At 51.4% G+C, this 72,089-nt stretch overlaps 1 protein-coding gene across 1 annotated transcript; it reads left to right on the top strand.

Annotated features, from left to right (window-relative positions):
• Positions 1-16,941: 16,941 nt before the first annotated feature.
• lmntd1 (lamin tail domain containing 1) lies at positions 16,942-46,061 on the top strand. Its single transcript, XM_031898095.1, has 15 exons — positions 16,942-17,076; positions 17,307-17,450; positions 19,121-19,287; positions 21,503-21,691; positions 22,761-22,854; positions 23,448-23,633; positions 26,475-26,600; positions 38,887-38,988; positions 42,029-42,147; positions 42,452-42,669; positions 42,945-43,095; positions 44,360-44,546; positions 44,627-44,746; positions 45,148-45,393; positions 46,014-46,061. The coding sequence occupies exons 1-15, from the start codon at positions 16,957-16,959 to the stop codon at positions 46,059-46,061; spliced, it is 2,217 nt and encodes a 738-aa protein (XP_031753955.1). The 5' UTR covers positions 16,942-16,956.
• Positions 46,062-72,089: the final 26,028 nt, after the last annotated feature.

Raw genomic sequence — 72,089 nt, 5'->3', positions numbered from 1 at the left:
GGGGAGCGGGGCAGTGAGGAGGGGGTTAAGGCTAGTCGCTAGCATGCAAGGGGTTAATGTCAAGGAAAAGAGACCTACCTGGCAATTAAGGGGTTAAGAGGTAAAGTCAGGACCAGGGGAGACTGGCAGTCAGAGGGTTAAGGAATAGAGAGGGATTGGGTACAGGGTGCCCATTGGTGCCCGGCAACACCGGCTCATACATCCAACGTGCCCCCCATAGAGGGGTAAATACCCCCCAAATCCCCCCACTGGGGGCAATAATACCTACCCGCCCTGTAACTGGCACCCACAGACTGGCACCCAGCCCCCAATCTGCTGCATGTATGCGCCACTAGCAGGACAAGTATGGGGCCCGGACTGGAACCGGTACCGGCCCATAATGCCAGACTGGAACCGGTACCTGTGAGAGATACCAGCCCATAATGCCAGACTGGAACCGGTACCTGTGAGAGATACCGGCCCATAATGCCAGACTGGAACCGGTACCTGTGAGAGATATCGGCCCATAATGCCAGACTGGAACCGGTACCTGTGAGAGATACCGGCCCATAATGTCAGACTGGAACCGGTACCTGTGAGAGATACCGGCCCATAATGCCAGACTGGAACCGGTACCTGTGAGAGATACCGGCCCATAATGCCAGACTGGAACCGGTACCTGTGAGAGATACCGGCCCATAATGCCAGACTGGAACCGGTACCTGTGAGAGATACCGGCCCATAATGCCAGACTGGAACCGGTACCTGTGAGAGATACCGGCCCATAATGCCAGACTGGAACCGGTACCTGTGAGAGATACCGGCCCATAATGCCAGACTGGAACCGGTACCTGTGAGAGATATCGGCCCATAATGCCGACGAACGTACCTGGAGAATACCGGCCCAAAGCAGACTGAACCGTACCTGTGAGAGATACCGGCCCATAATGCCAGACTGGAACCGGTACCTGTGAGAGATACCGGCCCATAATGCCGGACTGGAACCGGTACTTGTGAGAGATACCAGCCCATAATGCCGGACTGGAACCGGTACCAATGCAGATTCCTGGGCCAGGACCAGTACATGTAAGATGATGCTGAATTACAGAACCCCCCACAGCTGGCACAGGCTCTGTACCTAGTGGGCACTGCCAGCGGAGGGCGGTACTGGGGCACATACTGGGTCCTGAGCAGCACAAATATGTTGGGTTTAGGTTCTAGGTACCCCATGTATACGGCTCTAGGTACTAATCAGTACAGGTATTACATATACAAACTAGAGTTTACCAGAGGGGGGTCCCTGCCCTCTATTCACTTGGGGGGGTATTTATCACGGTTAATTCTTTACCCTTTGATATATATGCCCCTAACTGAATAGAATGGGGTTACATGAATGATGGGCTCTAGGTGCCCCATATAAGTAGGGTTCTAGGTACATTATGCAAGTAGGGTTTTAGGTACAGTAAGTATGTAGGGTTCTAGGTACATCATGTAAGCTGGACTCTGGGTACATCATTCAAGGAGGGTTCTAGGTACATAGTAGGGCTTTGGGTACATCATGTAAGTAGGGCTCTTGGTACTCCATGTAAGTAATGTTTTAGGTACATAGAAGGGCTCTGAGTATATTGTGAAAGAAGGTTCTGCGTACCCCATGTAAGTAGGGCTCTGGGTACATTATGTAAGAAGGGTTCTGGATACCCCATATAAGTAGGGCTCTGGGTTCATTATGTAAGGGTTCTGCGTACCTCATGTAAGTAGGGCTCTGGGTTCATTATGTTAAAAGGGTTCTGCGTACCCCATATAAGTAGGGCTCTGGGTTCATTATGTAAGGGTTCTGCGTACCCCATATAAGTAGGGCTCTGGGTTCATTATGTAAGGGTTCTGCATACCCCATATAAGTAGGGCTCTGGGTTCATTATGTAAGGGTTCTGCATACCCCATATAAGTAGGGCTCTGGGTTCATTATGTAAGGGTTCTGCGTACCCCATATAAGTAGGGCTCTGGGTTCATTATGTAAGGGTTCTGCGTACCCCATATAAGTAGGGCTCTGGGTTCATTATGTAAGGGTTCTGCGTACCCCATATAAGTAGGGCTCTGGGTTCATTATGTAAGGGTTCTGCATACCCCATATAAGTAGGGCTCTGGGTTCATTATGTAAGGGTTCTGCATACCCCATATAAGTAGGGCTCTGGGTTCATTATGTAAGGGTTCTGCGTACCCCATATAAGTAGGGCTCTGGGTTCATTATGTAAGGGTTCTGCGTACCCCATATAAGTAGGGCTCTGGGTTCATTATGTAAGGGTTCTGCGTACCCCATATAAGTAGGGCTCTGGGTTCATTATGTAAGGGTTCTGCGTACCCCATATAAGTAGGGCTCTGGGTTCATTATGTAAGGGTTCTGCATACCCCATATAAGTAGGGCTCTGGGTTCATTATGTAAGGGTTCTGCGTACCCCATATAAGTAGGGCTCTGGGTTCATTATGTAAGGGTTTCTGCGTACCCCATATAAGTAGGGCTCTGGGTTCATTATGTAAGGGTTCTGCATACCCCATATAAGTAGGGCTCTGGGTTCATTATGTAAGGGTTCTGCGTACCCCATATAAGTAGGGCACTGGGTTCATTATGTAAGGGTTCTACGTACCCCATATAAGTAGGGCTGCTGGGTTCATTATGTAAGGGTTCTGCGTACCCCATATAAGTAGGGCTCTGGGTTCATTATGTAAGGGTTCTGCGTACCCCATATAAGTAGGGCTCTGGGTTCATTATGTAAGGGTTCTGCGTACCCCATATAAGTAGGGCTCTGGGTTCATTATGTAAGGGTTCTGCATACCCCATATAAGTAGGGCTCTGGGTTCATTATGTAAGGGTTCTGCATACCCATATAAGTAGGGGCTCGGGTTCATTATGTAAGGGTTCTGCAGTACCCCATATAAGTAGGGCTCTGGGTTCATTATGTAAGGGTTCTGCGTACCCATATAAGTAGGGCTCTGGGTTCATTATGTAAGCGGTTCTGCATACCCCATATAAGTAGGGCTCTGGTTCATTATGTAAGGGTTCTGCATACCCCCATATAAGTAGGGCCTCTGGGGTTCATTATGTAAGGGTTCTGCATAACCCCATATAAGTAGGGCTCTGGTTCATTATGTAAGGGTTCTGCATACCCCATATAAGTAGGGCTCTGGGTTCATTATGTAAGGGTTCTGCATAACCCATATAAGTAGGGCTCTGGTTCATTATGTAAGGGTTCTGCGTACCCCATATAAGTAGGGCTCTGGTTCATTATGTAAGGGTTCTGCGTACCCCATATAAGTAGGGCTCTGGTTCATTATGTAAGGGTTCTGCCTACCCCATATAAGTAGGGCTCTGGGTTCATTATGTAAAGGGTTCTGCATACCCCATATAAGTAGGGCTCTGGGTTCATTATGTAAGGGTTCTGCATACCCGCATATAAGTAGGGCTCTGGGTTCATTATTGTAAGGGTTCTGCGTACCCCATATAAGTAGGGCCTCTGGGTTCATTATGTAAGGGTTCTGCGTACCCGCCCATATAAGTAGGGCTCTGGGTTCATTATGTAAGGGTTCTGCATACCCCATATAAGTAGGGGCTCTGGTTCATTATGTAAGGGTTTTCTGCGTACCCCATATAAGTAGGGCTCTGGGTTCATTATGTAAGGGTTCTGCGTACCCCATATAAGTAGGGCTCTGGGTTCATTATGTAAGGGTTCTGCATACCCCATATAAGTAGGGCTCTGGGTTCATTATGTAAGTAGGGTTCAAGGTACATAGAAGGGCTCTTGGTTCATTATGTTGGGGGGGATCTGGGTACCCCATGTAAGTAGGACTCATGTTTGGAGGGTTCTAGGTACATAGTAAGGCTCTAGGTACATCATGTTTGGAGGGTTCTAGGTACATAGTAGGGCTTTGTGTACCTTGTGTAAGGAAGGTTCTGCATAACCCATGTAAGTTGGGCTCTCAGTACCTCATGTAAGGAGGGCTCTAGGTAAATAGTAGGGCACTGGGTACCCCATGTAAGTAAGGCTCTTGGTACCCCATGTAAGTGGCATTCTGGGTACCCCATGTAAGTGGCATTCTGGGTACCCCATGTAAGTGGCATTCTGGGTACCCCATGTAAGTGGGGTTGTAGGTACAAGAGAGTCACTTACCTTTGGGGTCAGTGTCCCATACTCCAGGGTTCCCCTCAGCTAAATCCTGTGTTCCACTTTGTAAAATGTTATAATCCTGTTGCCCCTGGGGATACTTCCTGGGGGTATTTAGATAAATCCTGTTGCCCCTGGGGATACTTCCTGGGGGTATTTAGATAAATCCTGTTGCCCCTGGGGATACTTCCTGGGGGTATTTAGATAAATCCTGTTGCCCTTGGGGATACTTCCTGGGGGTATTTAGATAAATCCTGTTGCCCCTGGGGATACTTCCTGGGGGTATTTAGATAAATCCAGTTGCCCCAGGGGGTATTTAGATAAATCCAGTTGCCCCAGGGGGTATTTAGATAACTCCTGCTGCCCCTGGGGTACTTGGCTCAATCCTCCTGCTCCCGGGGTAGTTAGCTCCTCTCCCTTGCCCCGGGGGGGGATGCACCGTGGGCTGCCGGACAAAGTTAGGGGCAGAAGTAAAGTTGCGGCTGGAGCTGCGCCGATCGGTGCGAGGGGGCGGGGGCTCCGGGCAGCTCTGGGCGGACAGGCTCAGTGTGTCAGTGCGGGAGCAGCAGGCTCCGCCCCATCACTAAGGACTCCCGCCTACTGTCACCTCAAAGGAGCCGCCCACAACACCGCCTACTGCTCCTGCCTCCGCCCACTAACACGCCCACCCATGAAACCCTATAACCTCCGCTGTACCGCCCATCCCACCGAGCTCCGCGGTTCTCTAGACCCGCCCACACCTACCCAGCGCCTCTCGGCACCGCCCACACTTGTCGGCTCAAGGGCCTAGTAGCCGCCCGTAGATTCTACGCCTTTCTACAGCCCCGCCCCTTTCAGCCCCGCCCACCTCTGCTCTCCGCCCTCTCTGCTCCAATCCCCCTGGCTACAAAGTAACGGAACTGGGGAGCGCGGTGCATTGTGGGAAGGTGATGCATAAACATTCCTGCTCCCACTGCGGGTCCTGCCTGCCCGGTACCAATAGCCCGGGGCACAGTGTGTAGCCCAAACCCCCTCCCCTTAACAATAACAAGAGCCCCCCCCCAGCCTGAGCCCTGAGTGGTGCGGCCCAAACTGAGAGCAAAATGCCACAAACTCCTCCCAGCAGCCCCAGTGCCATTTCCCTGTCAGTCAGAGTATTGCTGGGAGTTTCCCCAACTCTATGTGTCTCAGCTTCCCCCATTAACTCTGATACACTTTCTGCCTCATCCCAATCCAACAGCTCAGAACCCAGTCAGGCAGGGGGAGTGTATTTCCCGGTACCCGTGTGACTGTCTCTGCTTCCTGTGCACGGGGGAGTGTATTTCCTGGTACCCATGTGACTGTCTCTGCTTCCTTTGCACGGGGGAGTGTATTTCCTCGTACCCATGTGACTGTCTCTGCTTCCTTTGCACGGGTGAGTGTATTTCCTGTCACCCATGTGACTGTCTCTGCTTCCTTTGCACGGGGGAGTGTATTTCTCCGGTACCCGTGTGACTGTCTCTGCTTCCTTTGCACGGGGGGTGTATTTCCGTACCCATGTGACTGTCTCTGCTTCCTTTGCACGGGGGGGTGTATTTCCCGGTACCCGTGTGACTGTCTCTGCTTCCTTTGCACGGGGGGGTGTATTTCCCGGTACATTGACTGTCTCTGCTTCCTTTGCACGGGGGAGTGTATTTCCTGGTACCCATGTGACTGTCTCTGCTTCCTTTGCACGGGGGAGTGTATTTCCCGGTACCCATGTGACTGTCTCTGCTTCCTTTGCACGGGGGAGTGTATTTCCCGGTACCCGTGTGACTGTCTCTGCTTCCTTTGCAACGGGGAGTGTGTATTTCCCGGTACCCATGTGACTGTCTCTGCTTCCTTTGCACGGGGGAGTGTAAATATATTCCCGGTACCCGTGTGACTGTCTCTGCTTCCTTTGCACGGGGGAGTGTAATTTCCCGGTACCCATGTGACTAGTCTCTGCTTCCTTTGCACGGGGGAGTGTATTTCCCGGTAACACCCCATGTGACTGTCTCTGCTTCCTTTGCACGGGGGAGTGTATTTCCCGGTACCATGTGACTGTCTCTGCTTCCTTTGCACGGGGGAGTGTATTTCCTAGTACGCATGTGACTGTCTCTGCTTCCTTTGCACGGGGGAGTGTATTTCCCGGTACCCGTGTGACTGTCTCTGCTTCCTTTGCACGGCGGAGTGTATTTCCCGGTACCCATGTGACTGTCTCTGCTTCCTTTGCACGGGGGAGTGTATTTCCTGGTACCCGTGTGACTGTCTCTGCTTCCTTTGCACGGGGGAGTGTATTTCCCGCGTACCCGGTGTGACTGTCTCTGCTTCCTTTGCACGGGGGAGTGGATATTTGTTTCCGTACCCATGTGACTGTCTCTGCTTCCTTTGCACGGGGGAGTGTATTTCCCGGTACCCATGTGACTGTCTCTGCTTCCTTTGCACGGGGGAGTGTATTTCCCTAGGTACCTCGTGTGACTGTCTCTGCTTCCTTTGCACGGGGGAGTGTATTTCCCGGTACCCGTGTGACTGTCTCTGCTTCCTTTGCACGGGGGAGTGTATTCCGGTACGCCATGTGACTGTCTCTGCTTCCTTTGCACGGGGGAGTGTATTTCCCGGTACCCATGTGACTGTCTCTGCTTCCTTTGCACGGGGGAGTGTATTTCCTGGTACCCATGTGACTGTCTCTGCTTCCTTTGCACGGGGGAGTGTATTTCCCGGTACCGCATGTGACTGTCTCTGCTTCCTTTGCGACCGGGGAGTGTATTTCCTGGTACCCGTGTGACTGTCTCTGCTTCCTTTGCACGGGGGAGTGTATTTCTCCGGTACCCGTGTGACTGTCTCTGCTTCCTTTGCACGGGGGAGTGTATTTCCCGGTACCCGCTGTGACTGTCTCTTGCTTCCTTTGCACGGGGGAGTGTATTTCCCGGTACCCATGTGACTGTCTCTGCTTCCTTTGCACGGGGGAGTGTATTTTACCCGGTACCCGTGTGACTGTCTCTGCTTCCTTTGCACGGGGGGAGTGTATTTCCCGCTACCCATGTGACTGTCTCTGCTCCTTTTGCACGGGGGAGTGTATTTCCCGGTACCGTGTGACTGTCTCTGCTTCCTTTGCACGGGGGAGTGTATTTCCCGGTACCCATGTGACTGTCTCTGCTTCCTTTGCACGGGGGAGTGTATTTCCCGGTACCCATGTGACTGTCTCGCCTCCTTTTGCACGGGGGAGTGTTTTCCCCGTACCCGTGTTGCTGTCTCTGCTTCCTGTGCACGGGGGAGTGTATTTCCCGGTACCCATGTGACTGTCTCTGCTTCCTTTGCACGGGGAGTGTATTTCCCGGTACCCGTGTGACTGTCCTTGCTTCCTTTGCACGGGGGAGTGTATTTCCTGGTACCCCGTGTGACTGTCCTTGCTTCCTTTGCACGGGGGAGTGTATTTCCTGGTACCCGTGTGACTGTCTCTGCTTCCTTTGCACGGGGGAGTGTATTTCCTGGTACCCATGTGACTGTCTCTGCTTCCTTTGCCCAGGGGAGTGTATTTCCTGGTACCCCGTGTGACTGTCTCTGCTTCCTTTGCACGGGGGAGTGTATTTCCCGGTACCCGTGTGACTGTCTCTGCTTCCTTTGCCCAGCGGGAGTGTATTTCCTGGTACCCATGTGACTGTCTCTGCTTCCTTTGCACGGGGGAGTGTATTTCCTGGTACCAGTGTGACTGTCTCTGCTTCCTTTGCACGGGGGAGTGTATTTCCCGGTACCCGTGTGACTGTCTCTGCTTCTTTTTGCCCAGGGGAGTGTATTTCCTGGTACCGCATGTGACTGTCTCTGCTTCCTTTGCACGGGGGAGTGTATTTCCGTACCCGTGTGACTGTTCTGCTTCCTTTGCACGGGGGAGTGTATTTCCCGGTACCCGTGTGACTGTCTCTGCTTCCTTGCACGGGGGGTTGTATTTCCCGGTACCCGTGTGACTGTCTCTGCTTCCTTTGCACGGGGGAGTGTATTTCCTGGTACCCGTGTGACTGTCTCTGCTTCCTTTGCAAACGGGGGAGTGTATTTCCGGTACCCGTGTGACTGTCTCTGCTTCCTTTGCACGGGGGAGTGTATTTCCCGGTACCCGTGTGACTGTCTCTGCTGTCCTTTGCACGGGGGAGTGTATTCCCGGTACCCGTGTGACTGTCTCTGCTTCCTTTGCACGGGGAGTGTAATTTCCCGGTACCCGTAGTGACTGTCTCTGCTCCTTTGCACGGGGGAGTGTATTCCTGTACCCGTGTGACTGTCTCTGCTTCCTTTGCACGGGGGAGTGTATTTCCCGTAACCCGTGTGACTGTCTCTGCTTCCTTTGCACGGGGGAGTGTATTTCCCGGTACCCGTGTGACTGTCTCTGCTTCCTTTGCACGGGGGAGTGTATTTCCGGTACCCGTGTGACTGTCTCTGCTTCCTTTGCACGGGGGGAGTGTATTTCCCGGTACCCATGTGACTGTCTTCTGCTTCCTTGCCCAGGGGAGTGTATTTCCTGGTACCCGTGTGACTGTCTCTGCTTCCTTTGCACGGGGGAGTGTATTTCCCGGTTACCCGTATGTGACTGTCTCTGCTTCCTTTGCACGGGGAGCTGTATTTCCCGGTACCCGTGTGACTGTCTCTGCTTCCTTTGCACGGGGGAGTGTATTTCCCGGTACCCGTGTGTGACTGTCTCTGCTTCCTTTGCACGGGGGAGTGTATTTCCTGGTACCCGTGTGACTGTCTCTGCTTCCTTTGCACGGGGAGTGTATTTCCCGGTACCCGTGTGACTGTCTCTGCTTCCTTTGCACGGGGGAGTGTATTTCCGGTACCCGTGTGACTGTCTCTGCTTCCTTTGCACGGGGGAGTGTATTTCCGGTACCCGTGTGACTGTCTCTGCTTCCTTTGCACGGGGAGTGTATTTCCCGGTACCCATGTGACTGTCTCTGCTTCCTTTGCCCAGGGGAGTGTATTTCCTGGTACCCGTGTGACTGTCTCTGCTTCCTTTGCACGGGGGAGTGTATTTCCCGGTACCAGTGACTGTCTCTGCTTCCTTTGCCCAGGGGAGTGTATTTCCTGGTACCCGTGTGACTGTCTCTGCTTCCTTTGCCCAGGGGAGTGTATTCCTGGTACCATGTGACTGTCTCTGCTTCTTTGCACGGGGGAGTGTATTCCTGGTACCCGTGTGACTGTCTCTGCTTCCTTTTGCACGGGGGAGTGTATTTCCTGGTACCCGTGTGACTGTCTCTGCTTCCTTTGCACGGGGGAGTGTATTTCCCGGTACCCGTGTGACTGTCTCTGCTTCCTTTGCACGGGGGGAGTGTATTTCCCGGTACCCGTGTGACTGTCTCTGCTTCCTTTGCACGGGGGGAAGTGTATTTCCTGGTACCCGTGTGACTGTCTCTGCTTCCTTTGCACGGGGGAGTGTATTCCCGGTACCGTGTGACTGTCCCTGGCTTCCTTTTGCACGGGGGAGTGTATTTCCTGGTACCCGTGTGAACTGTCTCTGCTTCCTTTGCACGGGGGAGTGTATTTCAAGGTACCCGTGTGACTGTCTCTGCTTCCTTTGCACGGGGAGTGTATTTCCCGGTACCCGTGTGACTGTCTCTGCTTCCTTTGCACGGGGGAGTGTATTTCCCGGTACCCGTGTGTCTCTGCTTCCTTTGCACGGGGGAGTGTATTTCCCGGTACCCGTGTGACTGTCTCTGCTTCCTTTGCACGGGGGAGTGTATTTCCTGGTACCCGTGTGACTGTCTCTGCTTCCTTTGCACGGGGGAGTGTATTCCTGGTACCCATGTGACTGTCTCTGCTTCCTTTGCACGGGGGAGTGTATTTCCCGGTACCCGTGTGACTGTCTCTGCTTCCTTTGCACGGGGGAGTGTATTTCCTGGTACCCATGTGACTGTCTCTGCTTCCTTTGCACGGGGGAAGTGTATTTTCCCGGTACCCGTGTGACTGTCTCTGCTTCCTTTGCACGGGGGAGTGTATTTCCCGGTACCCATGTGACTGTCTCTGCTCCCTTTGCACGGGGGAGTGTATTTCCTGGTACCCGTGTGACTGTCTCCTGCTTCCTTTGCACGGGGGAGTGTATTTCCCGGTACCCATGTGACTGTCTCTGCTCCCTTTGCACGGGGGAGTTGTATTTCCCGGTACCCGTGTGACTGTCTCTGCTTCCTGTGCACGGGGGAGTGTATTTCCCGGTCACCATGTGACTGTCTCTGCTTCCTTTGCACGGGGGAGTGTATTTCCCGGTACCGTGTGACTGTCCTTGCTTCCTTTGCACGGGGGAGTGTATTTCCTGGTACCCGTGTGACTGTCCTTGCTTCCTTTGCACGGGGGAGTGTATTTCCTGGTACCCGTGTGACTGTCTCTGCTTCCTTTGCACGGGGGAGTGTATTTCCTGGTACCCATGTGACTGTCTCTGCTTCCTTTGCCAGGGGAGTGTATTTCCTGGTACCACGTGTGACTGTCTCTGCTTCCTTTGCACGGGGGAGTGTATTTCCCGGTACCCGTGTGACTGTCTCTGCTTCCTTTGCCCAGGGGAGTGTATTTCTGGTACCCATGTGACTGTCTGCTTCCTTTGCACGGGGGAGTGTATTTCCCGGTACCCGTGTGACTGTCTCTGCTTCCTTTGCACGGGGAGTGTATTTCCCGGTACCCGTGTGACTGTCTCTGCTTCCTTTGCCCAGGGGAGTGTATTTCCTGGTACCCATGTGACTGTCTCTGCTTCCTTTGCACGGGGGAGTGTATTTCCCGTTACCCGTGTGACTGTCTCTGCTTCCTTTGCACGGGGGAGTGTATTTCCCGGTACCCGTGTGACTGTCTCTGCTTCCTTTGCACGGGGGAGTGTATTTCCCGGTACCCGTGTGACTGTCTCTGCTTCCTTTGCACGGGGGAGTGTATTTCCTGTACCCGTGTGACTGTCTCTGCTTCCTTTGCACGGGGGGAGTGTATTTCCCGGTACCCGTGTGACTGTCTCTGCTTCCTTTGCACGGGGGAGTGTATTTCCCGGTACCCGTGTGACTGTCTCTGCTTCCTTTGCACGGGGGAGTGTATTTCCCGGTACCCGTGGACTGTCTCTGCTTCCTTTGCACGGGGGAGTGTATTTCCCGGTACCCATGTGACTGTCTCTGCTTCCTTTGCCCAGGGGAGTGTATTTCCTGGTACCCGTGTGACTGTCTCTGCTTCCTTTGCACGGGGGAGTGTATTTCCCGGTACCCGTGTGACTGTCTCTGCTTCCTTTGCACGGGGGAGTGTATTCCCGGTACCCATGTGACTGTCTCTGCTTCCTTTGCCCAGGGGAGTGTATTTCCTGGTAACCCGTGTGACTGTCTCTGCTTCCTTTGCACGGGGGAGTGTATTTCCCGGTACCCGTGTGACTGTCCTCTGCTTTCCTTTGCCCAGGGAGTGTATTTCCTGGTACCCATGTGACTGTCTCTGCTTCCTTTGCACGGGGGAGTGTATTTCCCGTTACCCGTGTGACTGTCTCTGCTTCCTTTGCACGGGGGAGTGTATTTCCCGGTACCCGTGTGACTGTCTCTGCTCCTTTGCACGGGGGAGTGTATTTCCCGGTACCTGTGTGACTGTCTCTGCTTCCTTTGCACGGGGGAGTGTATTTCCTGGTACCCGTGTGACTGTCTCTGCTTCCTTTGCACGGGGGAGTGTATTTCCCGGTACCCGTGTGACTGTCTCTGCTTCCTTTGCACGGGGAGTGTATTTCCCGTACCCGTGTGACTGTCTCTGCTTCCTTTGCACGGGGGAGTGTATTTCCGGTACCCGTGTGACTGTCTCTGCTTCTTTGCACCGGGGAGTGTATTTCCCGGTACCCATGTGACTGTCTCTGCTTCCTTTGCCCGGGGAGTGTATTTCCTGGTACCGTGGTGACTGTCTCTGCTTCCTTTGCACGGGGGAGTGTATTTCCCGGTACCCATGTGACTGTCTCTGCTTCCTTTGCACTGGGGGAGTGTATTTCCTGGTACCCGTGTGACTGTCTCTGCTTCCTTTGCACGGGGGAGTGTATTTCCTGGACCCGTGTGACTGTCTCTGCTTCTTTGCACGGGGGAGTGTATTTCCTGTACCCGTGTGACTGTCTCTGCTTCCTTGCACGGGGGAGTGTATTTCCCGGTACCCGTGTGACTGTCTCTGCTTCCTTTGCACGGGGGAAGTGTATTTCCCGGTACCCGTGTGACTGTCTCTGCTTCCTTTGCACGGGGGAGTGATTTCCTGGTACCGTGTGACTGTCTCTGCTTCCTTTGCACGGGGGAGTTATTTCCCGGTACCCGTGTGACTGTCTCTGCTTCCTTTGCACGGGGGAGTGTATTTCCGGTACCCGTGTGACTGTCTCTGCCTTCCTTTGCACGGGGGAGTGTATTTCCCTGGTACCCGTGTGACTGTCGTCTGCTTCCTTGCACGGGGGAGTGGTATTTCCCGGTACCCGTGTGACTGTCTCTGCTTCCTTTGTGCACGGGGGAGTGTATTTCCGGTACCCGTGTGACTCTCTGCTTCCTTTGCACGGGGGGAGTGTATTTCCGGTACCCGTGTGACTGTCTCTGCTTCCTTTGCACGGGGGAGTGTATTTCCTGGTACCCGTGTGACTGTCTCTGCTTCCTTTGCACGGGGGAGTGTATTTCCTGGTACCCGTGTGACTGTCTCTGCTTCCTTTGCACGGGGGAGTGTATTTCCTGGTACCCGTGTGACTGTCTCTGCTTCCTTTGCACGGGGGAGTGTATTTCCTGGTCCCCATGTGACTGTCTCTGCTTCCTTTGCACGGGGGAGTGTATTTCCTGGTACCCGTGTGACTGTCTCTGCTTCCTTTGCACGGGGGAGTGTATTTCCCGGTACCCGTGTGACTGTCTCTGCTTCCTTTGCACGGGGGAGTGTATTTCCCGGTACCCGTGTGACTGTCTCTGCTTCCTTTGCACGGGGGAGTGTATTCCCGGTACCCGTGTGACTGTCTCTGCTTCCTTTGCACGGGGGAGTGTATTTCCCGGTACCCATGTGACTGTCTCTGCTTCCTTTGCCCAGGGGAGTGTATTTCCTGGTACCCGTGTGACTGTCTCTGCTTCCTTTGCACGGGGGAGTGTATTTCCCGGTACCCGTGTGACTGTCTCTGCTTCCTTTGCACGGGGGAGTGTATTTCCCGGTACCCATGTGACTGTCTCTGCTTCCTTTGCCCAGGGGAGTGTATTTCCTGGTACCCGTGTGACTGTCTCTGCTTCCTTTGCACGGGGGAGTGTATTTCCCGGTACCCGTGTGACTGTCTCTGCTTCCTTTGCCCAGGGGAGTGTATTTCCTGGTACCCATGTGACTGTCTCTGCTTCCTTTGCACGGGGGAGTGTATTTCCCGTTACCCGTGTGACTGTCTCTGCTTCCTTTGCACGGGGGAGTGTATTTCCCGGTACCCGTGTGACTGTCTCTGCTTCCTTTGCACGGGGGAGTGTATTTCCCGGTACCTGTGTGACTGTCTCTGCTTCCTTTGCACGGGGGAGTGTATTTCCTGGTACCCGTGTGACTGTCTCTGCTTCCTTTGCACGGGGGAGTGTATTTCCCGGTACCCGTGTGACTGTCTCTGCTTCCTTTGCACGGGGGAGTGTATTTCCCGGTACCCGTGTGACTGTCTCTGCTTCCTTTGCACGGGGGAGTGTATTTCCCGGTACCCGTGTGACTGTCTCTGCTTCCTTTGCACGGGGGAGTGTATTTCCCGGTACCCATGTGACTGTCTCTGCTTCCTTTGCCCAGGGGAGTGTATTTCCTGGTACCCGTGTGACTGTCTCTGCTTCCTTTGCACGGGGGAGTGTATTTCCCGGTACCCATGTGACTGTCTCTGCTTCCTTTGCCCAGGGGAGTGTATTTCCTGGTACCCGTGTGACTGTCTCTGCTTCCTTTGCCCAGGGGAGTGTATTTCCTGGTACCCATGTGACTGTCTCTGCTTCCTTTGCACGGGGGAGTGTATTTCCTGGTACCCGTGTGACTGTCTCTGCTTCCTTTGCACGGGGGAGTGTATTTCCTGGTACCCGTGTGACTGTCTCTGCTTCCTTTGCACGGGGGAGTGTATTTCCCGGTACCCGTGTGACTGTCTCTGCTTCCTTTGCACGGGGGAGTGTATTTCCCGGTACCCGTGTGACTGTCTCTGCTTCCTTTGCACGGGGGAGTGTATTTCCTGGTACCCGTGTGACTGTCTCTGCTTCCTTTGCACGGGGGAGTGTATTTCCCGGTACCCGTGTGACTGTCTCTGCTTCCTTTGCACGGGGGAGTGTATTTCCTGGTACCCGTGTGACTGTCTCTGCTTCCTTTGCACGGGGGAGTGTATTTCAAGGTACCCGTGTGACTGTCTCTGCTTCCTTTGCACGGGGGAGTGTATTTCCCGGTACCCGTGTGACTGTCTCTGCTTCCTTTGCACGGGGGGAGTGTATTTCCCGGTACCCGTGTGTCTCTGCTTCCTTTGCACGGGGGAGTGTATTTCCCGGTACCCGTGTGACTGTCTCTGCTTCCTTGCACGGGGGAGTGTATTTCCTGGTACCCGTGTGACTGTCTCTGCTTCCTTTGCACGGGGGAGTGTATTTCCTGGTACCCATGTGACTGTCTCTGCTTCCTTTGCACGGGGGAGTGTATTTCCCGGTACCCGTGTGACTGTCTCTGCTTCCTTTGCACGGGGGAGTGTATTTCCTGGTACCCATGTGACTGTCTCTGCTTCCTTTGCACGGGGGAGTGTATTTCCCGGTACCCGTGTGACTGTCTCTGCTTCCTTTGCACGGGGGAGTGTATTTCCCGGTACCCATGTGACTGTCTCTGCTCCCTTTGCACGGGGGAGTGTATTTCCTGGTACCCGTGTGACTGTCTCTGCTTCCTTTGCACGGGGGAGTGTATTTCCCGTTACCCATGTGACTGTCTCTGCTTCCTTTTAGTCAGACTCGTCCTGTAACTCTTGTTATTCAGCAGGAAGATTTAAAGGGGAAATCTGCCATGTAACAATTGTAGGTAATTTGCAGGTCCCAGAGACTTGTTGGGGGGGGGGGGGGGGCTCAGGAGAGAAACAGATGACAATTTTAGGATAACTGACGCACACAGACACACAAAGGCGCAGACACTGAGCAGAACAACAAAAGCCTCTTATGGTTTCTGTGGAAACACAAGGGAACATTTTACAAGAACCGGTTCTTCCTCTGCTTGAGATTTGTGCGACATTTGGTAGCGACAATAACGAGTGATTCAGCCTCCCCCCCCCGATATTACTATAAATACACCGTCCGGACCCAGAACATTCCCTCTCTGTATATTTGTATTTATACATATGGGTAGGAGGTGCCATAGTGTTTCCCTTAGACAGTACAGTATGGGGGTACAGCTTATTGTGTGCCCAGAACATTCCTTCTCTGTATATTTGTATTTATACATATGGGTAGGGGGTGCCATAGTGTTTCCCTTAGACAGTACAGTATGGGGGTACAGCTTATTGTGTGCCCAGAACATTCCTTCTCTGTATATTTGTATTTATACATATGGGTAGGGGGTGCCATAGTGTTTCCCTTAGACAGTACAGTATGGGGGTACAGCTTATTGTGTGCCCAGAACATTCCCTCTCTGTATATTTGTATTTATACATATGGGTAGGGGGTGCCATAGTGTTTCCCTTAGACAGTACAGTATGGGGGTACAGCTTATTGTATGCCCAGAACATTCCCTCTCTGTATATTTGTATTTATACATATGGGTAGGGGGTGCCATAGTGTTTCCCTTAGACAGTACAGTATGGGGGTACAGCTTATTGTGTGCCCGGAACATTCCTTCTCTGTATATTTGTATTTATACATATGGGTAGGGGGTGCCATAGTGTTTCCCTTAGACAGTACAGTATGGGGGTACAGCTTATTGTGTGCCCAGAACATTCCTTCTCTGTATATTTGTATTTATACATATGGGTAGGAGGTGCCATAGTGTTTCCCTTAGACAGTACAGTATGGGGGTACAGCTTATTGTGTGCCCAGAACATTCCCTCTCTGTATATTTGTATTTATACATATGGGTAGGGGGTGCCATAGTGTTTCCCTTAGACAGTACAGTATGGGGGTACAGCTTATTGTGTGCCCAGAACATTCCCTCTCTGTATATTTGTATTTATACATATGGGTAGGGGGTGCCATAGTGTTTCCCTTAGACAGTACAGTATGGGGGTACAGCTTATTGTATGCCCAGAACATTCCCTCTCTGTATATTTGTATTTATACATATGGGTAGGGGGTGCCATAGTGTTTCCCTTAGACAGTACAGTATGGGGGTACAGCTTATTGTGTGCCCAGAACATTCCTTCTCTGTATATTTGTATTTATACATATGGGTAGGGGGTGCCATAGTGTTTCCCTTAGACAGTACAGTATGGGGGTACAGCTTATTGTGTGCCCAGAACATTCCCTCTCTGTATATTTGTATTTATACATATGGGTAGGGGGTGCCATAGTGTTTCCCTTAGACAGTACAGTATGGGGGTACAGCTTATTGTATGCCCAGAACATTCCCTCTCTGTATATTTGTATTTATACATATGGGTAGGGGGTGCCATAGTGTTTCCCTTAGACAGTACAGTATGGGGGTACAGCTTATTGTGTGCCCAGAACATTCCCTCTCTGTATATTTGTATTTATACATATGGGTAGGGGGTGCCATAGTGTTTCCCTTAGACAGTACAGTATGGGGGTACAGCTTATTGTGTGCCCAGAACATTCCTTCTCTGTATATTTGTATTTATACATATGGGTAGGAGGTGCCATAGTGTTTCCCTTAGACAGTACAGTATGGGGGTACAGCTTATTGTGTGCCCAGAACATTCCCTCTCTGTATATTTGTATTTATACATATGGGCCCCACACGACTCGCCCAGCTCCTCCTTGCTTTATGGCTGTCACTCAGAGCAGTCGCCCTTGGAGACCGTCAACAAACCCACAGGAGTCGGGAGGAGACTCTGCTAAGGGATGAAGTGAGTTCTCAGTAGTCTGAACCCCGAGTGCTGTGATTTCCTTGGGGGGGGGGTTAAACCTACAGCGACGCCAACGGGGAAAACGTGAGTAAATCGCTAAGATTTCCGTTCCTAAAGTCGCCATATTTGATCTTTTCTTTATAAAAAATGCATTAAAGGGGAACTTAACCCAAAAATTGCTTAATGAAAGTAAATGTATTAGTTCCTCAATATTTCTGTGCCCCCCCCAGGGACCGACCATGACCTCTAACCCCGACTCCCCCGCGGCGGAACTGGCGAGGCGCAACTCGGAGAGGGCGCAACTGCGCGACATAAAGGAGCGATTTAGTAACTACGTCCGAAATGTCCGGGTCCTGAGAAATCAGCTGACGCAGGTAACAGCCCCCCCCCAGGGCAGGGGTAACAGGGGGTATCTTGCCAGGGGTAACTAGAGATGTTATTGTATTAATACTATGGACCCCCCAATACAGAATTAGCTTAGAAATTCCTGAACCCCCAAGCACTTCACTGCAGGATTTGCTTTACATGGCTTATTAAATACTCCCCATGTTTGGGGGGGGGTTACACCTCCATTACAACTGAAGCCCCCCCCCCCCAGGCAGGGGTAACAGGGGGTATCTTGCCAGGGGTAACTAGAGATGTTATTGTATTAATACTATGGACCCACCCAATACGGAATTAGCTTCGAGATTCCTGAACCCCCAAGCACTTCACTGCAGGATTTGCTTTACTCTGCTTAATAATTAGGCCCCATGTTTGGGGGGGGTTACACCTCCATAACTGGTGAAGCCCCCCCCCAGGGCGGGGGTAACGGGGGTATCTTGCCAGGGGTATTGTATTAATACTATGGATCCCCCCAATACAGAATTAGCTTTGAGATTCCAGAACCCCCAAGCACTTCACCGCAGGATTTGCTTTACTCGGCTTAATAATTAGGCCCTATGTTTGGGGGGGGGGGGTTACACCTCCATAACTGCTGAAGCCCCCCCCCCAGGGCGGGGGTAACGGGGGTATCTTGCCAGGGGTATTGTATTAATACTATGGATCCCCCCAATACAGAATTAGCTTTGAGATTCCAGAACCCCCAAGCACTTCACTGAAGGATTTGCTTTACTCGGCTTAATAATTAGGCCCCATGTTTGGGGGGGGTTACACCTCCATTACAGCTGAAGCCCCACCCCCCCAGGGCTGGGGTTACAAGGGGCATCTTGCCAGGGGGAACTAGAGATGTTATTGTATTAATACTATGGACCCCCCCAATACAGAATTCGCTTTGAGATTCCTGAACCCCCAAGCACTTCACTGCAGGATTTGCTTTACACAGCTGAATAAATAAGCCCCATGTTTGGGGGGGGGTTACACCTCCATTACAGCTGAAGCCCCCCCATATCCCTGTTTGCAAGTAATGGGCCCATTAGGATGGAGACGACATTTACCCTCCCCTAATGAACCCCCCCCAAGGGCCACCGAGGGGGGGCGGGTTCCCAGCATCCTTAGCGGTCAGGGAGTTGTAGTTTCATAGAGGTGACAGGTTAAACAGCCACTTACCCCGTGACAATAGAGCAGAGAATGGCAAATAACTCAACTGCCCCGGCGGGGTCAAATCCTCTCTCCCTGACAATGGAAATGCCCCGGCCCGGGGGTTAAAGGTGACTGGTTAATCAATATCTATAGCCGGGGATTAATAGACTCTCCAGACTGGGGCTTATTGTTATTCCCCTCGGCCGCTCGCTGCTCTTATGGTGATTGTATTGATTGTCTGAGTCTGAGGGGAGTCAAAAAGGACAGAGGGGGGGGTTCTGGCCCAACATAAAGCTTCATGTTCTATTAAAGGGCAACTTAACCCATAATGTAATAGAAAGCAGCTTTCCAGTATCTGTTTATTCCTCATTTTTAATTTGTTCTCTGGTTCTGACTCCTGAAACAATGTAGCGGGAGCCAGTTCTCCTCCATTCCCGCTGTTACATGGTTTCAGGAGTCAGAACCACTAGTGATTTTTCAATTCCTCTCCAACCTGTCGACTCATTGGTTTCCCCCCACGTAGGGGGAAGGTTTCACGGCGGCGCCGCGCCTGGAGCAGGAAGTGCTGGGTATTCGGGCAAATTATGAACAGGAGATCCAGTCCCTACGGGCAGCGCTGGAGAAGTACAGGGAACTGGCACAGGGGGGCAACCACAGGGAGACCCCAACAGCACCAGAGTATCACAGCAGGTAACTGTAACCCATTATTAAAGGGGAAGTAAGAAAGAGGCAACTGGTAAGTTTTTGTCCAGGAAATACACTCCCCCGTGCACAGGAAGCAGAGACAGTCACACGGGTACCGGGAAATACACTCCCCCGTGCAAAGGAAGCAGAGACAGTCACATGGGTACCAGGAAATACACTCCCCCCGTGCAAAGGAAGCAGAGACAGTCACACGGGTACCGGGAAATACACTCCCCCGTGCACAGGAAGCAGAGACAGTCACACGGGTACCGGGAGATACACTCCCCCGTGCACAGGAAGCAGAGACAGTCACATGGGTACCAGGAAATACACTCCCCCGTGCAAAGGAAGCAGAGACAGTCACACGGGTACCGGGAAATACACTCCCCCGTGCAAAGGAAGCAGAGACAGTCACATGGGTACCAGGAAATACACTCCCCCGTGCAAAGGAAGCAGAGACAGTCACACGGGTACCGGGAAATACACTCCCCCATGCACAGGAAGCAGAGACAGTCACACGGGTACCGGGAAATACACTCCCCCGGGCACAGGAAGTAGAGACAGTCACACGGGTACCGGGAAATACACTCCCCCGTGCAAAGGAAGCAGAGACAGTCACATGGGTACCGGGAAATACACTCCCCCCTGCAAAGGAAGCAGAGACAGTCACATGGGTACCAGGAAATACACACCCCCGTGCAAAGGAAGCAGAGACAGTCACACGGGTACCGGGAAATACACTCCCCCGTGCAAAGGAAGCAGAGACAGTCACACGGGTATTGGGAAATACACTCCCCCGTGCAAAGGAAGCAGAGACAGTCACATGGGTACCGGGAAATACACTCCCCCGTGCAAAGGAAGCAGAGACAGTCACACGGGTACCAGGAAATACACTCCCCCATGCACAGGAAGCAGAGACAGTCACATGGGTACCGGGAAATACACTCCCCCGTGCAAAGGAAGCAGAGACAGTCACACGGGTATTGGGAAATACACTCCCCCGTGCAAAGGAAGCAGAGACAGTCACACGGGTACCGGGAAATACACTCCCCCGTGCACAGGAAGCAGAGACAGTCACATGGGTACCGGGAAATACACTCCCCCGTGCACAGGAAGCACAGACAGTCACATGGGTACCGGGAAATACACTCCCCCGTGCAAAGGAAGCAGAGACAGTCACATGGGTACCGGGAAATACACTCCCCCGTGCACAGGAAGCAGAGACAGTCACATGGGTACCGGGAAATACACTCCCCCGTGCAAAGGAAGCAGAGACAGCCACACGGGTACCGGGAAATACACTCCCCCGTGCAAAGGAAGCACAGACAGTCACATGGGTACCGGGAAATACACTCCCCCGTGCAAAGGAAGCAGAGACAGTCACATGGGTACCGGGAAATACACTCCCCCGTGCACAGGAAGCAGAGACAGTCACATGGGTACCGGGAAATACACTCCCCCGTGCAAAGGAAGCAGAGACAGTCACACGGGTACCGGGAAATACACTCCCCCATGCAAAGGAAGCAGAGACAGTCACACGGGTACCAGGAAATACACTCCCCCGTGCAAAGGAAGCAGAGACAGTCACATGGGTACCAGGAAATACACTCCCCCGTGCAAAGGAAGCAGAGACAGTCACACGGGTACCGGGAAATACACTCCCCCGTGCAAAGGAAGCAGAGACAGTCACACGGGTACCGGGAAATACACTCCCCCGTGCAAAGGAAGCAGAGACAGTCACATGGGTACCGGGAAATACACTCCCCCGTGCAAAGGAAGCAGAGACAGTCACACGGGTACCGGGAAATACACTCCCCCGTGCAAAGGAAGCAGAGACAGTCACACGGGTACCAGGAAATACACTCCCCCGTGCACAGGAAGCAGAGACAGTCACACGGGTACCGGGAAATACACTCCCCCGTTTCTATAGAATTGCATGGTTTTGTGAACTTTGTTTTATTTCCCTTTCCCCCAGATGAATACAAGTGATGGGGGGGGGGTCTCGCTGTTTATCACTCTGTCTCTTTGGCCTTCACGTTACACATTTGGGCGAGGGGGTAACAAGGCGATTAATTAACTTGTCCCCACTCGGCGGCGATGTCCTTGGCCTGAACCAACCTCACAAGTCTCATTTAATTGAGTTTCTTTAATTAGTGTTCATCGTTGCACTCAGGAGACCTCCCCTCCTAACGTTTCCCTCTCATCTCTCTCTCAATCCCAGACTCCTGGAGCTCAGCCGAGACCTCATCAAAAAGGACCAGGAGATCAGACATCTGCAGCTCCTCATGGCACAGAAAGAAGCAGAAATGCAAGGGTTAAAAACTGCGGCAGTTACTCCATCCATCCAATTGGATCTGGCCAAACAGGAGCTGAAAGATCTGCACCAGAGTCTGTGTGGCGCCCAGGAGAGGTACATGGGAAGCACTATGGCAGCTCCCACCCATATGTATAAATACAAATATACAGAGAGGGAATGTTCTGGGCACACAATAAGCTGTACCCCCATACTGTACTGTCTAAGGGAAACACTATGGCACCCCCTACCCATATGTATAAATACAAATATACAGAGAAGGAATGTTCTGGGCACACAATAAGCTGTACCCCCATACTGTACTGTCTAAGGGAAACACTATGGCACCCCCTACCCATATGTATAAATACAAATATACAGAGAAGGAATGTTCTGGGCACACAATAAGCTGTACCCCCATACTGTACTGTCTAAGGGAAACACTATGGCACCTCCTACCCATATGTATAAATACAAATATACAGAGAGGGAATGTTCTGGGCACACAATAAGCTGTACCCCCATACTGTACTGTCTAAGGGAAACACTATGGCACCCCCTACCCATATGTATAAATACAAATATACAGAGAGGGAATGTTCTGGGCACACAATAAGCTGTACCCCCATACTGTACTGTCTAAGGGAAACACTATGGCACCTCCTACCCATATGTATAAATACAAATATACAGAGAGGGAATGTTCTGGGCACACAATAAGCTGTACCCCCATACTGTACTGTCTAAGGGAAACACTATGGCACCCCCTACCCATATGTATAAATACAAATATACAGAGAGGGAATGTTCTGGGCACACAATAAGCTGTACCCCCATACTGTACTGTCTAAGGGAAACACTATGGCACCCCCTACCCATATGTATAAATACAAATATACAGAGAGGGAATGTTCTGGGCTCAGTTTATCACTGTGACAGTGGGTTTATTTGCCCTTTATCCTTGTTGGACTTCAAAAACAAAGGTCTTGGCCGGTGTCACAGACATATCCCAGGGGGACAATCAGTTTATCTGTGGGACAAGGGGCACAATGACCACCTCTCTGGGCTCCGCCTTGTGTCGGAGGGGGCGGCGGCCAATACTGATCCCCGGAGCGGAGGGAGGAGGCTTATTTACAAACTAACGGGCCGGAGATTTGCCCCTGACAGTGTTGGGCTTTTGTTCCAGATACGAGGAAGAACATTCTAAGCGGCTGCAGCTTCATGACCAGGTTCTAGATCTGACCGGCCGTATGGACCAGATGTCCGACAAGCACAGACAGGTGAGGGGGTTCCGTGGAACCCAATAGCCCAGAGTGGTCTAGTTACCCGTAGCAACCAAGCAGCAGGTAGTGTTTACTGGTCAGGCCCTAAGGTGACAGCTATGAAGGTGACAGCGGTTCTGTTAGGTATTTCAGGGGTTAAAACCCCCATTGCCCCCCCCGGGGGGACTTAGTGTCTGGCTCACAATCATCCTAATCGCTGCTAATCACCGGCTGTCATTAAAGGGACATTACGCTCAGTGTCTGCCGATGTGACTCCGCCCCCATTCCCATTATCGGACTCTCAGGTCCATTTTATTCCATTTCCCCCTCTATGAAATCAATGTCCCCCCCCCGGAGAGTGTCACAGGGTCTCTCTCAAGTGCAAATTACCGGCGCTGTGATTGCTCTGCCCCCCCCCCCCGGCCTATTAGGGGCCACAGGGCCACCAGCAATCAGTTGGGTCTTTATCTGCCCTGTGTCTGGCACGGAAGCTCCGCCCCCAGCGGCTGCAGGGAATTGCGGATAAATATTAGCCCCCCGAAATTTGAAATCAGCCCCCCCAGTTGGATCCTCATTAACCCACTGATACCCAACCCATTCCTTTATATCAGGAGTCTGAGGAAATGAGAGACCGTATCGACCAATCAGAGGCCCTCGTGCTCCAACTGGAACAGAAACTGAGGGCGGCGACTGGGGGAGGCTCCGCCCTGATGGAGGCGGTGCAGAAAATCCAGGAGGCCAGTGAGGCTGAAGTGAAGAGGCTCCAGCAGGAAACAGAGTCTGCCTACAGCCTGAGTGTGAGTGAGGGACACAGAGTGTGAGTGAGGGAGACAAAGCTACAGCCTGAGTGTGAGTGAGGGACACAGAGTGTGAGTGAGGGAGACAAAGCTACAGCCTGAGTGTGAGTGAGGGACACAGAGTGTGAGTGAGGGAGACAAAGCTACAGCCTGAGTGTGAGTGAGGGACACAGAGTGTGAGTGAGGGAGACAAAGCTACAGCCTGAGTGTGAGTGAGGGAGACAAAGCTACAGCCTGAGTGTGAGTGAGGGAGACAAAGCTACAGCCTGAGTGTGAGTGAGGGAGACAAAGCTACAGCCTGAGTGTGAGTGAGGGAGACAAAGCTACAGCCTGAGTGTGAGTGAGGGAGACAAAGCTACAGCCTGAGTGTGAGTGAGCGACACAAAGCTACAGCCTGAGTGTGAGTGAGCGACACAAAGCTACAGCCTGAGTGTGAGTGAGGGAGACAAAGCTACAGCCTGAGTGTGAGTGAGCGACACAAAGCTACAGCCTGAGTGTGAGTGAGCGACACAAAGCTACAGCTTGAGTGTGAGGGAGACAAAGCTACAGCCTGAGTGTGAGTGAGGGAGACAAAGCTACAGCCTGAGTGTGAGTGAGGGAGACAAAGCTACAGCCTGAGTGTGAGTGAGCGACACAAAGCTACAGCCTGAGTGTGAGTGAGCGACACAAAGCTACAGCCTGAGTGTGAGTGAGGGAGACAAAGCTACAGCCTGAGTGTGAGTGAGCGACACAAAGCTACAGCCTGAGTGTGAGTGAGCGACACAAAGCTACAGCTTGAGTGTGAGTGAGGGAGACAAAGCTACAGCCTGAGTGTGAGTGAGGGAGACAAAGCTACAGCCTGAGTGTGAGTGAGCGACACAAAGCTACAGCCTGAGTGTGAGTGAGCGACACAAAGCTACAGCCTGAGTGTGAGTGAGGGAGACAAAGCTACAGCCTGAGTGTGAGTGAGGGACACAAACTTACAGCCTGAGTGTGAGTGAGCGACACAAAGCTACAGCCTGAGTGTGAGTGAGGGAGACAAAGCTACAGCCTGAGTGTGAGTGAGGGAGACAAAGCTACAGCCTGAGTGTGAGTGAGGGAGACAAAGCTACAGCCTGAGTGTGAGTGAGGGAGACAAAGCTACAGCCTGAGTGTGAGTGAGGGAGACAAAGCTACAGCCTGAGTGTGAGTGAGGGAGACAAAGCTACAGCCTGAGTGTGAGTGAGGGACACAAACTTACAGCCTGAGTGTGAGTGAGCAACACAAACCTACAGCCTTGAGTGTGAGTGAGGGAGACAAAGCTTATAGCCTGAGTGTGAGTGAGAGACACAAACCTACAGCCTGAGTGTGAGTGAGGGAGACAAAGCTACAGTTTGAGTGTGAGTGAGTGACATAAACCTACTGCCTGAGTGTGAGTGAGGGACACAAGCTACAGCCTGAGTGTGAGTGAGGGACACAAGCTACAGCCTGAGTGTGAGTGAGGGACACAAGCTACAGCCTGAGTGTGAGTGAGGGAGACAAAGCTACAGCCTGAGTGTGAGTGAGGGATACAAAGCTACAGCCTGAGTGTGAGTGAGGGACACAAAGCTACAGCCTGAGTGTGAGTGAGGGACACAGAGCGTGAGTGAGGGACACAGAGCGTGAGTGAGGGACACAGAGCGTGAGTGAGGGACACAGAGCGTGAGTGAGGGACACAGAGCGTGAGTGAGGGACACAGAGCGTGAGTGAGGGACACAGAGCGTGAGTGAGGGACACAGAGCGTGAGTGAGGGACACAGAGCGTGAGTGAGGGACACAGAGCGTGAGTGAGGGACACAGAGCGCGAGTGAGGCTGCTGCAGGGGTATAACCGGGAGAGGGGGGGGCAGCAGAGCTGGGGGGGGGGGGGTCTCACAGTTTCGGGGGGGGGGGGGCAGAATATTCTCCCGGTTCTGACTCTTCTCTCAGCTCAGAACCATCTGGGCACAAACACAAATCTGCTTCCCACTTTATATCCTTATTAATAGGGGGGTGTGGCCCCGCCCCCTCCCCTCCCACATTCCTACAGGGTGGGCTCTGGGGGCCACAAATAAGCCTGGGGGGGGGCAGGATTAGAGCAGATTTATTGCATTAATTAGTAATTCCTCACATATGGCGGCAGGGTGGGGCCTATTCATAAGCCAAATTAACCCTCTGTGGGGAGGTGGGAGGGGTCAGGGTGCCAAGTAATGGAGCCAATAGATGGAAGCTGCCATATTGGTTGTGGGGAGATCTTATTATAAATACAGCGGGGGGAGCTGCATATTGGTTGTGGGGAGAGCTTATTATAAATACAGCGGGGGGAGCTGCCATATTGCTTGTGGGGAGAGCTTATTATAAATACAGCGGGGGGAGCTGCCATATTGGTTGTAGGGAGAGCTTATTATGAATACGGGGGGGAGGGAGCTGCCATATTGGTTGTGGGGAGAGCTTATTATGAATACAGCGGGGGGAGTTGCCATACCCCCTGTGTACAGAGAATTACCAGCCACACAGGGGTTAATGTCTGTGTGAGTTCTGCCCTCATTATCCCGGTATTTAGGGGGGTGTTTGTTGTTACAATGTCACTATCTGCCCCCCCCCCAAGACACAGAGCTGCCCTGGGCTTGTTTATCCTGAACTCATCAAAGAGCCAATTTACATATTGATGGAAAATTAGTGCCCCCCCCCTCCATTTGTAATGACTAAGGGCAAGCGGCTCTGGGGGGAGTGTTGCCCCCTGGGAGACATTTGGTAGTACTACAACTCCCAGCATGCCCTGAAATCTGTGGGGGGAAACAGGACTGGATCCCCCAGCTGCCCCGGGCGGGCCCCCCACTCACTGATCTCTGCCTTTGCCCCCCCAGTTGCTGCAGTTACAGATGCAGATGAACAGCGACCAGAGACTGCTGAGTCGGACCCAGGAGGAGAACCAGAACCTGCAGCGGCGGCTGGAAGAGCTGAGTGGGGAACTGGCGCTGACAGAGAGAAAGGTGAGTGCTGTGGCCCCCGGACTGCCTGTGGCCCCCGGACTGCCTGTGGCCCCCAAACTTCCCGTGGCCCCCAAACTTCCCGTGGCCCCCAAACTGCCCGTGGCCCCCAAACTGCCTGTGGCCCCCAAACTGCCTGTGGCCCTAACATCTGGTTCTGTACAGACACCCAGGGGCCCCAGAGCAGTTTGGACTCAAAATATATTGATGCTGAGTATCCAGTGCCCGTATATTGGGCTATAGGGCTGGCTTAGTGAGCTCCTGGGTGCCAGGGGGCAAAAAGTAGGGGTATCTATGGATCAGAACCAACTGGGATGCAGAATAGGCCCTGGCATTCCCAGTACCCAGAGGCCCAAACAGCCCCCCGGAAACTGGACCCACAGATTGCCAGTCTGGACTTTGCTAGAACCCACAGATTGCCAGTCCGGGCTTTGCTAGAACCCACAGATTGCCAGTCCGGGCTTTGCTAGAACCCACAGATTGCCAGTCCGGGCTTTGCTAGAACCCACAGATTGCCAGTCCGGGTCGGCTTATGAATCACTAGGGAACCCTGGGTAGGGGCACAAGTGAATGTGAGCGCAGGAGCGAGTCACGTGATCACTTTGCGTTCGTGCGGATCCTGGCGGCGCCGCGTTCCCTGCGCCAGATGGGCCGGAATATAAAAACACTAATTAACGGGATTATCCTTAATGGGGAATTTAGTGATTCGGATAAAAAGGTTTTCCCTGCAGTCGCCACTTTCTCTTCTCTGCCGCAACTGCGCCATTATCGTATGTCACCTGGGCAAAGCCCCGCCCCCTGCGCTGACTCTCCCCCCCCCACGCTGCCCCCCCGGCATTTGTCCCCGGTGACTTTTAGGAAGCAGAGACACATGGGCACCGGGAAATACACTCCCCCGTGCAAAGGAAGCAGAGACAGTCACACGGGTACCGGGAAATACACTCCCCCGTGCAAAGGAAGCAGAGACAGTCACACGAGTACCGGGAAATACACTCCCCCGTGCAAAGGAAGAAGAGACAGTCACATGGGTACCAGGAAATACACTCCCCCGTGCACAGGAAGCAGAGACAGTCACACGGGTACCGGGAAATACACTCCCCCGTGCAAAGGAAAGCAGAGACAGTCACATGGGTACGGAAATACACTCCCCCGTGCAAAGGAAGCAGAGACAGTCACACGGGTACCGGGGAAATACACTCCCCCGTGCACAGGAAGCAGAGACAGTCACACGGGTACCGGGAAATACACTCCCCCGTGCAAAGGAAGCAGAGACAGTCACACGGGTACCAGGAATACACTCCCCCGTGCAAAGGAAGCAGAGACAGTCACACGGGTACGGGAAATACACTCCCCCCGTGCACAGGAAGCAGAGACAGTCACACGGGTACCGGGAAATACACTCCCCCGTGCAAAGGAAGCAGAGACAGTCACACGCGGTACTGGGAAATACACTCCCCCGTGCAAAGGAAGCAGAGACAGTCACATGGGTACCGGGAAATACACTCCCCCGTGCAAGGAAGCAGAAGACAGTCACACGGGTACCGGGAAATACACTCCCCCGTGCAAAGGAAGCAGAGACAGTCACATGGGTACCGGGAAATACACTCCCCCCGTGCAAAGGAAGCAGAGACAGTCACACGGTACGGGGAAATACACTCCCCCCGTGCAAAGGATGCAGAGAGAGCACATGGGTACCGGAATACCACTCCCCGTGCAAGGAAGCAGAGCAGAGACAGTCACATGGGTACCGGGAAATACACTCCCCCGTGCAAAGGAAGCAGAGACAGTCACATGGGTACCGGGAAATACACTCCCCCGTGCAAAGGAAGCAGAGACAGTCACATGGGTACCGGGAAATACACTCCCCCGTGCAAAGGAAGCAGAGACAGTCACACGGGTACCAGGAAATACACTCCCCCGTGCACAGGAAGCAGAGACAGTCACATGGGTACCGGGAAATACACTCCCCCGTGCAAAGGAAGCAGAGGCAGTCACATGGGTACCGGGAAATACACTCCCCCGTGCAAAGGAAGCAGAGACAGTCACATGGGTACCGGAAATACACTCCCCCCGTGCAAAGGAAGCAGAGACAGTCACATGGGTACCGGGAAATACACTCCCCCGTGCAAAGGAAGCAGAGACAGTCACACGGGTACCGGGAAATACACTCCCCCGTGCAAAGGAAGCAGAGACAGTCACACGGGTACCGGGAAATACACTCCCCCCGGCAAAGGATGCAGAGAGAGTACATGGTGTACCGGGAAATACACTCCCCCCGTGCAAAGGAAGCAGAGACAGTCACATGGGTACCGGGAAATACACTCCCCCGTGCAAAGGGAAGCAGAGACAGTCACATGGGGACCGGGGAAATTACACTCCCCGTGCAAAGAAGCAGAGACAGTCACATGGGGGTACCGGAAATACACTCCCCCGTGCACAGGGAAGGCAGAGACAGTCACATGTGGGTACCGGGGAAATACACTCCCCCGTGCAAAGGAAGCAGAGGCAGTCACATGGGGACCGGGAAATACACTCCCCCGTGCAAGGGAGAGCAGAGACAGTCACATGCGGTGTACCGGGGAAATACACTCCCCCCGTGCAAAGGAAGCAGAGGACAGTTCACACGGGTACCGGGAATACACTCCCCCCGTGGCAAAGGAAGCAGAGACAGTCACATGAGGTACCGGGAAATACACTCCCCCGTGCACAGGAAGCAGAGACAGTCACACGCGGTACCAGGAAATACACTCCCCGTGCAAAGGAAGCAGAACAGTCACACAGGTACCGGGGAAATACACTCCCCCCGTGCAAAGGAAGCAGAGACAGTCACACTGGTACCGGGAAATACACTCCCCCCGTGCAAAGGAAGCAGAGACAGTCACATGGGTACCGGGAAATACACTCCCCCGTGCAAAGGAAGCAGAGACAGTCACACGGGTACCGGGAAATACACTCCCCCCGTGCAAAGGAAGCAGAGGCAGTCACATGGGTACCGGGAAATACACTCCCCCGTGCAAAGGAAGCAGAGACAGTCACATGGGGTACCGGGAAATACACTCCCCCCGTGCAAAGGAAGCAGAGACAGTCACATGGGTAACGGGAAATACACTCCCCCCGTGCAAAGGAAGCAGAGACAGTCACACGGGTACCGGGAAATACACTCCCCCGTGCAAAGGAAGCAGAGACAGTCACACGGGTACCGGGAAATACACTCCCCCCGTGCAAAGGATGCAGAGAGAGTCACATGGGTACCGGGAAATACACTCCCCCGTGCAAAGGAAGCAGAGACAGTCACATGGGTACCGGGAAATACACTCCCCCGTGCAAAGGAAGCAGAGACAGTCACATGGGGTACCGGGAAATACACTCCCCCGTGCAAAGGAAGCAGAGACAGTCACATGGGTACCGGGAAATACACTCCCCCCGTGCAAAGGAAGCAGAGACAGTCACACGGGTACCAGGAAATACACTCCCCCGTGCACAGGAAGCAGAGACAGTCACATGGGTACCGGGAAATACACTCCCCCGTGCAAAGGAAGCAGAGACAGTCACACGGGTACCGGGAAATACACTCCCCCATGCAAAGGAAGCAGAGACAGTCACATGGGTACCAGGAAATACACTCCCCCGTGCAAAGGAAGCAGAGACAGTCACACGGGTACCGGGAAATACACTCCCCCCGTGCAAAGGAAGCAGAGGCAGTCACATGGGTACCGGGAAATACACTCCCCCGTGCAAAGGAAGCAGAGACAGTCACATGGGTACCGGGAAATACACTCCCCCGTGCAAAGGAAGCAGAGACAGTCACATGGGTACCGGGAAATACACTCCCCCCGTGCAAAGGAAGCAGAGACAGTCACACGGGTACCAGGAAATACACTCCCCCGTGCACAGGAAGCAGAGACAGTCACATGGGTACCGGGAAATACACTCCCCCGTGCAAAGGAAGCAGAGGCAGTCACATGGGTACCGGGAAATACACTCCCCCGTGCAAAGGAAGCAGAGACAGTCACATGGGTACCGGGAAATACACTCCCCCCGTGCAAAGGAAGCAGAGACAGTCACATGGGTACCGGGAAATACACTCCCCCCGTGCAAAGGAAGCAGAGACAGTCACACGGGTACCGGGAAATACACTCCCCCGTGCAAAGGAAGCAGAGACAGTCACACGGGTACCGGGAAATACACTCCCCCCGTGCAAAGGATGCAGAGAGAGTCACATGGGTACCGGGAAATACACTCCCCCGTGCAAAGGAAGCAGAGACAGTCACATGGGTACCGGGAAATACACTCCCCCGTGCAAAGGAAGCAGAGACAGTCACATGGGTACCGGGAAATACACTCCCCCGTGCAAAGGAAGCAGAGACAGTCACATGGGTACCGGGAAATACACTCCCCCGTGCACAGGAAGCAGAGACAGTCACATGGGTACCGGGAAATACACTCCCCCGTGCAAAGGAAGCAGAGGCAGTCACATGGGTACCGGGAAATACACTCCCCCGTGCAAAGGAAGCAGAGACAGTCACATGGGTACCGGGAAATACACTCCCCCCGTGCAAAGGAAGCAGAGACAGTCACACGGGTACCGGGAAATACACTCCCCCCGTGCAAAGGAAGCAGAGACAGTCACATGGGTACCAGGAAATACACTCCCCCGTGCAAAGGAAGCAGAGACAGTCACATGGGTACCGGGAAATACACTCCCCCGTGCAAAGGAAGCAGAGACAGTCACATGGGTACCGGGAAATACACTCCCCCGTGCACAGGAAGCAGAGACAGTCACACGGGTACCAGGAAATACACTCCCCCGTGCAAAGGAAGCAGAGACAGTCACACGGGTACCGGGAAATACACTCCCCCCGTGCAAAGGAAGCAGAGACAGTCACACTGGTACCGGGAAATACACTCGCCCCGGGAAATACAGCTCTGCCCTTGTAGCTGCCAACATGGGGCAAATATAGCCGAAAATTAGAAAATAGCCGGAATTGTTCTGTTCCCTATTCCTAAAGGATGACCAACTGCAATCCGCACCCACCCCATATCTATAAAATAGTGATAATGTGGCAGTTAGGGGAATTCCCCCCATTAGAAAACAAGTTGCCCCTCAGCCCTGGCAACACGGGCTACGCTTGGCATGCCTGGTTGCTAAGGTCATGGTCCCTGGCAACCAGAAAGCATTTCAATGATCAAGTCCAACATTTATGATCATTAGGAACAGGTGGGGGGGGTATCATAACCAGATGCCTCGTCCTTTCATGGTGGGGGGAAGAAATTACATTTTTGGAATTTGCCTCATTAAGAAACCAATCCTGGACAGGAAGTCCGTTAATTGCATTCCCAGCATTCCATTTCCTGTTAGCCAAAACCGAGTAACATGTATGTTGCCCCCCAGGGAGGAATTTGGGGAACAGGGTCACACAGAGGGGAAATCTGATCATGGCCGCCCCCGCCCATAGGTATAAATACTGATGCACCCCAATACAGTAATGTCTATTCATTCCCAAAATCCCCCTCCTCTATTAGTGATAGGGTAACCCCCCCCCCACTGAACGAAGGTGCTTAACCCTTTCACTGCCAAGCAGACAAGCAGGAGTGGATGTAACTGTATAATATATAGGCACAGATATACCCCCCATCTTTCCCCCAGCCCCCCCCCCCACTGTCACAGTGTAACCCCCATATCATATATGCACATAATGTAACTGTATAATATATAGGCACAGATATACCCCCCATCTTCCCCCAGCCCCCCCCCCCACTGTCACAGTGTAACCCCCATATCATATATGCACATAATGTAACTGTATAATATATAGGCACAGATATACCCCCCATCTTTCCCCCAGCCCCCCCCCCCACTGTCACAGTGTAACCCCCATATCATATATGTACATAATGTAACTGTATAATATATAGGCACAGATATACCCCCCCATCTTTCCCCAGCCCCCCCCCCCCCCACTGTCACAGTGTAACCCCCATATCATATATGCACATAATGTAACTGTATAATATATAGGCACAGATATACCCCCCATCTTTCCCCCCCCCCACTGTCACAGTGTAACCCCCATATCATATATGCACATAATGTAACTGTATAATATATAGGCACAGATATACCCCCCATCTTTCCCCCCCCCCCCCACTGTCACAGTGTAACCCCCATATCATATATGCACATAATGTAACTGTATAATATATAGGCACAGATATACCCCCCATCTTTCCCCCAGCCCCCCCCCCCACTGTCACAGTGTAACCCCCATATCATATATGCACATAATGTAACTGTATAATATATAGGCACAGATATACCCCCCATCTTTCCCCCCCCCCCACTGTCACAGTGTAACCCCCATATCATATATGCACATAATGTAACTGTATAATATATAGGCACAGATATACCCCCCATCTTTCCCCCCCCCCACTGTCACAGTGTAACCCCCATATCATATATGCACATAATGTAACTGTATAATATATAGGCACAGATATACCCCCCATCTTTCCCCCCCCCCCACTGTCACAGTGTAACCCCCATATCATATATGCACATAATGTAACTGTATAATATATAGGCACAGATATACCCCCCATCTTCCCCCCCCCCCCCCCCCCCCCACTGTCACAGTGTAACCCCCATATCATATATGCACATAATGTAACTGTATAATATATAGGCACAGATATACCCCCCATCTTTCCCCCCCCCCCACTGTCACAGTGTAACCCCCATATCATATATGCACATAATGTAACTGTATAATATATAGGCACAGATATACCCCCCATCTTCCCCCCCCCCCCCCCACTGTCACAGTGTAACCCCCATATCATATATGCACATAATGTAACTGTATAATATATAGGCACAGATATACCCCCCATCTTTCCCCCAGCCCCCCCCCCCACTGTCACAGTGTAACCCCCATATCATATATGCACATAATGTAACTGTATAATATATAGGCACAGATATACCCCCCATCTTTCCCCCAGCCCCCCCCCCCCACTGTCACAGTGTAACCCCCATATCATATATGCACATAATGTAACTGTATAATATATAGGCACAGATATACACCCCCATCTTTCCCCCCCCCCCCCCCACTGTCACAGTGTAACCCCCATATCATATATGCACATAATGTAACTGTATAATATATAGGCACAGATATACACCCCCATCTTTCCCCCCCCCCCCCCCACTGTCACAGTGTAACCCCCATATCATATATGCACATAATGTAACTGTATAATATATAGGCACAGATATACCCCCCATCTTTCCCCCAGCCCCCCCCCCCCCACTGTCACAGTGTAACCCCCATATCATATATGCACATAATGTAACTGTATAATATATAGGCACAGATATACCCCCCATCTTTCCCCCAGCCCCCCCCCCCACTGTCACAGTGTAACCCCCATATCATATATGCACATAATGTAACTGTATAATATATAGGCACAGATATACCCCCATCTTTCCCCCCCCCCACTGTCACAGTGTAACCCCCATATCATATATACACATAATGTAACTGTATAATATATAGGCACAGATATACCCCCCATCTTTCCCCCAGCCCCCCCCCCCCACTGTCACAGTGTAACCCCCATATCATATATGCACATAATGTAACTGTATAATATATAGGCACAGATATACCCCCATCTTTCCCCCAGCCCCCCCCCCCCACTGTCACAGTGTAACCCCCATATCATATATGCACATAATGTAACTGTATAATATATAGGCACAGATATACCCCCCATCTTTCCCCCAGCCCCCCCCCCCACTGTCACAGTGTAACCCCCATATCATATATGCACATAATGTAACTGTATAATATATAGGCACAGATATACCCCCCATCTTTCCCCCAGCCCCCCCCCCCCACTGTCACAGTGTAACCCCCATATCATATATGCACATAATGTAACTGTATAATATATAGGCACAGATATACCCCCCATCTTTCCCCCAGCCCCCCCCCCCCACTGTCACAGTGTAACCCCCATATCATATATGCACATAATGTAACTGTATAATATATAGGCACAGATATACCCCCCATCTTTCCCCCAGCCCCCCCCCCCACTGTCACAGTGTAACCCCCATATCATATATGCACATAATGTAACTGTATAATATATAGGCACAGATATACCCCCATCTTTCCCCCAGCCCCCCCCCCCCACTGTCACAGTGTAACCCCCATATCATATATGCACATAATGTAACTGTATAATATATAGGCACAGATATACCCCCCATCTTTCCCCCAGCCCCCCCCCCCCCACTGTCACAGTGTAACCCCCATATCATATATGCACATTAATGTAACTGTATAATATATAGGCACAGATATACCCCCCCCCGGGCACTGCCCCCATCCCAGGCAGTTGGTTACAGATGAAGGTATTTAGGACACAATTGCCCCTTCTCTTCCCCAATCACCCCAGGTCGGATCGCTCCTGTAACACAATGTCCTGTTTGTTGTACTATTTTGCACGAGGGGCACTGATGGGTTCGGGGGGGCACTGCAGGCACTAGGCTGTACCCATATAACTGGCACTAGGGAATATGAATGGGGGGGCTGTACAGGAGCCAGGTTGGGGGGGCTGTACAGGAGTTGGGTTGGGGGGGCTGTACAGGAGCCGGGTTGGGGGCTGTACAGGAGCCGGGTTGGGGGGCTGTACAGGAGCCGGGTTGGGGGCTGTACAGGAGCCGGGGTTGGGGGGCTGTACAGGAGCCGGGTTGGGGGGGCTGTACAGGAGCCGGGTTAGGGGGGCTGTACAGGGAGCCGGGTTGGGGGGCTGTACAGCAGCCGGGGTTGGGGGGGCTGTACAGGAGCCGGGTTGGGGGGCTGTACAGGAGCCGGGTTGGGGGGCTGTACAGGAGCCGGTTGGGGGGGCTGTACAGGAGCCGGGTTGGGGGGCTGTACAGGAGCCGGGTTGGGGGGGCTGTACAGGAGCCGGGTTGGGGGCTGTACAGGAGCCAGGTTGGGGGGGCTGTACAGGAGCCGGGTTGAGGGGGCTGTACAGGAGTTGGGTTGGGGGGCTGTACAGGAGCCGGGTTGGGGGGCTGTACAGGAGCCGGGTTGGGGGGGCTGTACAGGAGCCGGGTGGGGGGGGTGTGTACAGGAGCCGGGTTGGGGGGGGCTGTACAGGAGCCGGTGTTGGGGCTGTACAGGAGCCGGGTTGGGGGCTGTACAGGAGCCGGGTTGGGGGGCTGTACAGGAGCCGGTTGGGGGCTGTACAGGAGCCGGGGGGGGCTGTACAGGAGTTGGGTGGGGGGCTGTACAGGAGCCGGGTTGGGGGGCTGTACAGGAGGCCGGGTTGGGGGGCTGTACAGGAGCCGGGTTGGGGGCTGTACAGGAGCCGGGTTGGGGGGCTGTACAGGAGCCGGGTTGGGGGGGCTGTACAGGAGTTGGGTTGGGGGGCTGTACAGGAGCCGGGTTGGGGGGCTGTACAGGAGCCGGGTTGGGGGCTGTACAGGAGCCGGGTTGAGGGGGCTGTACAGGAGTTGTTTGGGGGGCTGTACAGGAGCCGGGTTGGGGCTGTACAGGAGCCGGGTTGGGGCTGTACAGGAGCCGGGTTGGGGGGGCTGTACAGGAGCCGGGTTGGGGGGGCTGTACAGGAGGAGACTGTGGTGGGGGCTGTACAGGCCGGGTTGGGGGGGCTGTACAGGAGCCGGGTTGGGGGGGCTGTACAGGAGCCGGGTTGGGGGGGCTGTACAGGAGCCGGGTTGGGGGGGCTGTACAGGAGCCGGGTTGGGGGGGAGCTGTACAGGAGCCGGGTTGGGGGGGCTGTACAGGAGCCGGGTTGAGGGGGCTGTACAGGAGTTGCCGGGTTGGGCTGTACAGGAGCCGGGTTGGGGGGGCTGTACAGGAGCCGGGTTGGGGGCTGTACAGGAGCCGGGTTGGGGGGGCTTACAGAGGTTGGGGGCTGTACAGGAGCCGGGTTGGGGGGAGCCGGTTGGGGGGCTGTACAGGAGCCGGGTTGGGGGCTGTACAGGAGCCGGGTTGGGGGGGCTGTACAGGAGCCGGGTTGGGGGGCTGTACAGGAGCCGGGTTGGGGGGGCTGTACAGGAGCCGGGTTGGGGGGGCTGTACAGGAGTTGAGTTGGGGGGATATGTATTTAGGGGCAGTTAATGGTGTTGCTTGGTGACTTTGCTGCAATTCCCAGATACCGGTGATATAGAGCTCAGGCTTCTCCTCTAATCCCTGTGCCCCCCCCTATTACTCATTAATGGGAGCCCTGGGGGCAGGGGGGGGCCCAGGTCTGACCAGGAATACACAGAACTCATTACTGGCACTCAGCGCCTCTCGGGCTCCCAGGACGCAGCTGCCTCCCCCCCCCCCCCCACCCCAGGATTAAAGGACAACTCAAGTGGCTCTTACATTGTATTCTGCGGAGCCACAAGGACACTGATGGGGGCGGAGCCTGCGCCACTTGGGCACCTGGGCCCCGTTATGCACCAACGTCTCAGTGAATCGGGGGCCACAGGTGCTGACTGGAACCACTAATGGCTTAATGGGCCAATTTCATTCAAGGGCAAGTAAAGCCGATTTTGCCAGTTGCTTCATTGGCCCCTCGGCCCTTGCACATTCCCAGTATTAACTGTTTGCAGGGAGGTTCTTCTCCCCCCAGTGGTTGCGACTCCCCAATTGCAAAAACATATTATTATCCTTTCCTGACTCCTGGGGGGGCTCAGCTTTACCTTGGCTGAGAGTCAGCTCTGCGGCCGCAGAACAAAGGCGATTTCCCTGCGGGCGGCGCAAACTGTCAGCAAGATCATTTGTAAGCCCCTCCCAGTGGGGGGCGCCTGGGGGTCTCCGGCTGGATCACTATAAACAAATAAGGACTTGGGGTGTGACCCCTCCCAGCGGGGAATTCATTGCGGATCATATTAACATTAAAGGGAAGGGCAGGAAGGGGTGCAGCCCCCATCTGGGGGGAATTTATATAAATTAGAAATGTTTAACCTGCAGCTCTTCCTCTGTAACATTCCCAGGGCCAGACCAACCTGTAGCCAATCAGAGCATTAGAACATTCCCAGGGCCAGACCAACCTGTAGCCAATCAGAGCATTAGAACATTCCCAGGGCCAGACCAACCTGTAGCCAATCAGAGCATTAGAACATTCCCAGGGCCAGACCAACCTGTAGCCAATCAGAGCATTAGAACATTCCCAGGGCCAGACCAGCCTGTAGCCAATCAGAGCATTAGAACATTCCCAGGGCCAGACCAACCTGTAGCCAATCAGAGCATTAGAACATTCCCAGGGCCAGACCAACCTGTAGCCAATCAGAGCATTAGAACATTCCCAGGGCCAGACCAACCTGTAGCCAATCAGAGGCATTAGAACATTCCCAGGGCCAGGACGACCTGTAGCCAATCAGAGCATTAGAACATTCCCAGGGCCAGACCGACCTGTACAACCAATCAGAGCATTAGAACATTCCAGGGCCAGACCGACCCTGTAACCAATCAGAGCATTAGAACATTCCCAGGGCCAGACCCACCTGTAGCCAATCAGAGCATTAGAACATTCCCAGGGCCAGACCCACCTGTAGCCAATCAGAGCATTAGAACATTCCCAGGGCCAGACCAACCTGTAGCCAATCAGAGCATTAGAACATTCCCAGGGCCAGACCAGCCTGTAGCCAATCAGAGCATTAGAACATTCCCAGGGCCAGACCAGCCTGTAGCCAATCAGAGCATTAGAACATTCCCAGGGCCAGACAACCTGTAGCCAATCAGAGAATTAGAACATTCCCAGGGCCAGACCAACCTGTAGCCAATCAGAGAATTAGAACATTCCCAGGGCCAGACCAACCTGTAGCCAATCAGAGAATTAGAACATTCCCAGGGCCAGACCCACCTGTAGCCAATCAGAGCATTAGAACTTTCCCAGGGCCAGACCAACCTGTAGCCAATCAGAATATCCAGAATCTAATGGATCAGTAACCCCGAAACATAAGGAAATGGTTCTGTATATATATATATATATTTGCTGCTGTCTGATGAACATTATGGCTTTACTTGCCCTTTAATTTCCCTCACACAATGTTCCTATTGCTCCCGGTGACGCAGGGAATAACCGTTACCCGTCACTGGGGGCCATTGATTGGGCGCAGGTTTACGGCTCCCTGGGGCTGCCGCGCACCCCCTCACATAAATCAGCCGCTCACTGACGTACAATGAGCCTCAGTCACTGCTTTCTGGCGGCCAATCGTTACCCTGACGCAGATTCTCCCCCTTCTCATTGGCAGTTATTCTCGGAAGAGTCCAACGGCCGGACCTTGGTGGGGCGGCTGGAGTCGGAACACAGGAGGGAAGGGCAGCGGCTGCGGGAGCTGGAGAGCAGGTTGGAGGTCGGTGTCTGTCATTTTCCGATAATTACAGCACAAAGAGTCCCCTTCATGCCCCCCCCCGGGGGGAGCTGCCATTCCACTTCCCATGATACATCCCATAATGTGGCCCTTTGTTGTTGGCTACCGGCGGCCACAATGTGACCATTCATGGTTCTCCCAAAGTGCACGGCGTTTCCTCTCTGGGCCCTTTGAGCCGGGGCCGATGAACTGTGAGAGGAGGAATCAGGGGGCCCAAGGTAGTTTGGGTTCAGGAAACACCTTATGAAAATGCCCCATCGAGGGGGAAGGGGCAGCAACTAACCCCCAAATTAAAGGGTAAGTGTCACCTACAATGAGACTTCTCAGTTTGGATAAAGCTATTGCACCTGCAGTACCACCTTTCCCCTGTTGGTGGCAGCAACAAAGTTATAGACAGTTTTGGACTGGCAATCTGTGAGTTCTGGAAAGGCCCAGACTGGCAATGTGTGGGTTCTGGAAAGGCCCAGACTGGCAATGTGTGGGTTCTGGAAAGGCCCGGACTGGCAATCTGTGGGTTCTGGAAAGGCCCAGACTGCCAATCTGTGGGTTCTGGAAAGGCCCGGACTGCCAATCTGTGGGTTCTGGAAAGGTCCGGACTGGCAATCTGTGGGTTCTGGAAAGGCCCAGATTGGCAATCTGTGGGTCCTGGAAAGGCCCGGACTGGCAATCTGTGGGTTCTGGAAAGGCCCGGACTGGCAATCTGTGGGTACTGGAAAGGCCCGGACTGGCAATCTGTGGGTACTGGAAAGGCCCGGATTGGCAATCTGTGGGTCCTGGAAAGGCCCGGACTGGCAATCTGTGGGTTCTGGAAAGGCCCGGACTGGCAATCTGTGGGTACTGGAAAGGCCCGGACTGGCAATCTGTGGGTTCTGGAAAGGCCCGGATTGGCAATCTGTGGGTTCTGGAAAGGCCCGGACTGGCAATCTGTGGGTCCTGGAAAGGCCCGGACTGGCAATCTGTGGGTTCTGGAAAGGCCCGGACTGGCAATCTGTGGGTTCTGGAAAGGCCCGGACTGGCAATCTGTGGGTACTGGAAAGGCCCGGACTGGCAATCTGTGGGTCCTGGAAAGGCCCGGACTGGCAATCTGTGGGTTCTGGAAAGGCCCGGACTGGCAATCTGTGGGTACTGGAAAGGCCCGGACTGGCAATCTGTGGGTACTGGAAAGGCCCGGACTGGCAATCTGTGGGTACTGGAAAGGCCCGGACTGGCAATCTGTGGGTACTGGAAAGGCCCGGACTGGCAATCTGTGGGTTCTGGAAAGGCCCGGACTGGCAATCTGTGGGTACTGGAAAGGCCCGGACTGGCAATCTGTGGGTACTGGAAAGGCCCGGATTGGCAATCTGTGGGTCCTGGAAAGGCCCGGACTGGGCAATCTGTGGGTTCTGGAAAGGCCCGGACTGGCAATCTGTGGGTACTGGAAAGGCCCGGACTGGCAATCTGTGGGTTCTGGAAAGGCCCGGATTGGCAATCTGTGGGTTCTGGAAAGGCCCGGACTGGCAATCTGTGGGTCCTGGAAAGGCCCGGACTGGCAATCTGTGGGTTCTGGAAAGGCCCGGACTGGCAATCTGTGGGTTCTGGAAAGGCCCGGACTGGCAATCTGTGGGTACTGGAAAGGCCCGGACTGGCAATCTGTGGGTCCTGGAAAGGCCCGGACTGGCAATCTGTGGGTTCTGGAAAGGCCCGGACTGGCAATCTGTGGGTACTGGAAAGGCCCGGACTGGCAATCTGTGGGTACTGGAAAGGCCCGGACTGGCAATCTGTGGGTACTGGAAAGGCCCGGACTGGCAATGTGTGGGTTCAGGCCAATGCCAGGGGGGCTGTAAGGTGCCACAGGAGTGTTTGAGTCCCTAGGCCCCATCTGATTAAACTCATTGATTTCAAGGTGAGAGCTGTGTTTGTTTTGCTGTACGGCGCCCCCTAGTGCCTGTTACATATATATATAATGTATGTGTATCTTTTGCAGATACAGGAATACTTGCCCTTTAGTGCAGCAGATACAGGAATACTTGCCCTTTAGTGCAGCAGATACAGGAATACTTGCCCTTTAGTGCAGCAGATACAGGAATACTTGCCCTTTAGTGCGGCAGATACAGGAATACTTGCCCTTTAGTGCGGCAGATACAGGAATACTTGCCCTTTAGTGCAGCAGATACAGGAATACTTGCCCTTTAGTGCAGCAGATACAGGAATACTTGCCCTTTAGTGCGGCAGATACAGGAATACTTGCCCTTTAGTGCGGCAGATACAGGAATACTTGCCCTTTAGTGCAGCAGATACAGGAATACTTGCCCTTTAGTGCGGCAGATACAGGAATACTTGCCCTTTAGTGCAGCAGATACAGGAATACTTGCCCTTTAGTGCAGCAGATACAGGAATACTTGCCCTTTAGTGCAGGCAGATCCAGGAATACGGTTGCTTTAGTGAGCAGTACAGGAATACTTGCCCTTTTAGTGCAGCAGATACAGGAAATACTCGCCCTTTAGTGCAGCAGATACAGGAATACTCGCCCTTTAGTGCAGCAGATACAGGAATACTTGCCCTTTAGTGCAGCAGATACAGGAATACTTGCCCTTTAGTGCAGCAGATACAGGAATACTTGCCCTTTAGTGCAGCAGATACAGGGATACTTGCCCTTTAGTGCAGCAGATACAGGAATACTTGCCCTTTAGTGCAGCAGATACAGGAATACTTGCCCTTTAGTGCAGCAGATACAGGAATACTTGCCCTTTAGTGCAGCAGATACAGGAATACTTGCCCTTTAGTGCAGCAGATAGAGGAATACTTGCCCTTTAGTGCGGCAGATAGAGGAATACTTGCCCTTTAGTGCAGCAGATACAGGAATACTTGCCCTTTAGTGCGGCAGATACAGGAATACTTGCCCTTTAGTGCAGCAGATACAGGAATACTTGCCCTTTAGTGCAGCAGATACAGGAATACTTGCCCTTTAGTGCAGCACAATGGGTCAGCGGTGGAGGAACAATGGGGGGGCCACACAATGATGATGTCACTTCCCCCCCCCCAGGAATTACAGGACGTTCTCCTGGCCAAGATGAAGGAATTGGCCGCATTTCAGGAATCCAACGTCTCCCTGAGAAATGAACTCGATGCCCTGAGGTCACTGCTGGAGGAGGAGGAGCAACAGTGAGTGGCTATTGGGGGGGGGGGCACCGCCCTCAAGAGAACATTACCCAGAATCCCTGGCTGGGAGGGAAGCCCTGGGACCCATGTGACTCTCACAGCTGCCATGTTGTTTGTTCTGAACTGTAATGATTTTCTCTGTCCAGGAGGGGGAGCACTGGTTCAGCCCCCAATGACTGAAGCTCTAGGCTCCTCCCTGTGCTAGAGCAGTGGCTGGGGCTCAGCCCACAAGCAATCAATCAGATCTTTATTATAAAATGATAGAAAATTGATAGAAATTCTGACTTGTTGTGGTTTCTGCCCTCAGGATGAGCAGCGATCAGTTTCTCTCATCATCATCATCATCTGGCCCCGCCCTGACCCACTCCTTCCTCTCCTCCGACCTTACCATTGGCCTCGACTGCACCGCCTCCCCCCTGATTGGCTCCCTAGATGTTCTCTCCCCACCAACCACAGCCAAGTGCCCCAAATCACCCTCCCCTGCTGAGTCTGAAGAACCGAACCAGAACCTGGATGAAGGACCCAGTAAGTTTCTATCCATACACTCTCCAGGGCTGCACTGCTCTATTTCCTGGTTTTTGTACTAAGCTCCGCCCTCCCTTAGGAGGTGGGACTGACTTGATGAAACATTTCCTATACACAACTGCCAATAGGAAGTGAGGGTTGGAAGGGTTCCACCTGCTGGTCAGCGCAGAGCATTACATGCCCCTGGGAGGGGGGGGGGGTAAATATATTTTTTTTTTTAAGAAAAAGGGTAGAAAATGAAAATCTGAGCTAAACATTATTTCTTTCATTCCTAGAACCTGGGGGGCATCCCCGGCCGGCCTCGGCCCCCCCTCTCAGCCCTAATGTCCCTCCGGGCACCGACCCTGCAGCCCCAGAGAGGCGTGGCCTGACTGTAAATAGAAAGAAACCCTCCCCCAATAATGACTGCACCCCAGCAATATCCAGGTTGGCTCAACTACTCCTTAGCAATGGACTGGGGGGTAGTTCCCTGTACCTACCCCCCTTTCTGTAAAGTAGCACTTCCTTATGTTCCCTTTCAGCCCCCCCCCCCCCCCCTATTCCTTTACTGTATTAGTCCCACCAGCCCTGCTGGGAGGCAGTTCCCTGTACCTACCCCCCTTTCTGTAAAGTAGCACTTCCTTATGTTCCCTTTCAGCCCCCCCCCCCCCCTATTCCTTTACTGTATTAGTCCCACCGGCCCTGCTGGGAGGCTGTTCCCTGTACCTACCCCCCTTTCTGTAAAAGTAGCACTTCCTTATGTTCCCTTTCAGCCTCCCCCCCCCCTATTCCTTTACTGTATTAGTCCCACCGGCCCTGCTGGGAGGCTGTTCCCTGTACCTACCCCCCTTTCTGTAAAGTAGCACTTCCTTATGTTCCCTTTCAGCCTCCCCCCCCCCTATTCCTTTACTGTATTAGTCCCACCGGCCCTGCTGGGAGGCTGTTCCCTGTACCTACCCCCCTTTCTGTAAAGTAGCACTTCCTTATGTTCCCTTTCAGTCCCCCCCCCCTATTCCTTTACTGTATTAGTCCCACCGGCCCTGCTGGGAGGCTGTTCCCTGTACCTACCCCCCTTTCTGTAAAGTAGCACTTCCTTATGTTCCCTTTCAGCCCCCCCCCCCCCCCATTCCTTTACTGTATTAGTCCCCACTGGCCCTGCTGGGAGGCTGTTCCCTGTACCTACCCCCCTTTCTGTAAAGTAGCACTTCCTTATGTTCCCTTTCAGCCCCCCCCCCCTATTCCTTTACTGTATTAGTCCCACCGGCCCTGCTGGGAGGCTGTTCCCTGTACCTACCCCCCTTTCTGTAAAGTAGCACTTCCTTATGTTCCCTTTCAGTCCCCCCCCCCCTATTCCTTTACTGTATTAGTCCCACCGGCCCTGCTGGGAGGCTGTTCCCTGTACCTACCCCCCTTTCTGTACAGTAGCACTTCCTTATGTTCCCTTTCAGCCCCCCCCCCCTTTCCTTTACTGTATTAGTCCCACCGGCCCTGCTGGAGGCTGTTCCCTGTACCTACCCCCCTTTCTGTAAAGTAGCACTTCCTTATGTTCCCTTTCAGCCCCCCCCCCCCCCATTCCTTTACTGTATTAGTCCCACCGGCCCTGCTGGGAGGCTGTTCCCTGTACACCCCCCTTTCTGTACAGTAGAAATAGAACTAGGTTCTAGATCCCCTGACCCCCATGGATCACTGAATTCTCCCATTAATGCCCCAGCGCTCTCAGGGACCTGGCCATCTCAGAGGTGGATCCGGGGGGCAAGTTTGTGAAGATCATAAATAAATCTCTGGATAAAGAAGAAGACATTGGGGGCCACATCCTACAGCAGAATATCGGGGGCCACCCCGTGGCCCTATACAGGTTCCCGCCCAAGACACGAATGTTGGCGCACAGCGAAGTGACCGTGAGTAGAGAGAATAACAGGGAACTTTTTGCCCCAACTTCTTACTCTTTGCCCAAATTCTGTACTTTTTGCCCCTGTAGGTGTGGGCGGCCTCCGCTAACGTTCCACACAAGCCTCCGAGCGATTTTCTCTGGAAGGATCTGGATGAGTTTGTCACGGGGCCACAGTGCACCACAATCCTGTGCAAAGCCAACGGGCAAGTGAGTGCGGGTATCAAGAGGGGGCTGGATTAGGGGGTGTAACATTAGGGGCCCCTAATATTTGGGCACTATATTAGCGGATTGGGGGGTATACTATCACCCTATTGGCCGTAGAAGATCAGGTGTAAGAATCTGCCTGCAGTACTTAACTATATTGTGCGCTACTTCCTGGTTCTGTGCAGAACTCCGCCCTCTTGTGGGGATGGGCAAACCGACTGCTTAGGGAACAATTTGGGGAAAGTATTCCCCCTACTGCTTCGTAAATAATATAATATCTGCTTTCTGGCTACTGGGGGGGCAGTTGGGCTGGGCTCACTGTGCAGGTTCTGTTGGACTTTCCCAGCGCTAATAAACAAGAACTTTCTGCTAGATTTCACTTTAACCGTTGTTCCCTGCCGCAGGCTGTAGCTTGGTACACTCCGGCACGGGGTACGTGCAGCCCCCCAGTGGGGAGAAAAGGGGACACCACCGCGACCCCTAATAACTCCTCCCTTCTATGGACTCTGCCCCAACCCAACGGGAACAGGGAGTCTGAGCCAGAGTCACCGAAACAAGTGCCCGAAAGAACCAATGACCAGCAAAAATGGGAGGAGGGTCCGATTCTACTGAGAAGGTACCAGTACCCTTTGTGCTCTTCTGCGGGGAGTGTATTTCCTTGGGTTACCCATGGACTGTCTCTGCTTCCTTTGCACGGGGGAGTGTATTTTCCGGTACCCATGTGTTGTCTCTGCTTCCTGTGCACGGGGGAGTGATTTTCGGGGTACCCATGTGACTGTCTCTGCTCCTTTGCACAGGGGAGGTGGTATTTCCGCCCGAGTACCCATGTGACTGTTTCGCTTCCTTTGCACGGGGGGGGTATTTCCTTGAGTTACCCATTGTGACTGTCTCTGCTTCCTTTGCCACGGAGGGAGGTATTGTCCGGGTACCCATGTGACTGTCTCTGCTTCCTTTGCACGGGGGAGTGTATTCGGTACCATGTGACTGTCTCTGCTTCCCTTTGCCACGGCGGGAGGTGTATTTCCCGGTACCATGTACTGTCTCTGCCTTCCTTTTGCACGGGGGAGTGGTATTTCCTTTTGGTTACCCATGGACTGTTCTCTGCTTCCTTTGCACGGGGGAGTGTATTTCCCGGTTACCATGTGGCTGGTCTCTGCTTCCTTTGCACGGGGGGTGATTTCCCGGTACCCATGTTGACTGTCTCTTGCTTCCTTTGCACGGGGAGTGTATTTCCGGTACCCATGTGACTGTCTTCTGCTTCCCTTTGCAGGGGGAGTGTATTTCCTTGGTTACCCATGGACTGTCTCTGCTTCCTTGAACGGGGTGTGGTATTTTCCCGGTACCCGGTGGACTTGTCTCTGCTTCCTGTGCACGGGGGGAGTGTATTTCCCGGTTTACCATGTTGACTGTCTCTGCTTCCTTTGCACGGGGGAGCTGTATTTCCCCGGTACCCATGTGACGTTCTCTGCTGTCCTCTTTGCACGGGGAGTGATTCCCGGTACCCATGTGGGCTGTCTCTGTTCCTTTGCACGGGAGTGTATTTCCAGGTACCAGTGATGTCTCTGCTTCCTTTCACGGGGGAGTGTTTTCCCGGTACCCATGTGACCTGTCTCTGCTTCCTGTGCACGGCGGGAGTGTATTTTTATCCGGTACCCATGTGACTGTCTTGCTTTCCTTTGCCGGTGGGAGTGTATTTCCCGGTACCATGTGACTGTCTCTGCTTCCTTTTGACGGGGGAGTGTATTCCGGGTACCCATGTGACTGGGTCTCTGCTTTCCTTTGCACGGGGAGTGTATTTCCCGGTACCCATGTGACTGTCTTGCTTCTTTGCACGGTCGGGAGTGCTATTTCGGGGTTACCCAGTTGACTGTCTCTGCTTCTTTGCACGGGGGAGTGTATTTCCGGTACCCGTGTGCTGTCTCTGCTTCCTTTTGCACGGGGGAGGTGTATTTCCGGGTACCCGTGTGACTGCTCTAGCTTTCCTTTTTTTGCAGGGGGGAGTGTTATTTCCAGGTTACCCATTGTGCACTGGTCTCTGCTTCCTTTTGCACGGAGGAGTGTATTTCCTACCCATGTGACTGTCTCTGCTTCCTTTTGAACGGGGAGTGATATTTCCTTGGTAACCCGTGTGACTGTCTCTGTTCCTTTTGCACGGAGGGAAGGTATCCCAGTACCCATGTGGGACTTGTCTCTGCTTCCTGTGCACGGGGGAGTGTATTTCCCGGTACCCATGTGACGTCTCTGCTTCCTTTGCACGGGGAGTGTTTTCCGGTACCATGTGACTGTCTCTGCTTCCTTTTGCACGGGGAGTGTTATTTCCCGGTACCCATGTGACTGGTCTCTGCTTCCTTTGCACGGGGGAGGTGTATTTTCCCGGACCCATGTACTGTTCTGCTTCCTTTTGCACGGGGAGTGTATTTTGCCTGGTCCCATGTGGACTGTCTCTGCTTCTTGCACGGTGAGTGTATTTCCCGACCCATGTGGACGTCTCTGCTTCCTTTGCACGGGGAGTGTATTTCCGGGTACCCTGTGACTGTCTCTGCTTCCTCTTGCACGGGGGAAGTGTATTTCCAGGGATTACCCATTGTGACTGTCTCTGTTTCCTTTGGCACGGGGGAGGTATTCCTGTTACCCCATGTGGACTGTCTCTGCTTCCTTTGCACGCGGCGGTGAGTGTATTGCCTGGTACCCGTGTGGGACTGTCTTGGCTTTCCTGGGCACGGGGAGTGATTTTCTGGTTTACCGTGTGACTGTCTCGTGCTTTCCTTTGCAACGGGGAAGTGTATTTCCCGGACCCCATGTGACTGTCTCTGCTTTCCTTTGCACGGGCGAGGAGTGTATTTCCGTACCCAATGTGACTGTTCTTTCTGTTCCTTTGCACGGGGGAGTGTATTTCCGGTACCCGTTGGGACTGTCTCTGCTTTCTTGTGCACGGGAGCGTGTATTTCCCGGTACCCATTGGATACTGTCTCTTGCTTCCTTTGCACGGGGGAGTGTATTTCCGGTATGACCCATGTGACTGTCTCTGCATTCCTTTGGCACGGGGGAGGTATTTCCCGCGTACCATGTGACTGTCTCTGTTTCCTTGCACGGGGGAGTGTATTTCCTGGTACCATGTGACTGTCTCTGCTTTCCTTTGCACGGTGGGAGTGTATTTCCTGGTTACCCATGTGATGTCTCTGCTTTTCCTTTGCACGGGGAGTGTATTCCCGGTACCCATGTGACTGTTCTCTGCTTCCTCTGCACTGGTGGGAGTGTATTTCCCGGTACCCCATGTGACTGTCTCTGCTTCCTTTGCACGGGGGGAGCTGTTTTCCTGGTACCCATGTGACTGCTCTGCTTCTTTTGCACGGGGGAGGTATTTCCTGGTACCCATGTGACTGTTTCCTCTGCTTCCTTTGCACGGGGGAGTGTAGTTTCCCGTACCCATGTGACTGTCTCTGCTTCCTTTGCACGGGGGAGTGTATTTCCCGGTACCCATGGTGACTGCTCTGCTTCCTTTGCACGGGGAGTTGTATCTTCCTGGTTTACCCGTTGTGACTGTCTCGGGCTTCTTTGCACGGGGGAGTGTATTTCCTGGTACCATTGTGGACTGTCTCTGCTCCTTTGCACGGGGGAGTTAATCCCGGTACCCATGTGGACTGTCTCTGCTTCCTTTGCACGGGGGAGTGTATTCCCGTACCATTGACTGCTCTGCTTCCTTTGCAACGGGGGAGTTGTATGTTCCTTTGGTACCCATGTGACTGTCTCTGCTTCCTTTGCAACGGGGGCGAGTGTATTTCCTGGAAGGCAGCGGGTTTGTTTATAGCCAGTATGGGGGAAATGATTGGGGTATAAGAATAGGAGGGAAGGGAACTGGGGCAGATTGCTTGTTACACTGGGGTTACTGCCATAACTGTTTTTGCTAATATCCGGGGAATTGCCCCCGGCAGTGGCTCCTTTACCCTTCGTGCAGTCCTTGGACACAGACGTAAGCTTCTCCACCCACCCTCGACTTTCTCTTCCAGAGCCCAGAGCTGGGGCACAGAAAGTGCATGGGTTCTCTAAAGTTGCCACCTGCAGGGCCACAGAGATCATATGTAGCGCCCTCACCAGGTGAGGAAAATCAGTTTTTATGACAAGAAATGCACATGTTATGTTGAGTAGAGGGCTGCTGTTGGAACTGTATAATAATTAATACCCCAGAACCCCAGCAGATAAATACAGTGCCAATTCCATGTATAATACCCAGACCCCAGCAGGATAAAACAGTGGCCAATGCCATGTATATACCCCAGAAACCACAGCGGGATAATTACAGTGCCAATTCCATGTATAATACCCCAGAACCCACAGCAGGATATAATACAGTGCCAATTCCATGTATATACCCCAGAACCCACAGCAGGATAAATACAGTGCCAATTCCATGTATAATGTACTCCCAAACCCACAGCAGGATAAATACAGTCCAATTCCATGGTATAATACCCCAGAACCAAGCCAGGATAAATACAGTGCCAATTCCATGTATCAATGACCCCAGGAACCCACAGGCAGGGATAAATACAGTGCCAATTCCATTATATTACCCCCAGACCCCACAGCGGGATAAATACAGTGCCAATTCTATGTATAATTACCCCAGAACCCACATGCAGGATAAATACGTGCAAATTCCATGTATAATACCCAGAACCCACAGCAGAATAAATTACAGTGCCAATTCATGTATAATACCCCAGAACCCACGCAGGATAATACAGTGTGCCAAATTCCATGTATATTACCCAGCCACAGCAGATAAATTACAGTACCGAATTCATGGTAAATACCCCAGAACCCACAGGCAAGGATAAATACAGTACCAATTTCCATGTTAATACCCCAGACCCACAGCAGGATAATACAGTGCTGCCAATTCATGTATAATACCCCAGAACCACAGCAGGATAATTACTCGTGCCAAATTCCATGTATAAATACCCAGAACCACAGCAGGATAAATACAGTTTGCCATTCCATGTATAATTACCCAGAACCCACAGCGGGATAAATACAGTGCCAATTCCAATGTATAATACCCAGGAACCCACAGCGGATAAAATACAGTGCCAATTCATGTATAATTACCCCAGATAACACAGCAGAAAAATACAAGTTCAATCCATGTATAATACCAAGAACCCCAGAGATAATACAGTTGCCAAATTCCATGTTATAATACCCAGAAACCACAGCGGGATTAATACAGTGCCAATTCCATGTATAATACCCCAGACCCACAGCGGGATAAATCAGTGCCAATCATGTTAATACCCAGAACCCAGCAGGATAAATTCAGTGCCAATTCATGTATTATACCCAGAAACCACTAGCAGAGATAAATACAGATGCCAATATCCATGTATAATTACCCAGAACACCACGAGCAGGATAAATACAGTGCCCAATTCCATTATTATTTAATACCCAGAACCACAGCAGATAAATACGAGTGCCAATTCCATGGTATAATCCACCAGAACCCACAGCGGATAAATACAGTGCCATATTCCATCGTATAATACCCAGAACCCACAGCGGGAAAATTACAGTTGCAATTCCATGATATAACTACCCCAGAACCCACGCAGTAAATACAATGCATTCCATGTATAAACCCAGAACCCACAGCAGGATAAAGACAATGCCAATCCATGTTTAATACCCCACAACCCACAGCGATAAATACAATGCCAAATTTCCTATGTATATACCCCAGAACCCACAGCACCCCCCCTGATTAATACTAGTTGCCAATTCCATGTAAATACCCAGGAACCACACAGATAAATACAGTGCCAATTCCATGGTATAATACCCCAAACCCACAGCAGGAAAATACAATGCCAATCCATTATAATACCCCAGGAACCCACAGCAGATAAATACAGTGCCAATTCCATGTTATAATTACCCCAGAACCCACAGAGATAAATAACAGTCCAATTCATGTATAATACCCCAGAACCCACAGCAGGCGATAATACAGTGCAAATTCCATGTATAATACCCCAGAACCCACAGGCAGATAAATTACAGTGCCAATTCCATGTATAATACTCCCAGAACCCACAAGCAGGATAATATCAGTGCCAATTCCATGTTTATAATACCCAGGAACCCACAGCAGGATAATTACAATGCAATTCCATTGTATAATCCCCAGAACCCACAAGCAGATAGAATACAGTTGCCAATTCCGATGTATAAACCCCAGAACCACAGCAGGATAAATACAATGCCATTCCATGTATATTTACCCAGAACCACAGCAGATTAATTTACAGTGCCAATTTCCATGTATAAATAACCCCAGCAACCCACAGCAAGATATATACAGTGACCAATTTCCATGTATAATTACCCCAGAACCCACAGCAGAAAATACAGTGCCAATTCCATGTATAATACCCCTAAAACACGGCAGGATAAATACAGTTGCCAATTCATGTATAATACCCAGAACCCACAGCAGGATAAATTACAGTGCCAATTCCATGTATAATACCCAGAACCACAGCGCGGAGTAAATTACAGTGCCCAATTCCATGTATAATACCCAGACCCACAGCGGGTAAATACCAGTGCAATTCCATTGTATTAATACCCAGAACCAAGGCAGGATAAAATACAGTTGCCCATTCCATGTTATAATACCCGACCCACAGCAGGATAAAATACAGCTGCAATTCCATGTTATAATACCCCAGAACCCACAGCGGGATAAATACAGTGCCATATTCCTGTATAATACCCCAGAACCCACAGCGGGAAATACTAGTGCAATTCCATTGTATAATACCCCAGAACCCACAGCAGGATAAATACTAGTGCCAATTCAGTTATACCCAGGAACCCACAGCGTGATAAATACAGTGCAATTTCCAGTGTATAATACCCAGAACCACCGGGATAATAATACCAGTGCCAATTCCATGTATTAATACCCCAGAACCCACAGCAGGATAAATACAGTGCAATTTCCCATGCTATAATACCCAGAACCCACAGGGCAGGATAAATTACAGTGCCAATTTCCATGTATAATACCCAGAACCCAGCCGGATAAATACAGTGCCAATTCCATGTATAATACCCCAGAACCCACAGCAGGATAAATACAGGCCAATTTCCATGTATATACCCCAGAACCACAGCAATAAATACAGTGCCAATTCCATGTATAATACCCAGAACCCACAGCGGGCATTAAATTACAGATTGCCAATTCCATGTATAATACCCCAGAACCCACAGCGGATAAATACAGTGCCAATTCCATGTATAGTTTACCCCAGAAACCACAGCGGGATAAATACAGTGCCAATTCCAGTATATACCCCGAACCCACATGCAGGATAAATACAGTGCCAATTCCATGTATAATACCCCGAAACCACACAGGATAAATACCAGTGCCAATTCCCTATTATAATACCCCCAAGAACCACAGCCGATAAATACAGTATGCCAATTTCCATGTATAAACCCAGAACCCTCAGCGGTATAATACAGTGCAATTCCATGTATAATACCCAGAACCCACAGCAGGATTAAATACAAATCATTCCATGTATAATACCCCGAACCCCACAGCAGATAAATTACGTGCCAATTCCATGGTATAATACCCAGAACCCACAGCATGATTAAATACAGTTTGCCAATTCCATGTATAATACCCCAGAACCCACAGCAGGATAAATTTACAATGCCAATTCCATGTATAATTACCCAGAACCACAGCCAGATAAATACTAGTTGCCAATTCCATGTATAATACCCAGAACCCACAGCAGATAAATTACTAGTGCCAATTCCAGTATAATACCCCTAAAAAACACGGGGCAGGATTAAATACAAGTGCCAATTCCATGTATAATACCCCAGAACCCACAGCAGATAAATACAGTGCCAATTCCATGTATAATACCCCAGAACCACAGCAGGATAAATACAGTGCCAATTCCATGTATAATACCCCAGACCCACAGCAGGATAATACAGTGCCAATTCCATGTATAATACCCAGAACCCACAGCAGGATAAATACAGTGCCAATTCCATGTATAATACCCCAGAACCCACAGCGGGATAAATACAGTTGCCAATTCCATGTTATAATACCCCAGAACCCACAGCGGGATAAATACAGTGCCATTTCCATGTATAATACCCCAGAACCCACAGCAGGATTGAAATACAGTGCCAATTCCATGTATAATACCCCAGAACCCACAGCGGGATAAATACAGTGCCAATTCCAGTATAATACCCAGAACCCACAGCGGGAAATACAGTGCCAATTCATGTTATAATACCCAGCCCACAGCGGATAAATACAGTGCCAATTCCATGTATATACCCAGAACCCACAAGCGGGATAAATACAGTGCCAATTCCATGTATAATACCCCAGAACCCACAGCGGGATAAATACAGTGCCAATTCCATGTATAATACCCCAGAACCCACAGCAGGATAAATACAGTGCCAATTCCATGTATAATACCCCAGAACCCACAGAGGATAAATGACAGTGCCAATTTCCATGTATAATACCCCCAGAACCCACAGCGGGATAAATACAGTGCCAATTCCATGATAATACCCCAGAACCACAGCAGGATAAATACAGTGCCAATTCCATGTATAATACCCCAGAACCCACAGCAGGATAAATACAGTGCCAATTCCATGTATAATACCCCAGAACCCACAGCAGATAAATACAGTGCCAATTCCATGTATAATACCCCAGAACCCACAGCAGGATAAATACAGTGCCAATTCCATGTATAATACCCCAGAACCCACAGCAGGATAAATACAGTGCCAATTCCATGTATAATACCCCAGAACCCACAGCAGGATAAATACAGTGCCAATTCCATGTATAATACCCCAGAACCCACAGCAGGATAAATACAGTGCCAATTCCATGTATAATACCCCAGAACCCACAGCAGGATAAATACAGTGCCAATTCCATGTATAATACCCCAGAACCCACAGCAGATAAATACAGTGCCAATTCCATGTATAATACCCAGAACCCACAGCAGGATAAATACAGTGCCAATTCCATGTATAATACCCCAGAACCCACAGCAGGATAAATACGTGCCAATTCCATGTATAATACCCCAGAACCCACAGCAGGATAAATACAGTGCCAATTCCATGTATAATACCCCAGAACCCACAGCAGATAAATACAGTGCCAATTCCATGTATAATACCCCAGAACCCACAGCAGAGATAAATACAGTGCCAATTCCATGTATAATACCCCAGAACCCACAGCAGATAAATACAGTGCCAATTCCATGTATAATACCCCAGAACCCACAGCGGATAAATACAGTGCCAATTTCCATGTATAATACCCCAGAACCCACAGCAGGATAAATACAGTGCCAATTCCATGTATAATACCCCAGAACCCACAGCAGGATAAATACAGTGCCAATTCCATGTATAATACCCCAGAACCCACAGCAGATAAATACAGTGCCAATTCCATGTATAATACCCCAGAACCCACAGCGGGATAAATACAGTGCCAATTCCATGTATAAATACCCAGAACCCACAGCGGGATAAATACAGTGCCAATTCCATGTATAATACCCCAGAACCCACAGCAGTGCCAATTCCATGTATAATACCCCAGAACCCACAGCAGGATAAATACAGTGCCAATTCCATGTATAATACCCCAGAACCCACAGCAGGATAAATACAGTGCCAATTCCATGTATAATACCCCAGAACCCACAGCAGATAAATACAGTGCCAATTCCATGTATAATACCCCAGAACCCACAGCGGGATAAATACAGTGCCAATTCCATGTATAATACCCCAGAACCCACAGCAGGATAAATACAGTGCCAATTCCATGTATAATACCCCAGAACCCACAGCAGGATAAATACAGTGCCAATTCCATGTATAATACCCCAGAACCCACAGCGGATAAATACAGTGCCAATTCCATGTATAATACCCCAGAACCCACAGCAGGATAAATACAGTGCCAATTCCATGTATAATACCCCAGAAACCACAGCAGATAAATACAGTGCCAATTCCATGTATAATACCCCAGAACCCACAGCAGATAAATACAGTGCCAATTCCATGTATAATACCCCAGAACCCACAGCAGGATAAATACAGTGCCAATTCCATGTATAATACCCCAGAACCCACAGCGGATAAATACAGTGCCAATTCCATGTATAATACCCCAGAACCCACAGCGGGATAAATACAGTGCCAATTCCATGTATAATACCCCAGAACCCACAGCAGGATAAATACAGTGCCAATTCCATGTATAATACCCCAGAACCCACAGCAGATAAATACAGTGCCAATTCCATGTATAATACCCCAGAACCCACAGCAGATAAATACAGTGCCAATTCCATGTATAATACCCCAGAACCCACAGCAGGATAAATACAGTGCCAATTCCATGTATAATACCCCAGAACCCACAGCAGATAAATACAGTGCCAATTCCATGTATAATACCCAGAACCCACAGCAGATAAATACAGTGCCAATTCCATGTATAATACCCCAGAACCCACAGCAGGATAAATACAGTGCCAATTCCATGTATAATACCCCAGAACCCACAGCAGGATAAATACAGTGCCAATTCCATGTATAATACCCCAGAACCCACAGCAGGATAAATACAGTGCCAATTCCATGTATAATACCCCAGAACCCACAGCAGGATAAATACAGTGCCAATTCCATGTATAATACCCCAGAACCCACAGCAGGATAAATACAGTGCCAATTCCATGTATAATACCCAGAACCCACAGCAGGATAAATACAGTGCCAATTCCATGTATAATACCCCAGAACCCACAGCAGGATAAATACAGTGCCAATTCCATGTATAATACCCCAGAACCCACAGCAGATAAATACAGTGCCAATTCCATGTATAATACCCCAGAACCCACAGCGGGATAAATACAGTGCCAATTCCATGTATAATACCCCAGAACCCACAGCAGGATAAATACAGTGCCAATTCCATGTATAATACCCCAGAACCCACAGCAGATAAATACAGTGCCAATTCCATGTATAATACCCCAGAACCCACAGCAGGATAAATACAGTGCCAATTCCATGTATAATACCCCAGAACCACAGCAGTAATACAGTGCCAATTCCTGTACCCACCCACAGCAGGATAAATACAGTGCCAATTCCATGTATAATACCCCAGAACCCACAGCAGATAAATACAGTGCCAATTCCATGTATAATACCCCAGAACCCACAGCAGGATAAATACAGTGCCAATTCCATGTATAATACCCCAGAACCCACAGCAGGATAAATACAGTGCCAATTCCATGTATAATACCCCAGAACCCACAGCAGGATAAATACAGTGCCAATTCCATGTATAATACCCAGAACCACAGCAGGATAAATACAGTGCCAATTCCATGTATAATACCCCAGAACCACAGCAGAATAAATACAGTGCCAATTCCATGTATAATACCCCAGAACCCACAGCAGATAAATACAGTGCCAATTCCATGTATAATACCCAGACCCACAGCAGATTAAACAGTTGCCCATATCATGTATAATACCCCAGAACCACAGCAGATAAATACAGTGCCAATTCCATGTATAATACCCAGAACCCACAGCAGGATAAATACAGTGCCAATTCCATGTATAATACCCCAGAACCACACGATAAATACAGTGCCAATTCCATGTATAATACCCCAGGAACCAACAGCAGAACTAAATACAGTGCCAATTCCATGTATAATACCCCAGAACCCACAGCAGATAAATACAGTGCCAATTCCATGTATAATACCCAGAACCCACAGTGGGATAAATACAGTGCCAATTCCATGTATAATACCCCAGAACCAACAGCAGGAATAAATACAGTGCCAATTCCATGTATAATACCCCAGAACCCACAGCAGGATAAATACAGTGCCAATTCCATGTATAATACCCCAGAACCCACAGCAGGATAAATACAGTGCCAATTCCATGTTTTAATACCCCAGAACCCACAGCAGGATAAATACAGTGCCAATTCCATGTATAATACCCCAGAACCCACAGCAGATAAATACAGTGCCAATTCCATGTATAATACCCCAGAACCCACAGCAGGATAAATACAGTGCCAATTCCATGTATAATACCCCAGAACCACAGCAGATAAATACAGTGCCAATTCCATGTATAATACGCCCAGAACCCACAGCAGGATAAATACAGTGCCAATTCCATGTATAATACCCCAGAACCCACAGCAGGATAAATACAGTGCCAATTCCATGTATAATACCCCAGAACCCACAGCAGATAAATACAGTGTCAATTCCATGTATAATACCCCAGAACCACAGCGGGATAAATACAGTGCCAATTCCATGTATAAATACCCAGAACCCACAGCAGGATAAATACAGGCCAATTCCATGTATAATACCCCAGCCCAGAACCAACAGCAGATAAATACAGTGCCAATTCCATGTATAATACCCCAGAACCCACAGCGGGGATAAATACAGTGCCAATTCCATGTATAATACCCCAGAACCCACAGCAGGATAAATACAGTGCCAATTCCATGTATAATACCCCAGAACCCACAGCAGATAAATACAGTGCCAATTCCATGTATAATACCCCAGAACCCACAGCAGGATAAATACAGTGCCAATTCCATGTATAATACCCAGAACCCCACAGCAGGATAAATACAGTGCCAATTCCATGTATAATACCCCAGAACCAACAGCAGGAATTAAATACAGTGCCAATTCCATGTATAATACCCCAGAACCCACAGGCAGATAAATTACAGTGCCAATTCCATGTATAATACCCCAGAACCCACGCAGATAAATACAGTGCCAATTCCATGTATAATACCCCAGAACCCACAGTGGATAAATACAGTGCCAATTCCATGTATAATACCCCAGAACCAACAGCAGAAATAAATACAGTGCCAATTCCATGTATAATAACCCCAGAACCCACAGCAGGATAAATACAATGCCAATTCCATGTATAATACCCCAGAACCCACAGCAGGATAAATACAGTGCCAATTCCATGTATAATACCCCAGAACCCACAGCAGATAAATACAGTGCCAATTCCATGTATAATACCCCAGAACCCACAGCGGGGATAAATACAGTGCCAATATCCATGTATAATACCCCAGAACCCACAGCAGGATAAATACAGTTGCAATTCCATGTATAATACCCCAGAACCCACAGCAGGATAAATACAGTGCCCAAATTCCATGTATAATACCCCAGAACCCACAGCAGGGATAAATACAGTGCCAATTCCATGTATAATACCCCAGAACCCACAGCAGGATAAATACAGTGCCAATTCCATGTATAATACCCCAGAACCCACAGCAGATAAATACAGTGCCAATTCCATGTATAATACCCCAGAACCCACAGCAGATAAATACAGTGCCAATTCCATGTATAATACCCCAGAACCCACAGCAGGATAAATACAGTGCCAATTCCATGTATAATACCCCAGAACCCACAGCAGGATATAAATACAGTGCCAATTCCATGTATGATAAATACCCCAGAACCCACAGCGGATAAATACAGTGCCAATTCCATGTATAATACCCCAGAACCCACAGCAGGATAAATACAGTGCCAATTCCATGTATAATACCCCAGAACCCACAGCAGATAAATACAGTGCCAATTCCATGTATAATACCCAAACCCAACAGCAGATAAATACAGTGCCAATTCCATGTATAATACCCCAGAACCCACAGCAGGATAAATACAGTGCAAATTCCATGTATAATACCCCAGAACCCACAGCAGATAAATACAGTGCCAATTCCATGTATAATACCCCAGACCCACAGCAGATAAATACAGTGCCAATTCCATGTATTAATACCCCAGAACCCACAGCAGGATAAATACAGTGCCAATTCCATGTATAATACCCCAGAACCCACAGCAGGATAAATACAGTGCCAATTCCATGTATAATACCCCAGAACCACAGCAGGATAAATACAGTGCCAATTCCATGTATAATACCCCAGAACCCACAGCAGATAAATACAGTGCCAATTCCATGTATAATACCCCAGAACCCATTTAGCAGGATAAATACAATGCCAATTCCATGTATAATACCCCAGAACCCACAGCAGGATAAAATACAGTGCCAATTCCATGTATAATACCCCAGAACCCACAGCAAGGATAAATACAGTGCCAATTCCATGTATAATACCCCAGAACCCACAGCGGGATAAATACAGTGCCAATTCCATGTATAATACCCCAGAACCCACAGCAGATAAATACAGTGCCAATTCCATGTATAATTACCCCAGAACCCACAGCAGATAAATACAGTGCCAATCCATGTATAATACCCCAGAACCCACAGCAGGATAAATACAGTGCCAATTCCATGTATAATACCCCAGAACCCACAGCAGATAAATACAGTGCCAATTCCATGTATAATACCCCCAGAACCCACAGCAGGATAAATACGTGCCAATTCCATGTATAATACCCCAGAACCACAAGCAGATAAATACAGTGCCAATTCCATGTATAATCCCCAGAACCCACAGCAGGATAAATACAGTGCCAATTCCATGTATAATACCCCAGAACCTACAGGAATAAATACAGTGCCAATTCCATGGTATAATACCCCAGAACCCACAGCAGGATAAATACAGTGCCAATTCCATGTATAATACCCCAGAACCCACAGTGGGATAAATACAGTGCCAATTCCATGTATAATACCCCAGAACCAAACAGCAGAAAAATTACAGTGCCAATTCCATGTATAATACCCCAGAACCCACAGCAGAATAAATACAGTGCCAATTCCATGTATAATACCCCAGAACCCACAGCAGATAAATACAGTGCCAATTCCATGTATTTATACCCCAGAACCCACAGCAGGATAAAATACAGTGCCAATTCCATGTATAATACCCCAGAACCCACAGCGGGATAAATACAGTGCCAATTCCATGTATAATACCCCAGAACCCACAGCAGGATAAATACAGTGCCAATTCCATGTATAATACCCCAGAACCCACAGCAGGATAAATACAGTGCCAATTCCATGTATAATACCCCAGAACCCACAGCGGGATAAATACAGTGCCAATTCCATGTATAATACCCCAGAACCCACAGCAGGATAAATACAGTGCCAATTCCATGTATAATACCCCAGAACCCACAGCAGATAAATACAGTGCCAATTCCATGTATAATACCCCAGAACCCACAGCAGAAATACAGTGCCAATTCCATGTATAATACCCCAGAACCCACAGCAGGATAAATACAGTGCCAATTCCATGTATAATACCCCAGAACCCACAGCAGGATAAATACAGTGCCAATTCCATGTATAATACCCCAGAACCCACAGCGGGATAAATACAGTGCCAATTCCATGTATAATACCCCAGAACCCACAGCAGGATAAATACAGTGCCAATTCCATGTATAATACCCCAGAACCCACAGCAGATAAATACCAGTGCCAATTCCATGTATAATACCCCAGAACCCACAGCAGATAAATACAGTGCCAATTCCATGTATAATACCCCAGAACCCACAGCAGGATAAATACAGTGCCAATTCCATGTATAATAACCCAGAACCCACAGCAGATAAATACAGTGCCAATTCCATTATAATAGCAGATAAATACAGTGCCAATTCCATGTATAATACCCCAGAACCCACAGCAGGGATAAATACAGTGCCAATTCCATGTATAATACCCCAGAACCCACAGCAGGATAAATACAGTGCCAATTCCATGTATAATACCCCAGAACCCACAGCAGGATAAATACAGTGCCAATTCCATGTATAATACCCCAGAACCCACAGCAGATAAATACAGTGCCAATTCCATGTATAATACCCCAGAACCCACAGCAGGATAAATACAGTGCCAATTCCATGTATAATACCCCAGAACCCACAGCAGGATAAATACAGTGCCAATTCCATGTATAATACCCCAGAACCCACAGCAGATAAATACAGTGCCAATTCCATGTATAATACCCAGAACCCACAGCGGGATAAATACAGTGCCAATTCCATGTATAATACCCCAGAACCCACAGCAGGATAAATACAGTGCCAATTCCATGTATAATACCCCAGAACCCACAGCAGATAAATACAGTGCCAATTCCATGTATAATACCCAGAACCCACAGCAGGATAAATACAGTGCCAATTCCATGTATAATACCCCAGAACCCACAGCAGATAAATACAGTGCCAATTCCATGTATAATACCCCAGAAACCCACAGCAGGATAAATACAGTGCCAATTCCATGTATAATACCCAGAACCCACAGCAGATAAATACAGTGCCAATTCCATGTATAATACCCCAGAACCCACAGCAGGATAAATACAGTGCCAATTCCATGTATAATACCCCAGAACCCACAGCAGATAAATACAGTGCCAATTCCATGTATAATACCCAGAACCCACAGCAGGATAAATACAGTGCCAATTCCATGTATAATACCCCAGAACCCACAGCGGGATAAATACAGTGCCAATTCCATGTATAATACCCCAGAACCACAGCAGAATAAATACAGTGCCAATTCCATGTATAATACCCCAGAACCCACAGCAGGATAAATACAGTGCCAATTCCATGTATAATACCCCAGAACCCACAGCAGGATAAATACAGTGCCAATTCCATGTATAATACCCCAGAACCCACAGCAGGATAAATACAGTGCCAATTCCATGTATAATACCCCAGAACCCACAGCAGATAAATACAGTGCCAATTCCATGTATAATACCCCAGAACCACAGCAGATAAATACAGTGCCAATTCCATGTATAATACCCCAGAACCCACAGCAGATAAATACAGTGCCAATTCCATGTATAATACCCCAGAACCCACAGTGGGATAAATACAGTGCCAATTCCATGTATAATACCCAGAACCCACAGCAGAATAAATACAGTGCCAATTCCATGTATAATACCCCAGAACCCACAGCAGGATAAATACAGTGCCAATTCCATGTATAATACCCCAGAACCCACAGCAGGATAAATACAGTGCCAATTCCATGTATAATACCCCAGAACCCACAGCAGGATAAATACAGTGCCAATTCCATGTATAATACCCCAGAACCCACAGCAGATAAATACAGTGCCAATTCCATGTATAATACCCCAGAACCCACAGCAGGATAAATACAGTGCCAATTCCATGTATAATACCCCAGAACCCACAGCAGATAAATACAGTGCCAATTCCATGTATAATACCCCAGAACCCACAGCAGGATAAATACAGTGCCAATTCCATGTATAATACCCCAGAACCCACAGCAGGATAAATACAGTGCCAATTCCATGTATAATACCCCAGAACCCACAGCAGATAAATACAGTGCCAATTCCATGTATAATACCCCAGAACCCACAGCGGGATAAATACAGTGCCAATTCCATGTATAATACCCCAGAACCCACAGCAGGATAAATACAGTGCCAATTCCATGTATAATACCCCAGAACCAACAGCAGATAAATACAGTGCCAATTCCATGTATAATACCCCAGAACCCACAGCGGGATAAATACAGTGCCAATTCCATGTATAATACCCCAGAACCCACAGCAGGATAAATACAGTGCCAATTCCATGTATAATACCCCAGAACCCACAGCAGGATAAATACAGTGCCAATTCCATGTATAATACCCCAGAACCCACAGCAGATAAATACAGTGCCAATTCCATGTATAATACCCCAGAACCCACAGCAGGATAAATACAGTGCCAATTCCATGTATAATACCCAGAACCCACAGCAGGATAAATACAGTGCCAATTCCATGTATAATACCCAGAACCCACAGCAGATAAATACAGTGCCAATTCCATGTATAATACCCCAGAACCCACAGCAGAATAAATACAGTGCCAATTCCATGTATAATACCCCAGAACCCACAGCAGATAAATACAGTGCCAATTCCATGTATAATACCCCAGAACCCACAGCAGATAAATACAGTGCCAATTCCATGTATAATACCCCAGAACCCACAGTGGGATAAATACAGTGCCAATTCCATGTATAATACCCCAGAACCCACAGCAGAATAAATACAGTGCCAATTCCATGTATAATACCCCAGAACCCACAGCAGGATAAATACAGTGCCAATTCCATGTATAATACCCCAGAACCCACAGCAGGATAAATACAGTGCCAATTCCATGTATAATACCCCAGAACCCACAGCAGGATAAATACAGTGCCAATTCCATGTATAATACCCCAGAACCCACAGCAGATAATACAGTGCCAATTCCATGTATAATACCCCAGAACCCACAGCAGGATAAATACAGTGCCAATTCCATGTTAATACCCCAGAACCCACAGCAGATAAATACAGTGCCAATTTCCATGTATAATACCCCAGAACCCACACAGGATAAATACAGTGCCAATTCCATGTATAATACCCAGAACCACAGCAGGATAAATACAGTGCCAATTCCATGTATAATACCCCAGAACCCACAGCAGGATAAATACAGTGCCAATTCCATGTATAATACCCCAGAACCCACAGCAGATAAATACAGTGCCAATTCCATGTATAATACCCCAGAACCCACAGCAGGATAAATACAGTGCCAATTCCATGTATAATACCCCAGAACCCACAGCAGGATAAATACAGTGCCAATTCCATGTATAATACCCCAGAACCCACAGCAGATAAATACAGTGCCAATTCCATGTATAATACCCCAGAACCCACAGCAGGATAAATACAGTGCCAATTCCATGTATTAATTCTCCTTTTCCTATTGGCAGGAAGCAGGAGACGCAAGGAGCCAATCACAGAGCCCAAGTTTAGAAGCAGCCGGGGGCCGACACGATCAGCCAGGGTGAGTCCATGCGAAGGGGCAGCAGGAGGGCCCGGCTGCCAATATATTTACTAAGGATAATATGAACCCCTCCACATTTTGCAAGCCCCCCCCCGGGACTATAAGGGGCTCATTGTAGGAGAATGGTTCTGGCATCTGGCAATTATTTTGTTAATGAAGATTAAGAACAGATGCCGGTTCATTGTAGGGATGGGGACTGGGCCGAGCCAATTAGCTGCGGCGTACGGGGGGCTTTTAAGGCCACAGGAAATAACAGATTGAATTGCACTGACTTTATTCTGGGGTCACAGGGACTAAATCTGCTTCTGCAAAATGATTCTTTTCCCTACTAATAACCCCCCCAACTGCTATACCATCTGCAGCCAGCAGAGAGTGCTGTACGTTGCTACACTCTATAGGCCAGCTCTTCCGGGTAACAGAGCAGAGGTGTCCAACCTATGGGGTTTAGAACTACAAGTCCCATCATTCCCTCTGCTCTGTTATACGCTCCTGGATCTTTTATTCCGCTCTGGGGCTTTGCTGATTAAGCTGAGAGACGAGCCAATGGTGCCACCTAGTGTTAGAATTAGGAATGACAGCAATAAAATGAAAAAGCGCTGGGGGAGAGAATTCTCAGCAAGAAAAGGGGTCCAGTTCCAGTTAATAACATAACCAGCCACTCAGTGCCCCCATGCCTCAGCCACCAAAGTAAGATTGCAAGCTCTACAGATCAGAGACCCTCTCCCCCTCTCCGCTGTCCTAAAGCCTCCAATCGTCTGTGTCTGTTTGTATGACAGGCGGCGGGGAAAGGAACCCTAAAACTGCTGCTCCCCGGCACTTTCCTACCAGTCTCTGAGCAGCACCACACGGGCCTCTTCCTATTACAGTCAGTGCAGAACCTGCAGTTTCAGCCTCCGATGCCGCGGCCTCCAAACCTCATTTCCTGCAGACCAGAAGCTCAGTAACCGCGTAAGAGACACCCTAGCAACCTATGCACCAAACTGTAACCTCCCCCAGCCCAATAAATAGTCTGTGGCACCTTACAGCCCCCCTGGCATTCCCAGTACCCAGAGGCACAAACAGCCCCCCAGCCCAATAAATAGTGACTGTCTGTGGCACCTTACAGCCCCCCTGGCATTCCCAGTACCCAGAGGCACAAACAGCCCCCAGGCCCAATAAATAGTGACTGTCTGTGGCACCTTACAGCCCCCCTGGCATTCCCAGTACCCAGAGGCACAAACAGCCCCCCCAGACCCAATAAATAGTGACTGTCTGTGGCACCTTACAGCCCCCCCTGGCATTCCCAGTACCCAGAGGCACAAACAGCCCCCCCCCCCCAGCCCAATAATAGTGACTGTATGTGGCACCTTACAGCCCCCCTGGCATTCCCAGTACCCAGAGGCCACAAACAGCCCCCCCAGCCCAATAAATAGTAACTGTCTGTGGCACTTACAGCCCCCCTGGCATTCCCCAGTACCCAGAGGGCACAAACAGCCCCCCCCCAGCCCCAATAAATAGTGACTGTCTGTGGCACCTTACAGCCCCCCCGGCATTCCCAGTACCCAGAGGCACACAACAGCCCCCCCCCCCCCAGCCCAATAAATAGTGACTGTCTGTGGCACCTTACAGCCCCCCCTGGCATTCCCAGTACCCAGAGGCACAAACAGCCCCCCCCCAGCCCAATAAATAGTGACTTGTGTGGCACCTTACAGCCCCCCTGGCATTCCCAGTACCCAGAGGCACAAACAGCCCCCCCAGCCCAATAAACAGTGACTGTCTGTGGCACCTTACAGCCCCCCTGGCATTCCCAGTACCCAGAGGCACAAACAGCCCCCCCAGCCAATAAATAGTGACTGTCTGTGGCACCTTACAGCCCCCTGGCATTCCAGTACCCAGAGGCACAAACAGCCCCCCCAGCCCAATTAAATAGTGACTGTCTGTGGCACCTTACAGCCCCCCCTGGCATTCCCAGTACCCAGAGGCACAAACAGCCCCCCAGCCCAATTAAATAGTGACTGTCTGTGGCACCTTACAGCCCCCCTGGCATTCCCAGTACCCAGAGGCACAAACAGCCCCCCCCCCCAGCAATAAATAGTGACTGTCTGTGGCACCTTACAGCCCCCCGGCATTCCCAGTACCCAGAGGCACAAACAGCCCCCCCCAGCCCAATAAATAGTGACTGTCTGTTGGCACCTTACAGCCCCCCTGGCATTCCCAGTACCCAGAGGCACAAACAGCCCCCCCCCCCCCAGCCCAATAAATAGTGACTGTCTGTGACACCTTACAGCCCCCCTGGCAATTCCCAGTACCCAGAGGCACAAACAAGCCCCCCCCCCAGCCCAATAAATAGTGACTGTCTGTGGCACCTTACAGCCCCCCTGGCATTCCCAGTACCCAGAGGCACAAACAGCCCCCCCAGCCCAATAAATAGTGACTGTCTGTGGCACCTTACAGCCCCCCCGGCATTCCAGCTACCCAGAGGCACAAACAGCCCCCCCCCCAGCCCGAATAATAGTGACTGTCTGTGGCACCTTACAGCCCCCCCGCGCATCCCAGTACCAGAGGCACAAAACAGCCCCCCCCCAGCCCAATAAAATAGTGACTGTCTGTGGCACCGTTACAGCCCCCCTGGCATTCCCAGTACCCAGAAGGCACAAACAGCCCCCCCAGCCCAATAAATAGTGACTGTCTGTGGCACCTTACAGCCCCCCGGCATTCCCAGTACCCAGAGGCACAAACAGCCCCCCCCCAGCCAATAAATATGTGACTGTCTGTGGCACCTTACAGCCCCCCTGCATTCCCAGTACCCAGAGGCACAAACAGCCCCCCCCCCCAGCCCCAATAAATAGTGACTGTCTGTGGCACCTTACAGCCCCCCTGGCATTCCCAGTACCCAGAGGGCACAAACAGCCCCCCCCCACAGCCCAATAAAATAGTGACTGTCTGTGGCACTTGACAGCCCCCCTGGCATTCCCAGTACCAGAGGCAACAAACAGCCCCCCCCAGCCCAATAAATAGTGACTGTCTGTGGCACCTTACAGCCCCCCTGGCATTCCCAGTACCCAGAGGCACAAACACCCCCCCCCCCAGCCCAATAATAGTGACTGTCTTGTGGCACCTTACAGCCCCCCCTGGCATTCCCAGTACCCAGAGGCACAAACAGCCCCCCCAGCCCAATAAATAGTGACTGTCTGTGGCACCTTACAGCCCCCCTGGCATTCCCAGTACCCAGAGGCACAAACAGCCCCCCCAGCCCAATAAATAGTGACTGTCTGTGGCACCTTACAGCCCCCCCTGGCATTCCCAGTTACCCAGAGGCACAAACAGCCCCCCCAGCCCAATAAATAGTGACTGTCTGTGGCACCTTACAGCCCCCCTGGCATTCCCAGTAACCCAGAGGCACAAACAGCCCCCCCCAGCCCAATAAATAGTGAACTGTCTGTGGCACCTTACAGCCCCCCTGGCATTCCCAGTACCCAGAGGCACAAACAGCCCCCCCCCAGCCCAATAAATAGTGACTGTCTGTGGCACCTTACAGCCCCCTGGCATTCCCAGTACCCAGAGGCACAAACAGCCCCCCCAGCCCAATAAATAGTGACTGTCTGTGGCACCTTACAGCCCCCCTGGCATTCCCAGTACCCAGAGGCACAAACAGCCCCCCCCAGCCCAATAAAATAGTGACTGTCTGTGGCACCTTACAGCCCCCCTGGCATTCCCAGTACGCCAGAGGCACAAACAGCCCCCCCAGCCAATAAATAGTGACTGTCTGTGGCACCTTACAGCCCCCCTGGCATTCCCAGTACCCAGAGGCACAAAACAGCCCCCCCAGCCCAATAAATAGTGACTGTCTGTGGCACCTTACAGCCCCCCTGGCATTCCCAGTACCCAGAGGCACAAACAGCCCCCCCAGCCCAATAAATAGTGACTGTCTGTGGCACCTTACAGCCCCCCTGGCATTCCAGTACCCAGAGGCACAAACAGCCCCCCCAGCCCAATAAATAGTGACTGTCTGTGGCACCTTACAGCCCCCCTGGCATTCCCAGTACCCAGAGGCACAAACAGCCCCCCCCCCAGCCCAATAAATAGTGACTGTCTGTGGCACCTTTACAGCCCCCCCTGGCATTCCCAGTACCCAGAGGCACAAACAGCCCCCCCAGCCCAATAAAATAGTGACTGTCTGTGGCACCTTACAGCCCCCCTGGCATTCCCAGTACCCAGAGGCACAAACAGCCCCCCCCCAGCCCAATAAATAGTGACTGTCTGTGGCCACCTTACAGCCCCCCTGGCATTCCCAGTACCCAGAGGCACAAACCAGCCCCCCCCCCAGCCCCAATAAATAGTGACTGTCTGTGGCACCTTACAGCCCCCTGGCATTCCCAGTACCCAGAGGCACAAACAGGCCCCCCCCCCAGCCCAATAAATAGTGACTGTCTGTGGCACCTTACAGCCCCCCCTGGCATTCCCAGTACCCAGAGGCACAAACAGCCCCCCCCCAGGCCAATAAATAGTGACTGTCTGTGGCACCTTACAGCCCCCCTGGCATTCCCAGTACCCAGGGCACAAACAGGCCCCCCCCCCCAGCCAAAAAATAGTGACTGTCTGTGGCACCTTACAGCCCCCCTGGCATTCCCAGTACCCAGAGGCACAAACAGCCCCCCCCCAGCCCAATAAATAGTGACTGTCTGTGGCACCTTACAGCCCCCCTGGCATTCCCAGTACCCAGAGGCACAAACAGCCCCCCCCAGCCCAATAAATAGTGACTGTCTGTGGCACCTTACAGCCCCCCTGGCATTCCCAGTACCCAGAGGCACAAACAGCCCCCCCCAGCCCAATAAATAGTGACTGTCTGTGGCACCTTACAGCCCCCCTGGCATTCCCAGTACCCAGAGGCACAAACAGCCCCCCCCAGCCCAATAAATAGTGACTGTCTGTGGCACCTTACAGCCCCCTGGCATTCCCAGTACCCAGAGGAACAAACAGCCCCCCCCAGCCCAATAAATAGTGACTGTCTGTGGCACCTTACAGCCCCCCTGGCATTCCCAGTACCCAGAGGCACAAACAGCCCCCCCCAGCCCAATAAATAGTGACTGTCTGTGGCACCTTACAGCCCCCCTGGCATTCCCAGTACCCAGAGGCACAAACAGCCCCCCCCCAGCCCAATAAATAGTGACTGTCTGTGGCACCTTACAGCCCCCCTGGCATTCCCAGTACCCAGAGGCACAAACAGCCCCCCCAGCCCAATAAATAGTGACTGTCTGTGGCACCTTACAGCCCCCCTGGCATTCCCAGTACCCAGAGGCACAAACAGCCCCCCCCAGCCCAATAAATAGTGACTGTCTGTGGCACCTTACAGCCCCCCTGGCATTCCCAGTACCCAGAGGCACAAACAGCCCCCCCCCCAGCCCAATAAATAGTGACTGTCTGTGGCACCTTACAGCCCCCCTGGCATTCCCAGTACCCAGAGGCACAAACAGCCCCCCCCCAGCCCAATAAATAGTGACTGTCTGTGGCACCTTACAGCCCCCCCTGGCATTCCAGTACCCAGAGGCACAAAACAGCCCCCCCCAGCCCAATAAATAGTGACTGTCTGTGGCACCTTACAGCCCCCCTGGCATTCCCAGTACCCAGAGGCACAAACAGCCCCCCCCAGCCCAATAAATAGTGACTGTCTGTGGCACCTTACAGCCCCCCTGGCATTCCCAGTACCCAGAGGAACAAACAGCCCCCCCCCCAGCCCAATAAATAGTGACTGTCTGTGGCACCTTACAGCCCCCCTGGCATTCCCAGTACCCAGAGGCACAAAACAGCCCCCCCCAGCCCAATAAATAGTGACTGTCTGTGGAACCTTACAGCCCCCTGGCATTCCCAGTACCCAGAGGCACAAACAGCCCCCCCCAGCCCAATAAATAGTGACTGTCTGTGGCACCTTACAGCCCCCCTGGCATTCCCAGTACCCAGAGGCACAAAACAGCCCCCCCAGCCCAATAAATAGTGACTGTCTGTGGCACCTTACAGCCCCCCTGGCATTCCCAGTACCCAGAGGCACAAACAGCCCCCCCCCAGCCCAATAAATAGTGACTGTCTGTGGCACCTTACAGCCCCCCTGGCATTCCCAGTACCCAGAGGCACAAACAGCCCCCCCCAGCCCAATAAATAGTGACTGTCTGTGGCACCTTACAGCCCCCCTGGCATTCCCAGTACCCAGAGGCACAAACAGCCCCCCCCAGCCCAATAAATAGTGACTGTCTGTGGCACCTTACAGCCCCCCTGGCATTCCCCAGTACCCAGAGGCACAAACAGCCCCCCCCAGCCCAATAAATAGTGACTGTCTGTGGCACCTTACAGCCCCCCTGGCATTCCCAGTACCCAGAGGCACAAACAGCCCCCCCCAGCCCAATAAATAGTGACTGTCTGTGGCACCTTACAGCCCCCCTGGCATTCCCAGTACCCAGAGGCACAAACAGCCCCCCCCAGCCCAATAAATAGTGACTGTCTGTGGCACCTTACAAGCCCCCCTGGCATTCCCAGTACCCAGAGGCACAAACAGCCCCCCCCAGCCCAATAAATAGTGACTGTCTGTGGCACCTTACAGCCCCCCTGGCATTCCCAGTACCCAGAGGCACAAACAGCCCCCCCCAGCCCAATAAATAGTGACTGTCTGTGGCACCTTACAGCCCCCCTGGCATTCCCAGTACCCAGAGGCACAAACAGCCCCCCCCCCAGCCCAATAAATAGTGACTGTCTGTGGCACCTTACAGCCCCCCTGGCATTCCCAGTACCCAGAGGCACAAACAGCCCCCCCAGCCCCAATAAATAGTGACTGTCTGTGGCACCTTACAGCCCCCCTGGCATTCCCAGTACCCAGAGGCACAAACAGCCCCCCCCCAGCCCAATAAATAGTGACTGTCTGTGGCACCTTACAGCCCCCCTGGCATTCCCAGTACCCAGAGGCACAAACAGCCCCCCCCAGCCCAATAAATAGTGACTGTCTGTGGCACCTTACAGCCCCCCTGGCATTCCCAGTACCCAGAGGCACAAACAGCCCCCCCCAGCCCAATAAATAGTGACTGTCTGTGGCACCTTACAGCCCCCTGGCATTCCCAGTACCCAGAGGCACAAACAGCCCCCCCAGCCCAATAAATAGTGACTGTCTGTGGCACCTTACAGCCCCCCTGGATTCCCCAGTACCCAGAGGCACAAACAGCCCCCCCCAGCCCAATAAATAGTGACTGTCTGTGGCACCTTACAGCCCCCCTGGCATTCCCAGTACCCAGAGGCACAAACAGCCCCCCCCAGCCCAATAAATAGTGACTGTCTGTGGCACCTTACAGCCCCCCTGGCATTCCCAGTACCCAGAGGCACAAAAGCCCCCCCCAGCCCAATAAATAGTGACTGTCTGTGGCACCTTACAGCCCCCTGGCATTCCCAGTACCCAGAGGCACAAACAGCCCCCCCCAGCCCAATAAATAGTGACTGTCTGTGGCACCTTACAGCCCCCTGGCATTCCCAGTACCCAGAGGCACAAACAGCCCCCCCCAGCCCAATAAATAGTGACTGTCTGTGGCACCTTACAGCCCCCCCTGGCATTCCAGTACCCAGAGGCACAAACAGCCCCCCCCAGCCCAATAAATAGTGACTGTCTGTGGCACCTTACAGCCCCCCTGGCATTCCCAGTACCCAGAGGCACAAACAGCCCCCCCCAGCCCAATAAATAGTGACTGTCTGTGGCACCTTACAGCCCCCCTGGCATTCCCAGTACCCAGAGGCACAAACAGCCCCCCCCAGCCCAATAAAATAGTGACTGTCTGTGGCACCTTACAGCCCCCCCTGGCATTCCCAGTACCCAGAGGCACAAACAGCCCCCCCCAGCCCAATAAATAGTGACTGTCTGTGGCACCTTACAGCCCCCCCTGGCATTCCCAGTACCCAGAGGCACAAACAGCCCCCCCAGCCCAATAAATAGTGACTGTCTGTGGCACCTTACAGCCCCCCTGGCATTCCCAGTACCCAGAGGCACAAACAGCCCCCCCCCCAGCCCAATAAATAGTGACTGTCTGTGACACCTTACAGCCCCCTGGCATTCCCAGTACCCAGAGGCACAAACAGCCCCCCCAGCCCAATAAATAGTGACTGTCTGTGACACCTTTACAGCCCCCCTGGCATTCCCAGTACCCAGAGCACAAACAGCCCCCCCCCAGCCAATAAATAGTGACTGTCTGTGGCACCTTACAGCCCCCCTGCGCATTCCCAGTACCAGAGCACAA

Source organism: Xenopus tropicalis, chromosome 3, assembly GCF_000004195.4.
Source record: "Xenopus tropicalis strain Nigerian chromosome 3, UCB_Xtro_10.0, whole genome shotgun sequence".
Lineage (NCBI taxonomy): Eukaryota > Metazoa > Chordata > Amphibia > Anura > Pipidae > Xenopus > Xenopus tropicalis.
This window is presented reverse-complemented; position numbering and strand designations above follow the sequence as displayed.

Coding starts and splice junctions, on each gene's coding strand:
- lmntd1 (XM_031898095.1), top strand. CDS start 16,957: ATGGGCCCCACACGACTCGCCCAGCTCCTCCTTGCTTTATGGCTGTCA. Junction 42,670..42,944: donor GAACCTGGATGAAGGACCCA/GTAAGTTTCTAT, acceptor TTTCATTCCTAG/AACCTGGGGGGCATCCCCGG. Junction 44,747..45,147: donor TGTGCAAAGCCAACGGGCAA/GTGAGTGCGGGT, acceptor TCCCTGCCGCAG/GCTGTAGCTTGGTACACTCC.